The sequence below is a fragment of the Pinus tabuliformis genome, chromosome 5_2 (genome assembly GCF_031772625.1).
Source record: "Pinus tabuliformis cultivar Carrire ecotype Pingquan chromosome 5_2, CPIR1, whole genome shotgun sequence".
Lineage (NCBI taxonomy): Eukaryota > Viridiplantae > Streptophyta > Pinopsida > Pinales > Pinaceae > Pinus > Pinus tabuliformis.
Window position 1 is genome coordinate 24,317,799 of NC_142306.1, and position 53,717 is coordinate 24,371,515.

General features: G+C 44.3%; 2 non-coding genes and 1 pseudogene across 2 annotated transcripts; all 3 read left to right on the forward strand.

The window, feature by feature from the left end:
* Nucleotides 1-24,157: 24,157 nt before the first annotated feature.
* On the forward strand, nucleotides 24,158-24,872 carry LOC149157439 (18S ribosomal RNA; annotated as a pseudogene; the record flags this gene model as incomplete).
* Nucleotides 24,873-27,535: 2,663 nt separating this feature from the next.
* Nucleotides 27,536-27,689, forward strand: LOC149157440 (5.8S ribosomal RNA). Its single transcript, XR_016262102.1, has one exon. It is a non-coding gene; the product is annotated as a 5.8S ribosomal RNA (ribosomal RNA).
* A 247-nt stretch (nucleotides 27,690-27,936) lies between these two features.
* Nucleotides 27,937-31,235, forward strand: LOC149157441 (25S ribosomal RNA). The gene has a single exon (XR_016262129.1). It is a non-coding gene; the product is annotated as a 25S ribosomal RNA (ribosomal RNA).
* The last annotated feature ends 22,482 nt before the right edge of the window (nucleotides 31,236-53,717 follow it).

The following is a 53,717-nucleotide window of genomic DNA, read 5'->3' on the forward strand; positions in this document are numbered from 1 at the left end:
GAAGCTGTAGTGAAACTCCCATCCTGGTTGTTCTTGAAAGTTGTTCCTAAAATGAGACTTCTAATTAGCTCAACTTTGAGTCCCCCACATCTATCATATGAGGCTATGGTTAGCGGACAATGGCATAAATTTAGAAGCATAAGTAGAGGTTTTAGACTTCATTATGATGTTGAACCACATCAAGTGGGCCATCAAGTGGTGGGCCCGAGCAATGGAGGAATAGAGGAAGAGACAAGGAAAAAGGACCCTGTAATAGGCAAGCCCAAAAGAGGGGGTCCCATAGGGGGCACATAAGAGAGACCATGGATCGGTGTGGTGGGAGATATGACATCAAAGTAAATTTCTTTATATAACTCGGAGACATGTAAAAGGCTAGGGCCCATTGTCAATGACAAGTGGGCATTTTACCCAAGAACGAGATAGGCTCTACAGCCCTCTCCTTCCAACAGCTGATGCATCTAGTAGTCGGGTGATGTGCATCCTTTTTATATCCTCACAAGGCATGGGCACTTGTAGTGTTGCCCAACAGTAAGTGGTACTCCTACACTAGAGAAAAATGATGAAGTCCTCTCCCGTTGGTCGAGCCTGCTTCCGCATCCTCTCCTTGTCAGTCGAGCCTGCTTCCGCATCCTCTCCCATTGGTCGAGCTTGCTTCAGCATCCTCTCCTTATCATTTGAGCTTGCTTATGCATCCAAAAATTGAATATTTAGGGCCCTACTTCATAAGCTCATTCATTACGCTTAGACAGATGCTCGGATTATTAAGTACGGTAGGCGCATCATAAATAATAGACAGAGCCGATTCCGCTAAGAATTATCTCTTCACACACCAGAAAAAATCGCTTGGCTTGGTATTTCAACAAATTTCAACCGCCATTGATCCATTTTTGCAATTAGAACTACCTACTCTATATTTAGGAGATCCACACAGAGATGAGGAAGGAAGCAATTAACTACTATACTACTTTCTATTCGAGTGAAACCATATATCCATATATAACATTATGGAAGAACAGAATGACACCAAACACTGAGACTAATGAAACAGACAGTCACCACATGTCCCACATGCACGCCCCTCATGAACCCAGCGCACATCTTACTTATCGACCCAGCCCATCTACCCAACTGTCAACATTTTACTAATTCATTTGACCAACATAAGTTGCTACGTGCGCATACTTCCCTAGTCACCTATAGGGCCTACCATAATCCCAAGACCCCAACATATCTCAAAATCCATATATATATATGCTTCATTCAATGCCACACTCATATAAATAGCCATACTTAGAGAGAAGAAAGGGTACTCTGATGCCAGCTCCTGATCTCAACTTCCAATGATCATAAACAGGTAATATGTCTTATCGATACAAAATAATATGCGGCACCACGATCACTAGTTGGAATCGACGATTTGATTTATACCACGGATACAAAGATTGAATCTCAAAGGTCTGCTGATTGACCTGAAGTCTGATACAACGAAATATCAGGGTGTAGCATATGAAGGGTTCGATTCTCCAAAGCGATGAGCGGGGAAACATATAAAGTAAGTGAAGTGAATTTTCTACGCTATCTCTCATTTATAGTTCAGATTGTAGTCTTTCTCATTGGTAAAATTCCACAGCTACCTCTAATTGCCAAATGGGCATTTTTTCTCGCTACGTGCAACAATCAATTCTCTATGTAAACCTAGCTAGAGGTGACAGAGGTAGAGTGAGGTTATCCCTAAGATTTAGCTTGTATTTTGACTCCTTCCTGTCATATTTGGGAGCGGACGACTGCCCAGGTGGTGAGAGGAGCTAAAAGTAGTGTTGGTTCCTAGATCCCTGCCGTACTTTGCACCCCAGATAATGCATTATAAGGTCCACCGCTGTTGTATCCAGCCGAGGGTTATAATCCTTCCATTCCTACCCTACAATGTACTTGAACTACTAGAATTATATAGTTATGGATTGCCTCAGAGAATACTAGCCTATTACAATAACTTCAGTAGGTTCCATTGTCCACTGGATTTGTTTTTATTGATCCCTACCAGTGCTATGTTGTCATTGATACGCCATATATTATATTTTCTATATCTCAATAAAGTCATTGGGACAGCTCAGTTGCATTATACCTTAGCCTGGAAGGAACATTCCAGACAGATTGAACCAAGTCATTTACCTATATGGTCAAGGTATTAGTTGTTCGCTACTTAACCACGTACCAATTAATACCCTGGGAATCAAGGTATAGGAAACAAGACTGTGATACGTTTATAATAGCGTGCATGTGGGGACATAGCAACTATTGATTATGGTAAGCCTGCCCCACCTATCGGGATCAATAGAGGCATACCAGTTATTGTGCATGAATGATGGATACTGAGCATTTGAAACAGACCATCTCAATACCCATACCTAAGGCATCTGTAGATCTGTCTCTGTGATTGGGGTTTGGAGCTCATCCCTCCGATTCAATTTATGGTAGTGAAGTACTAGATCCATGGACTCAGATACCGCCTCTCTAATATTTTGAATGGTAGTCCCCACGATAGAGGCTATGTCATTTGAATGTGTTTAGAGCTCATATTCAAGACGTGATTACCCGGAAGCAATGACTAATAACATGATGGAGGGCTACACGAAGAGTTGTATGTGGACTAAGATTGGGAGGGCAACCCCACGACGCCTCTGCTCACCGGGCTCTCACAAGAAAGAGTTTCTTCTCTTCATAAATAGCATAAATATTCTATATCTATACAAGCTTGAACTACTGGGAGTGGATAGGCCTTCAATTAGCATGTGCTAGCAAGGCGGTCGAAGACCAAAGACCAGAGGAGAAGTCTCAGCTAGCTAAACTAAAATATACTACCAATAGGGAGTTACCGAGTTCAACTAGCGGGTCATCACTGTGTAGATATCCCACCTATCCTTATAAGAATTACTCAGTAGGTAGGGCTTTTCCTGGAGGTTTCAATTCATAAGCTTTAATCAATTCATTCCCATTTTTTTGGGGATCCTAGCAACCATAATATTTGACGAAAAAACATACAGGAAGGCACTTCTTTCATCAACAGATCAATTTCCGATCAAGAGAAAGCTCTGCTACTACTGACATATTATCATCATTCTTAGGCGTAGTTGAAACAAGAGGAGAATCAGAGGAAGGAGGCCCATATCTAAGGGGAATGAAATCTACAAGATCAAAAGAACCACCATATCTGAGGAAGATGGGAGCAGTTACCATGTGTTGTGTTTAGTATCTATTCTGAGAGTTCAAAGAAATGTTGGAATTCATTCGCACGGGATCATCTGATTCATAATTCTGGTTAACCACTAGCATCAACTCTAGTCGCATATACAATAGGAGGCATGAAATGATACAACACAACTACTTTTCGATCAACAATAATACTAGGTTAGCTCTAATACTAAATACCAAAGGAGAATGCTAAGTGAACAAATCTCACCACCCTGGAGTCACCCTCGGTCACATTGGCATCCTACCTATCCTGATAGGAATTGCTCAGTGGGGCTTTGTTCCAGCCAGATCATTCATGTTTATAATCTCAAGTTTTGGATTTTTTTGATGATTTGGGGAAACAAAATTAGTGTTTTCTAGCCTTTGGTTTTCCAGCTAAGTATTCTCATTGGGATCATAGGGGGAATCTACAACTATCAATGCATGGGGCTTCATAGTAGCACCTATAAAAACCTTTATACATTATGATACATCAGAAATTTGTTAGCTGTTGATGAACCAGTTTAAGATAGTTATTATGTGAAAGAGCAGCAGGATTAGGAAATTAAGATTGTTGTTATCTTTCAATAGTCGTTTAGATTCTTAGATGAGAATCATTAGGAGTAGAATTCTCTTTAAGAATAGATGTCAAAGCAAAAATATGAAGTATAGAGGATCGGATATAAGTATAGAGGATATAGATGAAATCTATTACTTACTAATCACTATGATATCTCTAACAACAAGGAGAAATACAACCTCATACTACTACAATCCTAATATAAGCTCTAACAACAGGTTCTATAGGAGATCCATGAGAACCTCAAGACCACGTAGAGATGTTTTAACATATAACCAACCTCAATATCAAGCTCTAATGGAAGGAACCCTCTTACTGAGGTATAACAGCTATATGTATCTGAGATCTCAAAGGTATATGTAGATTGAGATTCTAGGAATATAAAAAGTATTGTTGATGAAAATTTTAGTGTTGTTATCAAACAATAGTTTCAATTCCAGGTCTTGTTCATGAACTATAGCTTATAATGGAAGTCTTGTTTCATTACTACTCTAGCTCTTGAATCAGATACAGGGACCAACAACTCCTACCAAACACCTATCATCGGCCTAAGGGACAAAGTCCTTCAACTAGAGACAAACCCTAGAGTATAAGTAGCTTGGTACAACACCGATGTAGCCCTCCACTTTGATGGCCTTGATCTAGGACTTCATTCCATCTTTTTCTAGCTTTTGAACTAGTAAGTAGTAGGCTTGGTAGAGGAAGTAATAAGAAGTGGGTATCTGCCACTAGACACTGACTCTCCTTCTCCATCGACACGATGAGCTGAACCTTCTACCACCAAAGACCTTGGACCAAGAGAAAAATGAGCAGGGGAAAACTGAGCACTATCCACTGGAGAGCGAGCCCATCGGGAGGAGGGAATTTCCCAACGAATCCTATTTTTATGACCCAGGCCCCTGACCAATTCACTAATAACAAGTAGCATGGGAGGGGTCGAAATTTTAAGGTACCCACCTATTTCAGTTACCCGGGATTTTCAAGTCAAGATACCCTGACCCAGCCATTCCCCTTCCACTGTCATGACCACACATTTGAACATGAGGATCACTAGCAGAATGAAGCATCAAAGGGCGAACAGTGCATCTATGTAAGTTATTTCCTCTCTTATTCATAAGGAAGGGTCTTTAAGAGAGAGACACATTTCCACATAGAGAAGGGAAGGGAGATCACCATGACATTTTTCACATATGGATACTAGAAATTTTGAGACTCGATGCTGCCTTTTGAAAGCTCATGATGTTGGTTGCTCAAGGAGAACTCTTATGTTGTTTAAGTCTAAACAGTCAGCAGCCCAACTAGAGATTAAAACACAGGCTCCTATTTCACATGGGCTCCCTCGTCCCACAATACCTATGTTCATACGAGTGATTATACGAATGACTTTTGGTTGAGTGATTTGATCTCCACCCTCAAAACCATCAATCTGTTCATGGCACCACCCCTACCTTTAATTAGCAACTCTAGAAACTTTGAAGGTTTTATTGACTGGAGTTCAATGATTACATGGCTAGCCCTCTCCAACCCCCCTGGAATGACCGGTAAGATGGTACGGGAGAGAAAAATTCCTTAGTTGCTGGCACAAAATAGCGAGATAGTTGCAGTGTTCTGTGGCTAATGGAGCAATATCAATTTGAAGGGTTCGAATGCCTAAAATTTAGATGAATGCGCTCATCCGAAACTTGATGATCACCTGGGATATGACTATAAGACTGTCTTCTGCTTCGCACGTTTGGCCCAACCAATAATCAATAAGAAGTGGGAGGTCCTTAACCTTTTCTTTTCCTTTTACAAATTCCAATCCTCTGCCTTTTCACCATCATATCAGATGATCATATCTAATACTGGTTCAGGTGGGGCACCCGCATCTACGGCTACTCCATGAATGGTATTATAATAGACTTGAAAACAACAACAGAACCTACCAACCAACCTCTATGTAGATTATAGAATCTATTCTCCTCGTTAGTGGCCGGGGTGGGAAAGGTCAATGAATAGATCGATCTGGGCTTGCCTTACGACCCATAGAACCCGGTGGTTTTGCACCTTCTCTATCTTTTCAAGCTCTTACAAACTATTCTCACGATGAGATGAGGTAGGTGAAGATCTGTCTACCTATCTGCCTTCCTTATTCCTCAATCCCTCCCGCTTTTCCTCCACTGCAACCTACTCACTCAACTCTAGCCCCACTTCCTTGCTCTCCTACCTTGCTTGACCATCATTAGGTCATCGTGCAATGAACAACCAATTTTGGTTGTGTTACACTAAAAAATGTCACCTTGACTACTTACAGTTAGTATGGCTCAAATCAACAGTCATGCTACCCTCTTAGGCAAGTCTCATGCCTCTGTTATCCATCTCAAACTCAAAGAAGAGAGAAAGTCTTGCAAAAACTATGTTTATCTCTGGGGTCGCAGGTTCTCTCTAGCCTTACCTGCGGGGACGCTGACCTTGTTCACAAAATATGCGTCCATGGACGCTCTGTATGTTAAGGGACAGGTGCGTCCCTCTGTAAAAGGCAAAATGCGCGAGTTTTATCTTGAAAAAGTTACTTGTGGTTACTTCTAGAACATTCTAGAGGTCGGTTTGATGAAATGGATGCGCCTCCAGTTGGTTCATGTATCTCTATTAAGGGGGAACTTATCCCATCAATAAGGGAGCTATCCCACCCAAAGAGGGGGATGATCCCATTGATAGTGGACCTGAATAACCTCTTTACAGCACTATAAATAAAGGCATTGAGCCAGAAGGAGAAGAGGTTGGAGCTATACATTTTCTTTGGGTAAATGCTGCAGGATTTAGGTCTTCCATTAGAGCCCTTGTGAGGAGAGATTGTCTTCACTTGATTCTACTTGGGAGAGGGTGAGCTTTGTCAAAGTAGAGGAAAACCCTTGATGGACCCTGGGAGGAACTTGCACAACACCAAGGCCAGGTTGTAAGAGTTTCTTTGTTTCGTTATTAATACAAACTGGTTTATTTTTCTCAATAGCTTGTGTTAATGAGTTATTTCATGTGTTCCTTGGTCTGCATGTTGAATATATGTTTTATTATATGAAATGCAAGTGCTTGGTAATTGTTTGATTGTTTGTGGTTGCAGGAATTGACTTGAAGGAGGAGCTCATCCGGATCGTCAAGAACGGACTTCAACAACAGCGTTTTGGAATAAGGTAAGCCTAAACACTTGTAGTTTTCATGTTGTAAAAGGTGTATTTAGAGAAAGATCACTCCATTTTGTCTTGTTTGTCATTAGAATGTCTTAGACTTCTAGGAAGGTCAGTCGTGTCCGCACCCTTGACAGATTCCGTGTGACAAATTGGCGACTCCACTGGGGAATCCATTAATGAGAGAGTCTTTTCCTTTATATGAACTTTGCTTTGAGAAAATCATTTTTATTTTCTGGTTTTTGACTGTGAGAATTAGTATTTGGGTGGCTTAGCTTTAGATTTAGTTAGATTTGGTTTTTCTTCATTTTTCCAGAAGGACGCACCCACTGAGTGCTGCACAGTGCGTCTTTGGACGCGCTGTTGCCGTCTGCACAGAGCGGGGCCGCACCTGTGACAACGGGCTGCCTGCGTCTTCCTGTAAAACTTAAGAAAATTCCATTTTTGCTTTAAATTGCTTTTAGATTTTGTTTTTCCTTAGTGTTTCCTGCCCAGATCCTTTAGTACCCTGTCAAGAATTTTCACCTGAACTAGTTTTGTGAGCTTTGAGTGTTTTAGTGGTTTTCAACGAAGTTTAGACCTAGGGTTTGATTTTTTGAAAGGCTTTGTAGTGACTTTGATAGTAGAAAGTTGTCCAGCCTTAGATCTCTCTGGTTAGTCAACCTTCTTAGAAGTCGGGCCTGTCGTAAAGTCTCCTTTTGTGAGCAACTTGCCATTTGAGTTGTTTTGGGTCAAATTTCGAATTACTTGTTTATAAAGTATTGATTTCCATTTTACAAAAAGAACAAAAAGATTAGAGTTTTGTTTTGGCTAGTTTTTGATTCTGCAATAAGCTAGTCCTTGATTTGATTGTGATCAAGTAAAACACCTCAGAAATAATCATTGTTAGTTTTGGCCTCGTTAAGATTGCTTAGAGTAAATTTGCCTTTAGTTTGCTTATGAGTGCATTTTCATAGGTTTTAAGAGTTGTTAAGATTGATTTTTGGTTATATTAGATTTATTTGTTTTATTAAAAGAAAAATACAAAAACATCTTCTTAAAAAGTCTTGTTTCAAGTAGCTTTTTGTTTTTGAAAGAAGAAAAGAGTTTTTTCGTGCATGTAAAGAGAGGTTATGTTTTTATGCTTGGAAAAGACAAACGAATTGTTTCTTTGATTGTCTTCAATTAAGAAGTTGCTTTTATAAAGATTGCATTCTCTCAACTTTTTAGTTAAACAATTCATCGAAAAAGTAAAGTAGTGGATAAATCATTCTAGGTGCATTTTGTAGTGGTTTCGAGTCGAGTCAACACACCACTGGTTTCACTTCCATCACCTTTTGACTTAAGAAACAACCTTAAAAGTAACGCTTAAATTAAAATCAATCTAGTAATCTTTATTTTTCTAGGGCTCTGAAGCACCAACATAGCTTAGGCTAGGGTCTTGGAGTAGGTGAGTACTTAACTCTCCAAGACTACAAAACCAAACAGATAGTCTATCTTGAGTAGAACAAATCCAATTGTTTCAGTTACATTCTGGGAAAGCTCCTCTTAAAGGAGAAGCACGAGCTCGTGTCCGAACCAGTGAGGGGATCATTCCTCCCTCGTTGGGAACGACGCCAGGCAGTACGTATTACAAACGGTAAACCTCGGATTAACCATTGTCGAGGAGCCAGGGGTCACTTATCGGTAAACCTTGGATTGTTGTCAAGGAGCCGGTAAGGGGATTGGAGCTTGCTACTCTGCCCTTGCGTGCTGTCGGAGTTTAGACTGTTCCCCCAGGTGTAATTGTTGTGATTGGTAACCTTAGTGGCCATAATATCTAGGATTCTACCCAAGGTGACGGTGGAGGGAAGGTCCCACTGTACCTGGAGCAGACGTCGGTTATACTCACTTGGATTTTCTGGGGGGTTCGCTTCACTTCGAGACGGTTAAAGTGGAGGAACTTGGTCCAGTCTATTCATTAAGCAGGTTGCCGGGGTAACTGTTCCACCCACCATTTCTGTACTGAATCCTGCGAGGTTGGGCCTAATCACCAACTAGCGCTTTTGGTCCGAAAGACTACTGTTTGTGTGTGGTTTGACGCTCTAGATTATTTAGGCGTGTGCTTCAAATTTGTTTGCTTCTTTAGAAGACTTTAGGTGGTTTGATTTGAAATTTTTTACTTTGTTTTCGTGTGTTGTAGTTAAAATCTTTAATTGTGGCGGAATTACCGAGACAGTCCCGTAGACTTCGGGGCAAGTCTCCTGAGATTGTTACCGGAATAGATTTGTTAAGAAAACTCCGTAAATCGCGGGGTGAATCTCTTGAAGACATTCCGGGTCATTTAGAAGGGTTAAAGGTCCTTGTAACTCCTCCTAGTGGCAGTAGAGTAGGATCACCTGAAGAAGGAGAATCTTCCTTGGTAGTCCATCCAGATTACCAAAGTTTAGAAACAGGTTACAATCCCGAAGCTGTTACGGTTTCCGAGCTTGCTGGTAGTTTTTCATCTGCCAGTGAAACAGGCGAAGAACCTGAAATTTCCGAACCTGTTACTCCAACTCCTAGTGTTCCTGATTCACCAAGAATAGAAAGAATTATCATCGAAAATCTTCCTGTTGGATTAATTGCTATAGAAGAACTTGTTCCAGAGGAAGAAATAGGCGTTTCTGATTCTGAAGATCTAATTACCCTTGATCTAAGGGAGCGTGAATCCATCTTTTACAGTCCTCCTAGAAGTGAATCTTGGTACCTTGCATTAACCAATTTTTTAGACAACTCAGTAGGTTTTTCTACACCTCGTACTCCGGTTCCACCTAGAGGAATTCATTCTCCTGTAAATATGTCTGGTCAGTCATCTGTGTTTTCACAAAGTCCTGAATCATTTTTACATGGCGGTCCTTCTGTTCCTACTGGGTATCAATCACTTTCTGGTACCTTTGCGGGAGCATCTCCTCAACCCATTGATCATGGGTTATTAGTTGGAAACAGTGGTAATGTACCATTGAGTATAGGTGACGTTTATATGATGTCAGGTTCAACTCCCATTAACCAACCTCAAGGTGGCCAATTACCGCCTGGGGGGCAACCTTCGTTAATGCCTGGGGGGCAACCTCAAGGTACTTCATTCGTGACTGGGGGGCAACCTCAAGGGTATCAACCCCAAGGGTATCAACCCCAGCCTCAATATGTACCCCAAAGTCAACCTCAGTATCAGTATCAACCTCAAGGATGGCAACCTCAAGGATGGCAACCCCAAGGGTATCAACCCCAAGGGTATCAACCTCAAGGATACCAACCTCAAGGTCAAGGTCAACCCCAGTATTCGTATTTACCTCAAGGTTATCAACCTACGGGTCAATACCCTGGTCAAGGTTATCAACCACCTCAAGGGCAATCATATGGGACTACACCTTACAATTATCAACCCTATCCTCAATACGGCTATGGATCTCAGTATCCTCAACCTGTTACGAGTCAATACCCTGGAATGTTAACATGGGATCCGTCACAGGGTCAACAGATGTCGCAACCAAGTATACAGTCGGTACCTCAAGCAGGACAACCTGCAGTTCCTGGTCCACCCCAGCAACCGCAACCTGTCCAGTCAAGTGTTCAGACCCCTGTAACTTCCGTAGTTACTCAGCCGCCAATTGCACCTGGTACTCCACCTCACACGGCTGCAGCAACTACCGCTTCATCTACCATGCTTACTTCTGGAGTATCGGCAGCTCCGGTTTCTACTGTCCCTGTAACCACTCCTCAGACATCTGTACCGTTGTCTGGACCCACGGTTCAAACCACAGTCCAGATGCCTGTAGGCCAACCTGGTACAAGTACGGTTGTTACTACTCAACCTCAATTTGTTCAACCTCCGTACCAGGGACAGTATCAACCTGGGCAAGCTGCCCAACAACCGGTTTACCAGTATCAACCGTATCCTGGGTACACTTATCAACCACCTCAGCAACCCCAGTACGGTCTGGTTAATCCTGGTTTTCCAGGAGGATATAATATCCCCAACGCGACTCCTGTTCCTAGTTATCCTAGTTATCCTGGATATCCTCCTCCTGGGGCTGGTATTGTGACTCAGAGTTTTAGAGATCCTAACCGGCAATTACCGTTTATTGCGACTTTAGATTTACCCGACTTGACGCGCCTAACGAACGATCCAATTCAATATCTTCAGTTCTGGCCGCCAATGCCAAATAAGTTGCCCAGCGATATACCCAAGTTCGAAGGTAAGTCTGGAGAGGATCCGTCTAATCACGTGATGACTTACCACCTCTGGTGTGCATCAAATTCCATCTCAGATGATTCCATCCGCTTACGTCTTTTCCAGCGTACACTCATTGGTCTCGCAGCCAAGTGGTACATTGAGTTACCACGGGCCTCTTTTTACAACTTTAGCCAGTTAGCTACCTCGTTCTTAACTCATTTTCAGTTACCAGTCAGATACGATAATGGTACAGAGTTATTAACTTCGCTAAAACAATCGACATCCACGTACATTTCTGATCACATCCATGAGTGGAGACGTCGAAGAAGATTAGTGAAAGTTTTTATCCCGGACCAAATCTTAGCTGAATGGTTTGTCAAATCATTATTACCAAGAATTACTGAAGATGTAGCTAAGGCCGGAGTAGTTACTGAGGAGCAAGTCATTGCTCAGGCACAATACCTTGACTTAGTTTACACTCAGTCGGGTACGTTACATGAGAAAATTCCGGATCTTCCAAAGTCAAACCAAATCGCTGCTGCTCCTTCGGGATCTCATGCCGCTGATGGTATGATTGGTATCGTGACTACGAAGAGTAAGAAGAAGTCTTCCAAGGCCTCCAATACTCCAATTATCACTTTGCCTGATTCTCCGACAGGAGAGTCTTCTCCTCCTGAACTTACCGCCGACATTCACGCTGTAGAGTCATCTACGGCCAAATCAAAAAACGGTGGAAAGAAGAAAGGAAAGAAGAAGGCCAAAGCAGACAAGGCTCCAAAGGAGAAAACGGAAAAGTCGGAAACCAATGACGAAAAGCGCAAACCTCGCTATCCTTGTCTTATTTGTGAAGAAGATCATTTTACGAGAGACTGCCCTCATCGGGCCGAGGTAGTGAAAATAGTCAAAGGTTCTCCCACTCCTGCTGTGTTAAAAAATCCATTTCCAGAGCAGGAGAATAAGATGATAGGTTCTTCTTCGAATGCCAGTGAAGAACCCATTTTGATGATGTCTCATGTCAGGATTGCGACTCGATCGCAAGATTATGGTAGTAAGGCTCCTGTTGATGGTAAGGAAGCAGAATCTTCTCACTCTAACCCATCAACCTCAGCTCCTGGTTCCGATCCACTACAGATCGAAAAACCTAACCCAGACTTAGTGATTAAGCCGCCCGCCAAGGGTGTACTTCGAAGGTCTGCTTTCAATCCACATGCGAGAGCAGCCCAGAATTACAACATTGTTGAAGACTTAGCTGTTTCACCTTCAGCAATGTCGGCACTCGAAGTGCTGCAATCATGTCCAGCGCAACGAAAATTGCTTTTGTCGGCTATTGGAGCTGTCGATGTTCAGGACCCGAACCTAATGATCTTTGATCTAGAAAGTAGTACACCGCGTCTCCCCCATCAAATGGCTTTCCAAATTCCAGTGATAGTCAAAAACAGGCCTATTCATCGGACTGTGATTGATGAGGGAGCTTCTACGTGTATTATGTCGATTCAATGTTGGAGATCGCTTGGTTCTCCTTCGTTGAACCAATCCCCCACCATCCTTAAGGCCTTTGATGGCCGTGGGTTCCGTCCGTTTGGTATTCTACAAGAATTGCCTATAGGGGTCGAAGGTAAAACCGTTAGTCTGGATGTGGAAGTGGTTGATGCCCCTCTAGACTACAACCTTCTTTTGGGTCGAAGTTGGTCATATGCTATGACAGCGGTCGTTTCATCGGTCTTCAGAGTCATTAAGTTTCCACATAACGGTAAGATCGTGACTATTGATCAGCTGACATACTTTTCATCCGACCCAACCTCTTTAGAAACTATCCAGCATGTTGGTAAAACGACAATCCCTTATAGGGACATTGGTGTAGGTTTAGTTAAGGATTCCGGTTTACTGGGAACTTTTCCTCTCCCTCCACTCAATGCAGACCCTTCGTTCGCAACGATTCATATGATCACGTCAGAAAACATTATTTATGATGATCCTTGGTATGTTCCCTCTGACTCTGAGCTAGACTCACTCGGTGATGTTATGCCGTTGAGTCCGTATGAGATTGCTTATGAAGCTCTTATGTCTTTTACCGACTTTCATTCAACCGAAACCGACCAAATGAATGTGGTCAGTGAAGAGTCACTTTTCACCTCACCCTTAGAACGGATAACGTTTCCCGAAGAAGTGTCATCTGACGAACAACTTCGCGAAATCCTAAGTGTAGATGATCTACCATGGGAAGATCTCCATCACAGATCTTCGTTTTTACCTAAGGATGATGCATTTGAAAACGATTTTTCATCTATCTTTACCGCTGAATATGTCAAAGACGCTCAGGATCCAACGAAACATTCTGATTCAGAGCTGAATTTAGGGAATATTTCTCGTACTATTCCCATTGATATTTCAGTGAAGCCCGGAATCGAGGAGAACATTCATATAGGTGCCGCATGTACTGAAGAAGAAATCCAAACTTACAAGGCCCTATTCCAAGAATTCCGCGACGTGTTTGCCTGGTCTTACGAGGAAATGCCGGGAATTGATCCTGCCATTGTTGTTCATGAAATCAAAACCTACCCGGATGCTAAACCCATTCGGCAACGGTTGCGTCAGATTCACCCTCGAAAAGCGGCTGCGATTAAAGCAGAAGTCGAAAAGCTGTTGAAAGCAGGTTTCATTTATCCGATCCCGTTAACGGATTGGGTATCGAATATTGTTCCCGTCAATAAAAAACAAGGAACAATAAGAATCTGTATCGACTATAGGGATATCAATCGAGCTTGTCCAAAAGACAACTATCCTACGCCTTATATCGATCAAATAATTGATGATTGTGCCGGAAGTGAGATGTTTTCCTTCATGGATGGTTTCTCAGGCTATAATCAAATCAATATTCTACCTGCCGATCAACCAAAAACGGCATTCATTTGTCCATGGGGGACATTTGCTTATTGCAAATTACCTTTTGGGCTTAAGAACGCCGGCGCTACTTTTCAACGGGCAATGTCTTATGCATTTCATGACATCAAGCACATTGTGCAACCCTATCTCGATGATTTGCCTGCTCATTCTTTACAACGAGCTGATCACCTTGTCCACCTACGAGCAATCTTTATGAGGTGTAGGCATTATCGAATTCGGTTGAATCCCCACAAGTGTGTTTTCTGTATAGAAACAGGTCGATTGCTGGGATTTGTTGTTTCAAAAGCCGGCATTCGCGTCGATCCCTCGAAAGTCGAGGCTATCATCAAATTGCCTCCTCCTTCGAGTTTGCGCCAACTCCAAAGTTTGCAAGGGAAAGCAAACTTTTTACGCCGATTCATCCCAAACTACGCCGAGGTCACTAAAGGTTTTACACGGTTGTTGAAACAGAACGCACAATTCTTTTGGGACGAGATTGCCCAACAATCTTTTGATGCACTGAAACACGCGTTGACCCATGCACCGTTATTGCATCCTCCCAACTACAACCAGGACTACTTCTTATACCTCGCAGCTTCGCATTCCACCATTGGAATGGTGTTAGTTCAAGAAGATGAATTCAAAGCAGAGCATGTGATATATTATCTTAGTAGAACCTTAAATCCCACTGAGTTAAAATATTCGCATGTGGAGAAATTGGCCCTGGCAGCCGTTCAAGCTGTCCAGCGTTTTCGTCACTACATTCTTCTCCGCAAGACTACAGTTATTTCGGATTGCAACCCTATGATTTATATTTTGACAAAACAACTGCTAGGGGGCAAGTACTCTAAATGGATTGTTATCCTGCAAGAGTTCGACTTGGAGTTCGAGAAGTCCAAGTCTAAGAAATCTTTAGTTTTTGCGGAATTGATGTGTGATTTCCCGAGTGCTGACACAGAGACTGTGGCAGAGGAGTCCATTGTGGACGAATCTTTGTTTCTTATTAGCACTTTAGATCCGTGGTATGGGGATATAATCATCTATCTCCAAACCCAAACCTTTCGGCCTGAAGCTTCCAAGGAAGACCGTCGAAAAATTCGGTTTCGATCCCAGCAATACAGAATTATTGGAGATACACTTTATCGCCGGGGGGCAGACTTAGTTTTTCGACGTTGTTTAACTCACGAAGAGGCTGAGAGAGTTTTGAATGATTGTCACTCTGGAGCATGTGGCGGTCATATGTCTGGGTATGCCACAGCTCAGAAGGTGTTGCGCGCTGGCTATTTCTGGCCGTCTATGTTTAAAGATTGTATCCTTGCCGTCAGAACATGCCACAACTGTCAAGTGTTTGATCGAAAGATGCGCGCTCCACCTGCTCCTCTCCACCCTATAATTGCCGCTGGTCCATTCGCCAAATGGGGCATTGACTTTATTACTTGTAACCCTCACTCGGCCGGGGGGCATGCGTATATCATCCTTGCGGTTGATTATTTTACAAAATGGGCCGAGGCGATGCCTACATTCGACGCAAGCGGCAAGACAGCTGCAGTTTTCGTATTCAATCATATCATAACTAGGTTTGGTGTCCCACAAGCAATCATTACTGACCATGGGAGCCATTTTCGAAACGTCATGATGACTGAGCTTACAAGCCAGCTTGGTTTGCGCCACGATAGCTCTACTCCTTATTATCCGCAAGCCAACGGTTTGGTTGAGTCAATCAACAAAGTTCTAGTCATCATGATTCGACGGATCATTGGTATCCATCGAACGAATTGGCATAACATGTTATTTTCGGCGCTATGGGCATATCGAACTTCAGTGAAAAATTCAACAGGTTTCACCCCTTTCCAGCTAGTTTATGGCTTAGAAGCTGTGTTACCTATTGAATGCGAAATCCCATCACTTCAAATGGCTGTCGAATTACTTCCAGCTACTTCCGAAGAGGAGAAACGGTTATTATACTTGGCTAAATTAGATGAGACTCGACGTGACGCTACTTTAGCTATCGAGACTCACGCGAAACGAATGAAAGCTCAGTACGATAAAAATGTAACCCCTCGAAGTTTTTCGGAAGGAGACCTAGTACTATTATATGATCAAGCTAACGATAAGCTAGGTGCCGGAAAATTCGTTCCCATGTGGCATGGGCCCTACATTGTAAAGCGAAAGCTAGCAAAAGGGGCTTATGAGTTAGTTGATTTTGATGGGGACTCTTTGGGTAAACCCAGAAATGGACTTTACCTAAAGAGGTATTATGCTTAAAATGATGGGTATGGAGAAATTTTTAGATAGGTTAGATTTCCTTTCTAGCTAGCAAGTGTGTTAGTTTAGTCAGTGTGCTTAGCTTAGCGAGTGTGGTTTTTCGTCATTATTCTGGCTTATCTTGGTTTTACTCTTGATATTGTAGATGTCGACGCCTCTCCAAACATACATTGGATTTGCTGATGGTGCTTGTCGTAATACACGGAATATCTCTTCCGCAGCTTGGGTTATCTATTCGCCCTCTGACGAGTTAGTTTCTATGCATGGGGTAAGCCTCGGTCAAACAACGAATAACATTGCAGAATACAGCGCAGTGGTTGAATTATTATCCGAATCTATTTCATTTGGAATTCGACGTTTGATAGTGAGGTTAGATTCTGAACTTGTTGTATTACAGCTTAATAGAGTTTATGCCATTAGAAATCCTGTGTTATTAAGGTTGTTTTTGAGAGTGCGTCTCTTGGAACGTGAATTTGATTACATTGAATATCAACATATTCCAAGGTCTTTGAATACATTAGCAGATGCAATTGCTTCTCGAATGTTGGACAGACATTTACGATAATCATGCAAGTAAATTTAAAAACATTTCATCACATATGTTAAACAAGATAAGCCGGTAATAGTGATATATATAGATAGAAGTGTGTCAAAAAAATATATACATCGTCTTCGATCATAGGTTTAAAACACCTTATGATCGGCAAAATGATAGTACAAAAAGTCAAAAATGTCACATGTGACTACAAAAGTGACTAGTCAATCACTGGTGGTGCTCTCTGTACGACACCACTGCGCGGGCTACCTTACGCAAAAATCTCCTAAACGGTCCAGGGACCGCGACTACGAAGCGCTGAAGCCTGATAGGAATGTCGTCCATAGTAGTCTCAGGTATATCTGCCGTGAGACGCTCTAGATCATGCTCCAACTCAGCTAGTACTTCTGCTGTCGCATCCTGTGGGGCCGGTACCGGTGCAGCTGGATGTAGTCTATCATAAGGCCGGAGGTTGGCTGGACGCTGTGGACCAACATCTGCATTTTGAAAGATTTACTATTAGTTTTGAGACGATATATATAAAAAATACAAAAAATACATAACTAGAAAACTTGTGAAAATAAAAAGTACCTCTGTCGTCCCATTGTTCTCCCTGTGGAAGAACCATGTCCGGATCACCTCTGAAATCCATTCCGGCATACGGAAAGTCCTGTATCACAAAAAGTTGGCCCTCTAACCAGTCAAAATAACTATCTGAGAATCGAACTACTGTCGCGCCCTCGTCAGGATGCCGGGCCATCACCGCAACCCATCGTATCAGCTTTGGCTGCTGGGGACCCAAGATATCAACAGTGAGTTGCTGAGGGATCAGCATTGGAATTCTCTCCAAGGCAAAGCTCACGACTATAGGCCCATATCCAAAAGTCTTTAGTCGTCCGTTCTTTGCCTTGGTCAGTTGGCTCTTCATATGAGCCGACACAGCTTCACACCAGTTGAAAATGGTGCCTTGGTAACAGTCAATTGCCATCCGCATTTGGGATCCGGAAGCAATGTGTAAAGCGGCCGCGCCGCAAATTCTGGTAACCGTGAACGCTATGACTTTGAGTTCCGGTAGAGTGATGTGTTTTATCTCTATGCCTTTTGAATGGTGAGCCCCAGGTGTGCACCAATTCTCGCGGAGACTATCAAGGGATTGGCCACCCGGCCTAGTCCCCGCAAGACTGAGTTGCTCACCTCTGTTTGGCAAGCCAGTGAGAAAGTATACATCCGAGGGCTCTATCTCGAGCTGGTGCCCTCCTATGTAAAAGCATTGTTCTTGTACGTTCCATCGCTCAACCAGCCATTCCAAGAATCTTACCTGGCCCCTCATGCCCGGTATGGTCCAATATTTGTATAATCCGCATGCTCTTAGGGCATCCAGGGAAGGTTGATGATTTATTGCAGCTTCATCTTCCTCTACATGCTCTCTTTCTCTCCAGTCTAACATGATTAATGCCCTGCATATCAAAAATAGCAATTAGAAATTGATTTGGGAATTTTTGGTGGTTTTTTGAGAGAGTTGGGGTTTTGAAATGCGCGTTTCTCGGAGGACGCACCCCGGCTTTGTAGCACAGGGCGCTCGGACGCAGCTGGCCTGAAGGCGGGCTGCGTCTTCCGACCGTTTTCCCGTATGAGAAAAAGTCGGGGGACGCAGGTCACCCGAAGGGCACCTGCGTCCGCCGAGAGGCGCATTCCAAAACCAAAACCCCCCAAAAAATGAAACTAAAACCTAAAAATTGATTCTAAACGGATAGAAATGCAGAGTAGGATGTGTAAAATACCTGGATGAGACGGCGTTCGATTCCGACGGTCAGATTTTCCGCAGCAACCACGGGAAGTTTCTTGTCAAAAGCTCCTTTTTCAACCTCAACAGTGAAACGGTAAAAATGACATGGTAAAAGGTCTTTTTATAGGTTTTTTGGATGAATTAGTTCATTTTTTACCATGAAAAGATGTTTTTGAATGTATTTTTGCCTATTTTAAACAGGTATGAGTAATGTGTTACTTTTGTGCAGGACAAAGGGATTTCGAGGGAAATTGTAATTTTTCACAAACAAAAATATCAGAGTCATCTTTTAAGCCCTTTTCTGACTCCTAAAACATGAAAAGATCGCCGAGTGTTTCTTTTTCACTCGTTAAAACGGAATTAAAAGACGGTCCCCTTTTAGCTCTTTTCTGACCGCAAAATCAGGAAAAGATTGCCGGGTTTTTGTCGTTTCGAACTCGATAAGGAAATAAAACGACGTGTCCTTGATCGCTTTTTACTTTTCAGGTTAACGACACTATTATGAAAGTACTCCTTGGTCGCAAGATCAAGCGGTTCCCCCAGGTATTATTTTATACTTTTTCGGGCTTGAGGGACACAAATATACGAAAAAGTTCAACGTGGAGTCTCCTTTAGTTTTTTCAGACTCTCTAAAATTGAAAAACGCCGAGTTTCTCCTATACTGGGCTCGTTAAACTTTTACAGTAGAGGGCCTGTTCAATTACAAACAGGAACGAACCACTCCTTCCTAGGGTTCGAATTTAAACTAGGTTGGACTCGTCCGAAGGATGAGCTTATAATCAAGCATATGTTATCCTCCTCAAGCTTGTTAAAAATAAAGAGGTACTTGCCAGAAATGGTGGGGGAAAAGAGAGAAGAATGAACCTGTTTGTCACCTTTAGTCTCAGAAGAAACTTTATTACCACTCTTGAACACGACACTTTTCATTCACCTGGGTTGGGAAATCTTTTACCTCACAGTTGACCAAATCACTTTGAAAGTCTTTAACCGGGTTCCAGGGGTTAACTTTGAGTTATACGTCACCAAGCCATCTGTTGTGTCGTTATGTGTTCAAGAGGTCTGCAAGCAAAAACTTTCATCTGCAAAATACTTGTCATCCATTTGACCATCCCTGAGTCAGTCCTTACAGCAACATTTCTTCAACTTGAACAATGATTTCGTGTTGCGGGCTTGCCTGCAACGGGTCGCTTTCTATCGACATCGACACATTATCTAGAAAGATGACTTAGGAATCGACAGTACCTTGAAGTCTGCATGCATCAATGGCAGGTTTCTCGCCTTTGACGTCAGTTTACATCATTGACTTTCGATCAGAGGATTCCATGAAGTGTTCGACATCAAAACATCTATTCACATTTCACGGGTTGTGCTTGGTACTTTGAGAACCATTGACATTACTGGTGGTTTCTCTCACGCTTGTTAACAGTTTACATCATTGACTGGTAATCAAGTGGTTTCTACCATGTTCGACATCGAATCATTTAATCACATGGCTAGAATCGTACCAATTTGGGAAGTAGAAGTGAAGACCCTGGATCTAGTTTCTACCATCCAGGCTGCGAGGAGTTTTGTATTCATTATCTATGTAGGCTAATCATAAACAGATGGCTGCGTCCATACTGTGTCTACAAAAGTCTATAAAAATGATGTACTGCAAGATCATTCCTGTATCAGAATAGTTAGTCCATTAGTTAAAGTTTTGAATCTGAGTATGGGAATGCCTACCTCAGTGATGATATAATCTTATCCATGTATTTTGTGTTGAAAATTGCAGGTTCCAACCAGGCCATCCACAAGGCAATCCTTGAAATGATAAAGCGCTTCACCCTTCCTAGAATTATAAAACCCTACTCTATTCCAGGCTTCGCACTTTAGGGGGCAATCTGTTACACTAAAAAATGTCACCTTGACTACTTACAGTTAGTATGGCTCAAATCAACAGTCATGCTACCCTCTTAGGCAAGTCTCATGCCTCTGTTATCCATCTCAAACTCAAAGAAGAGAGAAAGTCTTGCAAAAACTATGTTTATCTCTGGGGTCGCAGGTTCTCTCTAGCCTTACCTGCGGGGACGCTGACCTTGTTCACAAAATATGCGTCCATGGACGCTCTGTATGTTAAGGGACAGGTGCGTCCCTCTGTAAAAGGCAAAATGCGCGAGTTTTATCTTGAAAAAGTTACTTGTGGTTACTTCTAGAACATTCTAGAGGTCGGTTTGATGAAATGGATGTGCCTCCAGTTGGTTCATGTATCTCTATTAAGGGGGAACTTATCCCATCAATAAGGGAGCTATCCCACCCAAAGAGGGGGATGATCCCATTGATAGTGGACCTGAATAACCTCTTTACAGCACTATAAATAAAGGCATTGAGCCAGAAGGAGAAGAGGTTGGAGCTATACATTTTCTTTGGGTAAATGCTGCAGGATTTAGGTCTTCCATTAGAGCCCTTGTGAGGAGAGATTGTCTTCACTTGATTCTACTTGGGAGAGGGTGAGCTTTGTCAAAGTAGAGGAAAACCCTTGATGGACCCTGGGAGGAACTTGCACAACACCAAGGCCAGGTTGTAAGAGTTTCTTTGTTTCGTTATTAATACAAACTGGTTTATTTTTCTCAATAGCTTGTGTTAATGAGTTATTTCATGTGTTCCTTGGTCTGCATGTTGAATATATGTTTTATTATATGAAATGCAAGTGCTTGGTAATTGTTTGATTGTTTGTGGTTGCAGGAATTGACTTGAAGGAGGAGCTCATCCGGATCGTCAAGAACGGACTTCAACAACAGCGTTTTGGAATAAGGTAAGCCTAAACACTTGTAGTTTTCATGTTGTAAAAGGTGTATTTAGAGAAAGATCACTCCATTTTGTCTTGTTTGTCATTAGAATGTCTTAGACTTCTAGGAAGGTCAGTCGTGTCCGCACCCTTGACAGATTCCGTGTGACAGGTTGGCACTTGGAGAGAGGCGTTCCCACCCATCAATCAGCGTAGAAGGAAGCTAAGGGCAGGAACGACGGATGGACTGGGACTATCTATATGGTATGGATCTATTTTCCAGCAACATGCATTTGCCTTAACTAGAAACCCAATACTCACTCACTTAATAATCATTTCGAGCGATATAATGAGAGCTTGCCTTTCTATTGATTTTTCCAAGGATTGAAATGAAAACAGCCCCTCCCGGGTGCTTGTCGGGTGCTTGGAGTGAGTGTTTGAATGGTAGGAAAGGTTCATTTATGACTTAGGAGAAAGGGACAGGGGTTTTGAGTACCCACTCCCATTCCACCAAATAAGTGACTCCGCTTAAAGACTTCTAGTAGGCTTATACTGCTCTTATTATTCTCAACCCTCCCTAACAGGTAGGTGGGCGGGCAGGGGTGACGATCAATAACCAGAGAAAGACGATTGTTTCTTCATTTATGTCAGTTTGTATATAATGGTAATTGAGTGAGTAGTTCGTTGTACACAAAACAATTAGTGAAATCTCTACCCACCCTCTTCAATGCAATTTAAGCTTAGACCCCCGCCCTAGATGAGAATAACTACCATACATCCATAGCTCGAAGTGCTTATAGATGGTATACATGTATGAAGTGAGGTCCATCTGGGTACTAGCTTCAAGGGGGTAACAAGGCAACAATAGCCGATGAAAGAAAGAAAAGTAGGGTGGGCTTGGAGTAGCCTACTGGGTGTACAACAGGGCATGTTGATCCCCGTAATGAGAAATAGGTAGAGCATATAAGTATCCTCTGCCTACTTTTGTTATTTCTGAGGCAGATGGGAAGCGTCTATCTATAAGGATATCTGGTTCTAATGTGATAATGTCCGAAATTTCTCAATAGGCATCTGATACCTATCAATAGCTTTATCAATATGTTATAGGTAAACCGACACATTCACGGGTTTTCCATCACGATCTGCTACTGAGGCTATTGGTTTTTCAACTAGAGGTTATGAAATTGGCTATCGAACTGCCACTCTAGCTCCTCTTACTACTGCCGCCTCTGTTCTAACCTATGCTCCTACCTTTGCTCTTGGTGCATCTTGATCTACATTTTATGCTACCTCTACCATTTTACTACCTACCTTTTTTTGCATTGCATCAATCTTGGGCTAGAAATGGTTTGAATGCTGGCTTTGATTCTGATGCTATTCAAGGTTAGACTTGGTCTGTGATTGGATATGGCTAGGGAGATGAAATTATATAAGGAATAGGAAGGGATGTGGGCTCTGCCTTCGCTAGCTCCGTCCTATCTTTCTTTGCCCCTAATACTATGCTATTTTCTACCTTTGTTTTTTTAGTCTCCACTGGTGGGGAGGCTTGCCCTTACCTTTGCTTGCTTGGCGGGCGTACCACGATGGGGGAATACCTTGGATGGGTTGCTATGCCTTTGTTTGGCACTTTGCTACTGGTTCAGGTGAGGGTAGTGGGTAAGCTACAGGTTCCTCATATATGTCGATAAGTATCTCCTATGCCTATGCATAGCTTCTGCCTTTACACTTAGAATTGATGCTATAGAGTTATTCCATCAGAGTTATTCCATTGATCCGGGTCCAGTTGACTAAGTTTATGACGCAGAAGGCCATAGGACATTACATAAATCATATAGCAAAGGTGGAAGATGATAGCAGGGCTTATTATATATACATGTAGCACCCCCGGTTTACCATCATTAACAAGAATGCCCGGATGCGCCCATCATGTAGAAGTCCAACCTATTCAAGGGGTAACGTAAGGTGAAGGTTAAGGGGAAAGGGAAAAGGAAAGCCCCTTCAACTAAGGTTCATCAAGAGCTCACATGGGATGAGGCTATTCATCGCTAATAAATAGATGACTATGTCTTGACTAGTGTTGATCCGATGGCATTTCCCTGTCTTCATTGGTTAAGTATGGGTAATAGTAGTGCTTCTATGCTTCATTGTAACAAGCCCGTGTTGAGAAATTTTCCTCGACTAGCACTTATATAATTCTCTCCTGCCTTGATCGACCTACGGATAGTCTTGTTTTCCTGTTATTCATCGTACTAAGTTTTATTCATCGTACCTAATCTCTATTCGAGCAGACCCACTTGCATATCCCGTATATTCAGATTATATATAAGACCTAGAGCTAGAAGCTTACCAGGTTTTTCTTTATCTGGTCAAATAAGCATTCCCACCAGCTATAGCACATATATATGTTTGAAGTCCATAGCAGCCAGTTTCATAGCTCGTTCTAGCCAAATTCAGACCCATAGATGTTTGGGCAACGGGTTCCAGTGGCTGCCTGGGCTCTTAGGGTTTATTGACCACCTATAGCTGTTGTTGCTACCTTTGCCCCTGATGGCTCGGATGAACGCTTTGCTTCAGGAAGGGTGTAGAAACTGCTGCTACCCTTATAAATGGAATTGGTAGGAATGCTCGCTCAAATGGAATCGGAACTGTTATTCGCTCTTTATCTGGAAGTGTAACTCAAATGGATGCCATGAACCCTGAAATTTGTCGAGATGCTGCTACCTTTCATCAAATGGAGTCAAAATAATCAATTTGGTGCAGAAGACAGTCTTATAGTCATATCCCCGGTGATCATCAAGATGGGGAGTATGGTCACAAGGCTGAAACTTAAAGGAATTGATGGAAGGGCACCACTAGGAGTGGAACCTGCAGCTTAGTTTGACTCAACACGGGGAAACTCACCAGGTCCAGACATAGTAAGGATTGATAGATTGAGAGCTCTTTCTTGATTCTATGGGTGGTGGTGCATGGCTGTTCTTAGTTGGTGGAGCGATTTCTCTATTTAATTTTGATAATGAATGAGACCTCAGCCTTCTAACTGGCTACGCGGAGGTTCCCCTTTGCGGCCAACATCTTAGAGGGTCTATGGACATTTAAGCCATGGAAGTTTGAGGCAATAATAGGTTTGTGATGCCCTTAGATGTTTTGGGCTGCATGCAAGCTACACTGATGTAGCCAATGAGGTTTTCTTCCTGGTTTGATAGGATCAGGAAATCTTCTCAAATTGAATCATGATGGGGATAGACGATTGCAATTATTGGTATTCAACGAGGAATTCCTAGTAAGCACGACTCGTGTTGACTATGTCCCTGCCCTTTGTACACACCGCCCGTCGGTCCTACCGATGGAATGATCTAGTGAAGTGTTTTCGAATTGCGTCGATGATGGTGGTTCGCCACCATCCACGTCATGAGAAATTCATTGAACCTTATCATTTAGAGGAAGGAGAAGTTGTAACAAGGTTACTGTAGGTGAACCTGTGGTAGGATCATTGATATCAGGGGTTTTCTTTTCTGGTTTGGGTTGGTTGGGTTTCGATTGCAATGTGGGACTGTGAAGTGTGTCTCTAGGGGAGCGGGTTTGGTGTTTGGTGGGAACATTGTTGGTTGCTTGTCTTGAGGTAACGCTTGTTTTTTCATGTGTGTGCTTGCAAGCCATGCTTGTGCTTGTCCCACCCATCCTTTGTTTTTCTTTCCCCCAATGTGTTTCTGTAGGGGGTTCGAAAGCTTGTTTCTTGGGAGCCTTTCTGATGATCTATTCGCTGGGCATGGTTGCTGCAGTTGAGGTGCTTGGGAAATATGATGGATAAATTTAGACTCCTTCGTAGTGACAGTGCTCGATATTTTTTTTGTTGGAAGGCATGGGCCAAGGGTGTGGGGCTGAGCTTTTTTGCTGGTGGTTGGGTCGAGGGAGTGGTTGTGTGCACGCCTGGTAGCTCAAACCTTCTGTGAGGGGAAATTGTTGGGGTGGGGTCAGTATGGGATGGATGAAGAGTGGTTAAAACTATTGGACTAGCCACCCTAGTCCTCCTGATAATTCCTCGATATGCCCTCATGGAAGGATTGGGTGTCTAGGTAATGAAAAACCCCTCCCTCAGTCTGAGCTCCATCGAGATTGCAATTTTGCCCGCCAATGGGCAGAGGGTGGAAATGTTATCTTATGCCTTTGCCATCGAGGGAATTCCTTGTCCTCTCATGAGCCACTCCCCTTCTAAGGAAAAAAGAAGTAGCAGGTTGTGTCCTTTTTCCTCCCTTCGGATTGTGGGTTTTTTGTGGGACTTGGCCATTTCTTTGTTTCGTGGTGTGTGCTTTGTGGATGTCCCTCTATTTATTTGCCTTGCACCATTGATGTATTTGTGGCCCGTGGCTTTCTCCAGCATTGAGTGTCTTCCTGTGACAACTCCTGTTTGGAGTTTGATTCTTGACCCCCGTTGACTTTCTCGCTGGAAAGGCTTTTGGGTGTTTTGTACTCGGAGGGGTGCAATAGCGGGGTGGGTTTGTTATTAGTAGTCTATTTGTCATTTGAAGCCTTGTGCTGGGTTGGGGGGTTGTTTACCTCTCACTAATATGCTCTAGACATTGGTCTCATTGTGGCCCTTGTCTTTTCTAGTGGTCAAGTTTAGGTTGTGATTTATTTTCTTGGTTGTTTGATTGTTGTTTTTTATGCTGTAAGCTAGAGAGGGTGTTGTGTTGTAATGTATGTGGGAGGGTGTGAAGAGGTGGGATGCTTTTTGATTGGGTGCCTTGTTTGATTTCTTTTTGGTTTGTGGACATCTACTTGACGTGTTATTGATATTCTCTCTTTTCTTGGGATCTTTGTTTCTTTGGTGTTTTATTCTTCCCTTCTTCCTTTTGGCACTAGCTTTTGTGGAGAAGAGGTGTGATTATTGTGGATTGGTGTTCAGGAAGGATGAAAATCAATGCAAGTTCCTAGGGTGGCCACCCTAGTCCTTCTTGATCGCTGTCCCCTACAGTTACCCCAATTTTTGCGAAGGCACGGGGTTTGGAAAGCTTGTTCTCTATTTGAGCCTCCCCTTGTGAGCCGATAGCCACGTTTGATATCTCTTGCTTTCATGTTATTCTCTTCCCTTCTTGCTTTTGGCCCCTAGCTTTGCGGAGAAAAGGTGGGATTGTTGTGGATTGACGTTCAAGAAGGATGACAAGCAGTGCGAGTTCTGGGGGTGGCCACCCTGGTCCTTCTCGATAGTCTTCCCCTATAGTTCCTCCCATTTTGTGAAGGCATGGGGTTGGGGAAGCTTGTTCTCTGCATGAGCCTCCTATTGTGAGACAGTAGACAAATTTGATATCTCTCTTTATCAAATGTTGTTTTCTTCCCTTCTTCCTTTTGGCCCCTAGCTTTATGGAGAAAAGGTGGGATTGTTGTGGATTGGTGTTTAGGAAGGACAAAACGTAGTGCGAGCCCCCAGGGTGGCCACCCTAGACCTTCTCAATAATCATCCCCTAGAGTTCCTCCCTTTTTTCCAAGGCACAAGGTTGGGGAATCTTGTTCTCTGTTTGAATCCTCCCCTTGTGAGCCAACAGGCACGTTGATATCCCTTTCTTTCATGTTGTTTTCTTCCCTACTTTCTTCTGGCCCCTAGCTTTATGGACAAAAGCTGGGATTGTTGTGGATTGGTGTTTGAGAAGGACAAAAAGTAGTGTGAGTTCCCGGAGTTGCCACCCTAGTCCTTCTCGATGCCGTCCCCTTCAATTCCCCCCTTTTTGCGAAGGCCTGGGGCTTGGGAGGCTTGTGCTTTTTTCGAGCCTCCCCTTGTGAGCTGGTAGCCACGTTTGATCTCTATTTTTTTCACCTTGTTTTCTTACGTTCTTCTTTTCTGTCCCTAGCTTTATGGAGAAGAGGGGGAATTGTTGTGGACTGGTGTTTGGGAAGGATTAAAAACAGTGTGAGCTCCCGAGGTGGCCACCCTAGTCCTTCTCGATTGCTATTCCATGCATTTCCCCCCGTTTTGCAAGGGCATGGGGCTTGAGGAGATTGTTCTCTATTTGAGCCTCCTCGTATGAGGGGGGTAGACACCTTGGTTTCTCTTTCTTTCATGCATTTTTCTTCCTTTCCTCCTTTTGGCCCTTAGCCTTAAATTTGTTGTGGGGGGTGCCCCTATTTAGTGTTGTGGTGGATTTTTTGGTAATACGTGGAAATGACTCTCAACAATGGATATCTCAGCTCTTGTTACAATGAAGAACATAGAGAAATGTGAGAGTTAGTGTGAATTGCAGAATCCCATGAATCATCGAGTTTTTTACCATAATTTGCGCCCGAGGCCTCGGTCAAGGGCATGTCTGTCTGGGCATCACATCCCATTCAAGCACACTCCCTACAATATGTTACGGTGTAGCAGAGCTGGTTTTCTATGCCCAATGCGGTGCGGTTGGCTGAAATACCTCAAGCAATGTTTCTTGGTGTGCATCAACGAGCAGTGATCTTGTCCCCTTAGATGGGCAGTTGGCGTTAGTTGATATAGGCTTTGTGTGACATTGCTTAAACTTGCTTTGATCTCTCTTGTCCTCCCATCAGGTAGGACAGATTTAGCTCCAAATTTGTGACCTCAACCTAGGTGAGAACACCTGCTTAGTTTAAGCATATAATTAAGTAAAGGAAAAGAAACTTACAAGAATTCCCCTAGTAGTGGCAAGCGAACTGGGAAGAGCCCAGCATGAAAATTTGGCGGCAGCGTCATCTGAATTGTAGTCTGTAGAAGCATCCTAAATGGCGGACCCAGGCCAAGTCCCTTGGCAGGTAGCACCTCAGAGGGTGATAGCCCCATTGGGCCAAGATCTTGCTGCATCATGAGGTGTTGTCAGCAAGTCAGGTTGCTTGGGATTGCGACCCTAATTTGGTGGTAAATTTTTTCCAAGGCTAAATACAGGTGAGATACTGATAGCGAACAAGTACCGTGAGGGAAAAATGAAAATGACTTTGAAAAGAGAGTTAAAGAGTGCTTGAAATTGCTGGGATGGAAGTGGATGGAGGCTGTCGATGCATCTCAGTCGGATGTGGAACGACTCAGGCTAGTCCACCGCTTGACTTGAGGTGAAAACCAACACGGGCTGCCGCATCGTCACAAGCACGGGTGGATTACTGCTTATCGGTTTGCTGTTGCAATGGTCGAGGAATGAAGCATGCACCCATGTGGCGAGCCATGTGCACCTGCACACTCGTGGTTTTGGTTGGCAGGCTTTCCATTCAAGCCGTTTTGAAACACGGACCAAGGAGTCTAACATGTGTGCAAGTTGACGGCTTTGAAAACCTACGAGGTGCAAGGAAGCTGACAAGCGAGATGCCCTCTTTGGGGTGGTTCATCGTCAACTGACCTTGAGCTGATGCAAAGGGTTCGAGTGCGAGAACACCTATTGGGACCCAAAAGATGGTGAACTATGCCTGAGTAGAGTGAAGCCAGACGAAACTCTAGTGGAGGCTTGTAGTAATACTGATGTGTAAATCATTTGTCTGACTTGGGTATAGGGGCGAAAGACTAATCGAACCATCTAGTAGCAGGTTTCCTCTGAAGTTCCCTCAGGATAGCTAGAGCTCATGCGTGAGTTTTATCGGGTAAAGCAAATGATTAGAGGCATCAGGGGCATAATTCCCTCAACCTATTCTCAAAATTTAAATAGGTAAGAGGGTGCAGCTGCTCGATTGAGCCATGCCATGGAATCAAGAGCTCCAAGTGGGCCATTTTTGGTAAGCAGAACTGGCGATGCGGGATGAACGAGAATTCAAGTTACGGTACTAAATTGCACACTAACCTAGATCCCACAAAGGGTGTTGGTTGATTAAGACAGCAAGATGGGGGTCATGGAAGTCGAAATCCGATAAGGAGTTTGTAACAACTCACCTTCCAAATCTACTAGCCCCGAAAATGGATGGCGCTGAAGCGTGCAACCTATACTCGACCGTTAGAGCAACTTCCTGGCTCCAATGAGTAGGAGGATGTGGCCATCGTTGAGAAACCTCTGGCGCGAGCTAGGGTGGATCGGCCCTCGGTGCAGATCTTGGAGGTAGTAGCAAATATTCGAATGAGAACTTTGAAGACTGAAGTTGGGAAAGGTTCCATGTGAACAACACTTGGAAATGGATTAGTCGATCTAAGAGATGGGTAAGCCTTGTATCAAGGGTGCACTCTGCATGAGCATCGAAAGGGAATCAGGTTAATATTCTTGAACCAGGACATGGCAATGAGCAACAACATTAGGAAATCCAGAGACATCATCAGGGGCCCTAGGAAGAGTTATATTTTCTTTTTAACAGCTTACCCACCCTGGAATCGGTTCACCCAGAGATAGGGTCCAGCAGCTAGAAGAGCACTACACGTCTTGTGGTGTCTGGTGCGCCCTTGATGACCCTTGAAAATCTGGAGGACCAAGTATTATTCATGCCCAGTCGCACTCATAACCGCATCAGGTCTCCAAGGTGAACAACCTCTAGTCAATAGAACAATGTAGGTAAGGGAAGTTGGAAAAATGGATCCGTAACTTCGAGAAAAGGATTGGGTCTAAGGGTTGGGCATAAGGGTCTGTACCCTCAACTCGTGGGCTGTCAGCAGTCTACCCCAGCTACTCTCACGGCGAGGGTGGGCATTCGCGTGCCAATTGGGCTATGGGCGTAGAATGCCCCCTACCAGGGGCTTTTCCCTAGGCATCGAACAGTCGACTCAAAATTGGTACAAACAAGGGGAATCTAACTATTTAGTTAAAACAAAGCATTGAAATGGTCCTTGTGGATGCTGACGCAATATGATTTCTGCTTAGTGCTCTGAATGTCAAAGTGAAGAAATTCAACCAAGCGTGGGTAAACAACGGGAGTAACTATGACTCTTTTAAGGTAGCCAAATGCCTCGTCATCTAATTGGTGACGTGCACGAATGGATTAACAAGATTCCCACTATCCCTATCTACTATCTAGAAAAACCACAACCAAGGGAACGAGCTTGGTAGAATCGGCGGGGAAAGAAGACCCTGTTGAGCTTGACTCTAGTCTGACTTTGTGAAATGACTTGAGAGGTGTAGAATAAGTGGGGGCCATTTTTGGTGCAAGTGAAATACCACTACATTTAATGTTGTTTTACTTATTCCATCAGGTAGAGATGGGGCACTGGCCCTTTTTTTGGCCTTAAGGCACATTTCAGCGGGTCAATCCGAGTGAAAGACATTGTCAGGTGGGAAGTTTCGCTGGGGTGGCACATTTGTTAAAATATAATGCAGGTGTTCTAAGATGAGCTCAATGAGAACATAAATTTCATGTGGAACAAAAGGGTAAAAGGTCATTTTATTTTGATTTTCAGTACGAATACAAACCATGAAAGCATGGATTATCAATCCTTTAGATTTTTAGAATTTGAAGCTAGAGGTGTCAGAAAAGTTACCACAGAGATAACTGTCTTGTGGCAGCCAAGCGTTCATAGCGACATTGCTTTCTGATCCTTTGATGGTGGCACTTCCTATCATTGTGAAGTAGAATTCATGAAGTGTTGGATTGTTCACCCACCAATAGGGAACATGAGTTGGGTTTAGACCGTCGTGAGATAGGTTAGTTTTACCATACTGATGAAACGCACCACAATATTAATTCAACTTAGTACGAGAGGAATCGTTGATTCACACAATTGGTCATTGTGCTTGGTTGAAAAGCTAGTGGCACGAAGCTGCTGTGTGCCAGATTATGACTGAATGCCTCTAAGTCAGAATCCATGCTAGAAGCGATGCATGTCACTCTTCCTCCAGATAATAATTTTCTATTACTTGGGGGCAGGAAATCTGGTGTTTCCACGCCACGACGGAAAATGTGCCGAATCACGGGAAAATTGGGGTTTCCATGTCATGCTCTGGCACCCAAAATTTTTGGGTTTCCATGTCGCGCCCCAGTGCCCAAAATTTGAGGTTTCCACGTTGCGAGTAAAAAGGTGCCCAAGCATGGGAAAAATTGGGGTTTCCATGTCGCGCCCTGGCACCCAAAATTTGGGGTTTCCACCTGGCAACCTAAAATTTTGGGCTTCTACCCACCTAACACCTAAAATTTGGGGCTTCTACCCAATGCAAAAAAATTTTGGGTTTCCATGTCACACCAAAAATTTGGGGTTTCCATGTCACGCCCAAAATTTTGGATTTCCACCCAGTGCCTAAGATTTGGGGCTTCTGCCCAGCGCAAAAAATTTGGGCTTTCCATGTCACGCCCAAAATTTTGGGTTTCTAAGTGGTGCCCAACATGCAAACCTAGGGAAACTTGGGGTTTCCATGTCACGACATGACCGAAACCGGTGGCGCCCAAGCCTGTGGAAACTTGGGGTTTCCATGTCATGCCCTAGCACCTAAGCCTGGGAAACATGGGATTTCCATGTCACGCAATGACCGAAACCAGTGACGCCAAAGCCTAGGGAAACTTGGGGTTTCCATGTCAAGCCTTAGTGCTCGAGCCTAGGAAACCTGGGGTTTCCATGTCGTGCCACAGCCGAAACCGATAGCACCCAAGTCTGGGGAAACTTGGGGTTTCCATGTCCCTCCCTTGATGGAACTCTGAGTTTCCACATTTTACGACACGATGGAAATGCTAGGTTTTCAACAATGCCCCATCGCGGGGAACTTGGGGTTTGCATGACGATGCAAACTAGGTCACAAGTCTGGGGAACTTGGGGTGTTTCAAAACCACTACACAAGTCTAGGGAACTCACGGTTTCCATGTCGTGGCATGACCGGAACCACCGACAGAAGCCACCCAACTCTGGGAAACCTATAAGGGTTTCCATGTCGCTGCACACCCTAAATTGCTTGAGAGTCTGTGGAACTTCAGATTTCCACATCGTGGGGTGTTGAAAAGCCTCCAAAGTCTGGGGAACTCGAGGTGTCCATGTCGCGATGTGATGGAAATGGCTACCCAAGTCAGTGGACACATGATTTTTCCATTTCGCATCACCACAAAAATTGCTACCCAATTTTGGGAAACACAAGGTTCCCATGTCACTTGCACCATGGCTAAAACTGTCGCCCAAGTCTAGGGAGCTTCGGGTTTCCATGTCATCGCACGACAGGGAACATCTGCCCAAGTTTGGGGAGCTTTAGGTTTCCATGTCATCGTGTGACAGGGAACGACCGCCCAAGTCTACCAAACACGGGGCTTTCCATTCCGTGGCATGACAGAAACTACCCAATTATGGGAAACTCAAGGTCTTCCATGTCCTGCCACGACAGAAACCTGACCTCGGTGCAGGGAACTCGGGTTTCTATGCTGCGGAATGAAAGAAAACCACCCAATCCCATGGAACCTTTGAGCTTCTGTTTTGTGGCATGAGGGAAATCACCTAATTTGGGGAATCTCTAGGGTCTCCATCTCCCGCTCGGGTATAAAATGTGACCCCACTGCGGGGAACTTGGGTTTCCATGTCGCAACATGATCGAAATCACCCAAGTTTATGCAACTCATGGTTTTGATGTTGCGCAACGATGAAGAACCGCCCAACTCTTGCAAACTCGGGGTTTCCATTTTGCAGCAAGGTGGAAACCACTTGCCGGGTCTATCTCTAGAACTTGGGGTTTCCTTGCCTCATTACGACAGGAGCTATCCGAGTGCGGGGAAAGTGGAGTTTCCCTACCTCGCCATGACGATAGCTGCCCAAGTGCATGAAATCTAGGGTTTCCATGTCACATCACACCGAAAACCTCTATCACGTATGAGGATGGCCTGAGGTCTCAGGTATTCGAGTTGGGAGTGCTTGAGAGAGTCGAAAGACTGAAACCATAGTATGGGTGCCCGCGTTTCGTTATATGTGACTCGGGTGAGTGTTTGGTTATATAAGAAGACTTGGCAAGGAATTCGCTTATGTGGAATGGTGATTGGCGCACTCATAGCAGTTGTGCCATGTTGGATAGGGTGCACACCCCTTGATACATGTACGATGGGTGAGTCACCAGCGGAAGGCATGCAAGCAACCCTTGTTGGGTGCCCAGATGAAAGAGGTGACCATGTGCGGATGAGTTAGGATACGGGCAGGTGTGCGACATGCAGAGACGGGTGTAATTGGCTATGTGCTGGAGCCGACCAATGGGTGTGACGATGCACATGAAGGGACGTAGCGGTTCATTGGAATGGGGTGTGTCAAGGTTATGTGGCAGTTTGACCGAGCATGCATGTTGATGGAGCCGATCCTTGTTATCCCTGAGAGACACAGCCCTTGGGAAAAAGGATGCGTATAAGTAAGGAGGATGGAATTCGATGAAGAGACATCGAACTCAAACTTCCACATCGCAGAACAAGTGCAAAGGAAGGAGTTGGGCAAAAACAGAAGGAAGAGAAGGACGCAGGTAAGAGGGTCGCACTGCCGGGCTAATTATAGCAGGTAGGTAAGGCTTGGTAGTGCAGACAGGCAGAGCGGGGCAGGTTACCGACTGGGCAAGCAGGCTGCACTACGTGCGGGCCATGTGCCCTCACTATGGATTGCAATGATGGGCATAATATGGGCACCGCGGAATGGAAATTCGGGCCGACAGGTTTGAAATTTAGGTGTGGAGTTGTGTTGTGCAGGCCGCGGGAAGTGCAACACGACCACAAGACATGATAGGTTGAAAGAATAATTGAAGAAGATAAATTGATGGTAAGTTATTTTCATTGCATTGTTAAGAACACTTATTGTAAAATTGACTAAGTGTTGAAGTAGGCACAGACCGTGTACTCAAGTATTGGTAAAAGGAAAAAGTACGGTGGTGCCGCACCTGCTTATGTGTAGTTGAAATACTACCACTAGGATAGGAGTGCGACATGGGGTCTCCCAGTCCCTCCTCGGCAAAATTCACCAAATTGTGGGGAACCTAGGGATTCCATGTCCTCCCTTGTCGAAATCCTCCCAAGTGTAGGAAATTTTGGGTTTCCATGTCTAGTCGCGATGGAAATCACCCCAGGTGTAGTAAACTTGGTGTACATCGATTTTGCAACCTCACATCAAGAAAAATACTCAGTTGGTCAAGAGAATGAAGGTTTCTTCATTAGTAAAGTATCTCGCTAAGGATCAAAGGTTGGAGTCTCTTCTAGAGCTAGTCCATCAAGGACTATCAAAAGTTGGAAGAAGGAGACAATGTCGGGGAACGAAGTGCCAAAGAAACGAAGTGCAGAGAGGAGGAAGGACTTGACTTGTGCTTGGAGGATATTCTTGTCAAGGGTCTAGGGCTTCACAATGACCAATAAGAAGCTTCAATAAGATAAATTTACGAAAGGTTTTTCCTCTTTGAGAGAGAGAGGTTTTCCCATGGCAGAGAGCCAACATCTTGTGTTCTTGTTCTTATCTTTTAGGCACCAGTTTGATGAAGAAAACACACATGTGTTAATAAGAAGAGAAGAAGATTAAGATAACAAGATAAATTGTAAAAGAGCTTCACAAATTTTTATCAAGTCTAGAAGAATCCCGCTATACCCCATTGCCCCAGATTCTTCAACGCGATATCGGAGCTACGATGACACATCAAGGAAATCGAATCTCAAGAACATCTGCAAGGTTGAAGCATCACACCAAGAAGTCTCAATCACATCAAGGACAAGAAGGTCTACCATCTATAATTCATCATGGAAGACTACAAAGCAAGGGGAAACACCTTGTATAAAGGCACCAACAAGAAGAACAAATCAAAGTTAGACCCACATAAAGCTACACCGTCTTGAGAAATGAAAGGCACTACGAGTCAAGTCATCAAGAAAGTTCATTCGAAGAAAGCAACTTGAATAACATCAAGATCTAAGGAGGGAAAGCCATCAAGTCTTAAAGAAGAAAGAAAGTCCACTACATCTCAAACTCTATCAAGTAAGTATATGTCCCCTTCTGAGTATACTTCTATGTCTTTTTGCAAGGAAAGTAACAAATTGGTTGGGACCACTACATGTCCAAAGTCCAATGATTTAACAACAACAATAGAAAAAGGGAAGAAGCTCATGTAACTCAAGAAGTGAAAGAAGACAACAAGAAGCAAAATAAGGAAGATCCTCCTATGACTAAGTCAACCTCTTTTCTTAAAGTCTTCTTTCAAAGTTTTGAGTAGTATAGGAGCATGTATAAATAGAACAGATTGCATGGTTAAAGATATCTTCTAGAATACAGGAGCATGGTGTAGATATAGCTCAAGATATTCACATAGAAGGAGCATAACTATTATAGGGTCTCATCAACAATGAAAAAATGATTGATCATAATCAAAATTATTAGAAGGTCTCCATGATCAAAGGAAGAAACATTTGCAAGGTAAGGGTCTTCAAGATCCTTTGATAGAATCTTTAAAATAAGGTTCGTACATAAGGGGGTAGATGTCTCATTTGGAGTCCCATTTATGGGATTCAAGAAAGGATGATATACAAGTGAGAGAAGATGAAGCAAGAAAGGCTACACCAATCGAGGAGGACTATAAAATAAAGCTGAGATGATAAAAGAATAATCAAGATGAGGTATGTATGAATCAAATAATAAGTCATGTCATCATATATATTGGGTCATGGGAAAAGTTCTAAAATCATGATTAAGAATTAAAGGATCTCTTTCGCCAAAGATATGATTGGAGGCATGTACTACAATGGAGTAAAGGTCAAAATGAATAAGTGCCCTCATAAGGAGTATAAGGTGGTTGACTAATCAATCCAAGAAGAAGTAAATGAAGAAAGAGATTGAGCATGTGAAGAACATAGTGGTCACAAAGAATCACTATTTGACAAGATTCCTCAACATCTCTCGAAAGAAGTCATGACAACTCTGACAAAGGAAGAAAAATATCAAAGGACCCTTGACACCTACGAAGGCCTTGGAGATAGTAAGGTGTAGATAACCGACTCAATTCTACAAATATGTCATTATGAAGAAGCCATCCAACAAAAGCACCATTTGATGTTGAAGCAATATCACGATGAAGTCATGAAGGGCCACTAAATCAAAGTATGGGAACAATCAAGCACAACTAATAATCCACGTGATAATTATTATGAAGGATAGACAAGATGACAAAGGAGTAGCTAGATGAAAAAAAGGACCTGATATATATCAAGAAGGCCACTTTCCATGAAGGGAGCAATGACATGACAAACCAGGAGTGAAAGTGATCAATGGCTGGTAACCTGCAAAGAAGAAGTTCAAACAAAGACTTCATGACATCGAAAGAAAGAAGGAGATCAAGTAGCTAAAGGACCCACAAAGAAGACGTTGTTGATGAATGGACAAGTCCCTAGCTAAGAGGGAGGTCTAACAAATTCCCAACTACAGGAGCTTGGGCAAGTTCCTTGTCAGAGGAAACTTGGGCATGTCTTCCTCAATCAAGGGGAAGAGATAGACACAACATTCTTGTCTTCACTTAGCAAGAAAGAATGGGAGGCTTGGGTAATCATTTGGCATTTGATGCTCTTTGAGGATGTGTAGGGAATCCAAGACAAGAGTAGGCAAGAGGAGTGATATTATTTGAGGGCTGGGAACCCAAGACAAGAATTGTCCTAGAAAGTCATACTCAGGGAACACCTGGGTGGGTATGTACCTTGAGAGACAATGAGTAAGGTGTTTATAATCGATTGGCCTTGCCAACATTATGCTATGATATTATGAGAGATAAAACTATTAGTCAAGGCCTTTCTATGAACAATCTTGGCTAATATGATGCTATAACAGATGGGTTGCCAATCCGGTTTCTCTTATGCGAATTATTCAAGAGTGAAAAATAGCCAAACACCTTGTAATGATTTATGAATACCTCCCTAGTTAAGAGGGGGTGTTGAAGAAAGTGTAACTGGGTTCGGTCTTCATAAATGTACTTTTGATATTTGTATTTATTCAAGAATATATATATATATATATATATATATATATATCATTGAGTTTCTTGCTCATTGAAATAGGCTTAGCACATGTTAAAGTGTTATAGGTGAGTCGAAGAGTCAAAATAAAATGTTGAAGACCTTAAGGGCATGTTACACCAGGTATATTTGTGTATTAAAGTCAAAGATATTCCTACCCTCATGCCTTCATTTGGGTCGTGCGCCCATTCAAACCCCAAATTTCGTTCGGGCGGGTCGGGTCGTTCCGTGTCGTGCCATGTGTGGATGCCCGGGCACATGTTGTCATGTCGAAAATGCTAAGTTGTGACCACCCATGTGTCTTCTGGATGTTTGTGTAGCTCGTTTGCTTGACCCTCCCTCATGCCTTTGTTTAGGTCGTGCACCTCCGAACGGTTGTTCTACATTCTACCCAACTCTTTGTTTACCCCTGAATGTGCTCATTCAGCTCATAGCTCTGTTTTCCCAACTTAGGCACCCACCCGTGTCACTGTGCATGCCTACCTGGCACATCCGCACATCAGTCACCTTCATTCACAACCCATTGCACTTCTTCACCTGACTCACTCTTTGTTTGTTTAGAAAACACCCTCACCATGTTATCCTACCCAACATTATCGTTCAGCCCAACCGTTCCTTCAGGCTCACATACACCCGTGTATCCGCTCACTCGCACTCTTGTTCACGGTTTCGACCTCCCTTCGTTCGGTGGGCCGCATGTACTACCACCTACACAAAATCTCATTCAGGACCTCTAATTCAATCACCATTCATTCAGCTGACACCCTCACCATGTCATTCTGCATGAACCACCAACCGGTCGTTCAACCCTGCATGAATGCCCTACCCAGTTCGCCCATCGTTCAGCCCTGCATGGATACCCTACCCGGTTCGCCCGTCGTTCAGCCCAGCACAAATGCCCTTCCCGGTTCACGCGTCATTCAGCTCCACTCGAATGCCTATTTAGTTCGCCTAATTTGCATGATACCTGCGCTTTTTCTGCCCATCATGTGGGCACATCGGCACCGCAGAACTTCGCACCTCCGCTGCAGACTTAGCTCGTCCAAGTGGCTTCTTCATTAGATGAAGTGATGCCTCTCCACCAATTCGCCTTCACTTATTTATACACCCGCCTGCTCATCGTTTGGGCATTCAGCCAACCTTCCTTCCATGTCCGCCCATCAGCCTATCCACGTTTTACTACCGTCGACCCGCGCGTTTACAATGTTCGACCACCCATCGCGTGTTGGTTCGCCTATCAACTCACCCACTCGTCAGGTCGCTTGGGACCACCCACATGATATAAACATACCTCCACCGAAATACATCTCATTTCCTCCATTTTGCTTCGTGTGACCTGCGGCTTGACTCGCTCATCTGCGCCCTCGCCCGGTGCACCCTCGCCCGTCTGCCAACCATAGCCCGTGGGTGTTACATTCTCCCCCACTTGAAATCATTGTTGTCCTCGACAATCTCTCATCCCGGCAACCATCCATCACCAAGATATCCATACGAAGGCATATTCCCCATCTGTATGTCATACATAGGAATGTCTCCTCAATCCATGATCATCAACCACATTTATCGCAATCTCCACATGTTGCTTCCACTGTGGAAGGCTGCCCCCCCCCCCCCCCCCCCCCATCTCAAGCTACATGCATCCTACAACATATCATGTAAACCTCATCATGTATCATCATTGTGTGAATTGCTACCATGATACTCCAACACAATGCTAACATATCTCTGCACGCGCTATAGCCCCCTTGACTTGAACTAGTCGGGTGATCAGTCCAACTGTCATGCTAAAACCATGAGAATGCACATCCTCATGCCATCATCAATAATTTCTCAAAACATCCTGTCACATCATCAACTCAATCAAGAATCCATCTTCATATAAGTGTAATCCATGCTCAGGTCCATGAAGTAGTCCTCATCTCATCTGCAACATGTTGTCCATGTGCTTCCCATGATCATAGATCAATCAACTCCCATGTGTTAAAAGTGATTAAGTCTCAACTCAACCCATACCAAAGTGTTTTTACCAAGGCATCATCATCACTGCAACTCTATCACTCCAAATTATCTTGTATCAATCCTCCACATCAAGTCATTCTTTCAAGCACACCCATACATGTACTCAAAAGAATTCACCCCATCCCGCATCAAAGTACTTGACCTCAGCTCCTTAATGCATCAGATCCTCTAAGTCCATCGTCTATGAAGTCTCCAAAAGTCATAACCTCATGTCATCATGAGCTCCATGAGTCATATCCAACCAACATCCAACAAGCATACATGTCTTGGCACAAAGGTCTCTACAAGATGCCTCAGCTTTCCATGTAGTAGGAATGCTCCATAGTCTACTAACAAATCCAACAAAATCCATGGCCTTGTTGTACAAAAGTGCACAACCTCTCCATCGTCTCATAAGCAAAACATCTCCATGTCACACTGGCAAATCCACCTACAGAACATCCCTGCCTTGGCACTCCTCATTGGATGCCTATAAATGACACCTCTACAGGTGCCCTACATAATGTCCCTGCATAAGGCTGCCATGATCCATGTCTTCAACTTGATGTCCATGACTCAAGTTGCTCATGTTTTCCAACTAAGTAGACCCATCACAATAATCGGTCATCTGCATCCAAGCCTACAAACTTTGGTCTAGTGAATTTGGTCACCCAACCATATCATCATCACATGAGTCTCTTCCACCATAGCTCCCCCACTAAAGGTTCCACCAAGAATTCCTCTTGGTCTCGGCCATGAGAAGTCCACCCAGATATTACCATACTCAAGTGCGTGCCCTCCTCCAATCTATCCTTGAGTCATGTGGGCACTTAGCCAATTCTCCATGTGGCTAAATCATGACCTATGTTTCCATAATGATCATCATGTTCCTCCCTTGTCACGGGCCTTTACACCTTCTACCATAAGGCCACAAACAAACCCAACAAGTCTTGCAACAATCAATGGTCCTTACTTCTCCATACAAGGTCTCATTGTAGACATCCATGGTAAGATCCTCTCTTGCATTGGAAAATTGATTTTGCTCTTCCCTGCATATGGTTCATCTACCAAATGCTCAACTAAAACACAAGTATAAATAGTACTTACATCATCATGAGGCTCCTCCATGTGAGTATCCTAATCCACCAATTTCTGCAAACTACATGATCCTGGTCCAACCTGAACACTTTCAAGTTCATCCTCCATCGTTGTCATATTTGCACATCCTCATATTGGTCCTTGAGTTCTTCAAGTTCTTCTTTGATCTTCGAACAACCTTCCCAAATCATCATGTTCTAGGCCTTCATCGAAGCCCATTCAGAACTCCATCTACTCATCTGTTCCAAAAACTTGTATCGGAAAGCTTCACCTACATTGTGGCTAGATTCACCCGCCATAGGTCCTTCTACCATCTCTACTATCCACTTTCCTTATTTGTGATCTAGTATAGACCATTCATCATTCACCTGAATCACCTTGATATACCACTTGTCACCTGCAAAACTTTAACTTCAAGTCTTCGACCTTTCGTAGAATCAACTCCTTGATTTAGTTCACTAGATTTGATACCACCTGTCATGCCCCTACACTGGCGGTACTCTTCCAATAGCACTATAGAGAGGTACGACACCACTGACCACTTTCTTTTCACCAATATTTATGATGTGGACTATGCCTAACATTCGTATTTAGTTTATTTTTCGTTACCAAGTATTAGTTTATCCTCTATACATGATGAAAACCATGAACATTCATCATAACAACAATAACATGAATAATTGCACAAAAATATAAAGGGAAGGACAACTCCCTGATCTGGGTCTTCCCATATATCAATATACATAAATTTCATGTACAAGTTAAATCTTGGAGGAAACCCCAAATTTACACTTAGCCAATTTTTCAACTTCGAAAAACTCAATTGCCCAGCCTCGTCGGCACCTCTGAACGGTCACTGCACGTTCTGTCCAACTCTTTTTTTACCCTTGAACATGCTCATTTAGCTCATCATGCCTTTTTCCCAACTTGGGCACCCACCCGTGTCACCGTGCATGGCTACCCGACACGTCCGCACATCAGTCACTTTCATTCACAACCAGTTGCACTTCTTCACCCGACTCACTCTCTGTTTGTTCAGAAAATTCCCTCACCATGTTACCCAGCCTAAAATTATCATTCAGCCCAACTGTTCCTTCATTTGGTGGGCACACACGCACCTGTGTCGCCGCTCACCCGAACTCTCAATCATGGTTTCGACCTCCCTTCGTTTGGTGGGCTGCACATAGTACCACCTACACAAACTCTTGCTCACAACCTCTAGTTCAATCACCCTTCGTTCAGCTGATGCCCTCACCATGTCATCCTACATGAACAACCAACTAGGCGTTCAGCCCTACACGAACGACCTACCCAGTTCGCCCGTCGTTCAGCCCTGCACAGACGCCCTACTCGGTTTGCTCGTCGTTCAGCCCTACACGAATGCCCTACCCGGTTCGCCCGTCGTTCAGCTCTGTACGAACACCTATTTAGTTCACCTGGTTTGGATGATACCTACGCCTGTTCTGCCCTTTCATGCGGGCACATCCACACCACAGAACTTCGCACCTGTGCCACAAACTTAGCTTGTCCAAGTGACTTCTTTGTTGATTGAAGTGATGCCTCCACAAACTCTCCTTCACTTATTTATATGCCCACCTGCTCATCGTTTGGGCATTCGGCCGACCTTTGCTCCATGTCTGCCCGTTGGCCTACTCATTTACAATGTTCGGCTGCCCATCGTGTGTTGGTTCACCTGTCAGCTCGCTCGCTCGTTGGGTTGCCCTAGACCACCCACACGATATAAACATACCTCCACAAAAATACTTTGCATTTCCTCCATTTCACTTCATGCGACCTGCGGCTTGACTCACTTGTTTGCGCCTCACCCGGTGCACCCTCGCCCATCCACCAACCATAGCTTGTGGGCATTATAGGGTGGGTTGGGCGAGGGCATCTATGTAAACTCATTTGGGCGTGTGAGGACCACGAGCTATAGGGCACATGGATGTGCGAGTTGCAGCCACGGTGGAAGGTCACGCGAGTGAAAGATGTGAAGTGTTGAGCATGGTATGTATATATCATATGAGCGGTCCCGGGCAACCTAAGGAGCAGGCGAGCCAACGGGCAAGCCAACATTCGATGGGGGTGGCCACACAATATGTGGGTGGGCCAATGTGTTAAAATGGAGAAAAGCCGATGGAAGAGCATTTGATGGGCAGGTTGCCTGGGCATTTGAACGATGGTCATTCAAGCGTATAAATAAGTGGAGGATGAGTTGGAGAGGAGTCATTGAACCAATGAACTTGGACGCAGATCACATGGACAAGCTAAGTGATAAGTGTGAAGAAGTGTGAAAGTTCTATAGTGCAGATGTGCACGCATGACAGGCAGAACAAGCGAAGGCATTCATGCAGAGCTGAAAGATGGTTGAACCAGGTAGGGTGTTCATGTAGGCCTTAACGACAGGCAAAATGGGTAGGGCCTTCGTGTAGGGTTGAACGACGGGTGAACTGGGTAGGGCATTCGTGCAGGGCTGAATGGCTAGTTGGTGGTTCATGCAAGATGACATGGTGAGGGCATCAACTGAACAAAGGGCGGTTGAATCGGAGGACGTGAATGGGAGTTTGTGTAGGTGGTACTATGTGCGGCCCACCAAACAAAGGGAGGTCGAAACCATGAATGAGATTTCGGGCGAGAGGCAACACGCGTGCATGTGTGCTCACCGAACGAAGGAACCGTTGCGCTGAACGATAATGTTGGGTAAGGTAACATGGTGAGGGTGTTTCCTGAATGAATGGAGGGCGAGCCGGGTGAAGAGGTACAACGGGTTGTGAATGAAGGCGACTGATGTGTGGACGTGTAGGGTAGGCATGCACGGTGACACAGGTGGGCGCCCAAGTTGGGAAAACAGCGTGACGAGCTGAATAATCATGTTCAGGGGTGAATGAAGAGTTGGGAAGAATGTTTGGTGACCGTTCGGAGGTGCCGAAGAGGCTAGACAATCGAGTTTTCCGAAGCTGAAAAATTGGCTAAGTGTAAATTTGGGGTCCCCCCAAGATTTAACTTATACATGAAATTTATATATATTGATATATAGCAATACTCATAATAGGGAGTTATCCCTCCCCTTATACTATTGTGCATTTCTATATGTTAATGCTATTATGATGAATGTTCATATTTTTAATCTTATATAAAGGATAAACTAATACTTGGTAACAAAAAATAAACTAATTATGAATGTTAGGCATAGTCCACGATCATAAGTATTGGTGAAAAGAAAGTGGTTAGTGGTGCCGCACCTCACTATAGTGTGGTTGGAATATTACTGCCAGTGTAGGGGCATGACAGGGAGACTTGGGCATGGGTGTCCATGTAAACTCGTTCAGTCAGGTTGTTCAGTGTGAGGGCACGCCTGGGCACATGAGCCCGTATCAAAAATCTAAGTTGTGACCCAGGGTGGGCTTTGTGCACGTTCATGTAGCTCGTTTACATGGCTCTCCCTTGTCCCTTCATTTTGGTAGTGTGGGTGCCCATGTAAACTCATTTAGGTAGGTTGTTTGAGGGTGTCCATGTCAACACGTTCAGGTGGGTCGTTTGAGGGCGTCACTGTAAACTCGTTTGGGCGGGTCGTTTGAGGACATCTCTATAAACCTGTTCGGGCGAGTCATTTGAGGGCGTCCTATAAACTCGTTCGAGCTGGTCATTCAGGCGGGTTGTTTGAGGGCATCCATGTAAACTTGTTAGGGCAGGTCTATCGGGTCATGCGAGGGAACTCGTGTAAACTCGTTCGGGTGGGTTGGGTGAGGACATTCATGTAAACTCATTCGGGCGGGTCAGGCAAGGGTGTCCGTCTAAACACGTTTGGTCAAGTCATTCAGTGTGAAGGCGTGCCTGGGCACATAAGCTCGAATCCGAAATGCTAAGTTGTGACCTGGGGTGGGCTTTGTGCATGTTCGTGTAGCTCATTTTCCCATCTCTCCCTTGTCCCTTTGCTTTGGTCGTGTGGGAGCCCATGTAAACTTGTTCAGGCATGGCATTTGACAGCGTCCGTGTTAACTTGTTTGGGTAGGTCATTTGGGCAGGTCATTTGAGGGCGTCTGTGTAAACTTGTTTGGGTGGGTTGTTTTGGTGGGTCGGGCGAGGGCATCTGTGTAAACTCATTCAGGCAAGTTAGGCGAGGTTGTCTGTGTAAACTCATTCAGTTGGGTTGTTCAGTGTGAGGGCATGCCTAGGCACATGAGCCCGTATAAAAAATGCTAAGTTGTGACCCGGGGTGGGTTTTGTGCACATTCGTGCAGCTTGTTTGCCCATCTCTCCCTTGTCCCTTTATTTCGGTCATGTGGGAACCCATGTAAACTCATTCAGGTGGGTCATTTGAAGGCATCCATGTCAACTCGTTCGGGCAGGTCATCTAAGGGCATCCATGTAAACTTGTTCGGGTGGGTCATTCCAGCAGGTCGACAATGGCATCCATGTAAACTTGTTCAGGCGCGTCAGCCGAGGGCTTCTGTGTAAACTTGTTCGGTGGGTTGGTCGAGGGCATCTGTGTAAACTCGTTTGGCTGGGTCATTCAGTGTGAGGGCATGCCCAGGCACATGAGCTTGTATCAAAAATGCTAAGGAATGACCCGGGGTGGGCTTTGTGCATGTTTGTGTAGCTAGTTTTCTCGGCTCTCCCTTGTCCCTTCATTTCGGTCATGTGGGCACCCATGTAGACGCGTTTCGGGTGGGTCATTTGAGGGCATCTGTGTCAACTCTTTCAGGCAGGTCATTTGAGGGTGTCTGTGTAAACTCATTTTGGCGGGTCGTTCAGGCGGGTGGGGAGAGGGCGTCTATATAAACGCGTTCGGGTGGGTCAGGCGAGGGTGTCCATGTAAACTTGTTTGGTTGGGTCGTTTAGTGTGAGGGTGAGGTCAGGCAAATGAGTGCATATAAAAAATGCTAAGTTATGACCCGGGGTGGGCTTTGTGCACGTTTGTGCAGCTCATTTTCCTAGCTCTCCCTTGTGCCTTCATTTTGGTCGTGTGGGTGCCCATGTAAAGTCATTCGAGTGGGTTGTTTGAGGGCATCTGTATCAACTCGTTTGGGCGGGTCATCGGAGGGTGTCCGTGTAAACTCATTCGAGTGGGTTGCTTGGGAGGGTTGGACGAGGGTGTCAATGTAACCTCGATCGGGCAACTTGGGCGAGGGTGTCTATGTAAACTCATTTGATCAGGTCGTTCAGTGTGAGGGTGTTCCCTGGCACACGAGCCCGTATCAAAAATGCTAAGTTGTGACCCGGGGTGGGCTTTGTGCACATTTGTGTAGCTTGTTTGCCTCGCTCTCCCTTATGCCTTCATTTTCATGGTATGGGAAGCCATGTTAACTCATTCGGGTGGGTCATTTGAGGGCATCAGTGTTAACTCGTTCAGGCGGGTCATTTGAGGGCATCCTTGTAAACTCGTTTGAGCGAGTCATTTGAGGGCGTCCATGTAAACTCGTTCAGGTGGGTCATTTTTGAGGGTCGGGCGAGGGCATTCATGTAAACCCATTTGGGTGGGTCAGGCGAGGGTGTCCATGTAAACTCATTCAATCAGGTCATTCAGTGTGAGGGTACACCTGGACACATGAGCATGTATCAAAAATGCTAAGTTTTGACCCGGGGTGGGCTTTGTGCATGTTCGTGTAGCTCATTTTCCTGGCTCTCCCTTGTCCCTTCTTTTTGGTCGTGTTGGTGCCCATGTAAACTCATTCGGGTGGGTTGTTTGAGGGTGTTCTTGTCAGCTCATTCGGACAGGTCGTTCGGACGAGCCAGGCAAGGGCGTCTATGTAAACTCGATCGGGCGGGTCGAGCGAGGGTGTTCATGTAAACTCATTCGGTCAAGTCGTTCAGTGTGAGAGCACGCCTAGGCACATGAGCCCATATAAAAAATGCTAAGTTGTGATCCGGGGTGGGCTTTGTACACATTCGTGTAGCTTGTTTTCCCTACTCTCCCTTGTTCCTTTGCATCGGTCATGTTGGGACCCATGTAAACTCGTTCGAGCAGGTCGTTTGAGGGCGTCCATGTCAACTCATTCGGGTGGGTCATTTAAGGATATCCATGTAAACTTGTTCGAGTGGGTCATTTGAGGGTGTCCGTGTGAACTCGTTCCGGTGGGTCATTTGAGAGCATCTGTGTAAACTCGTTCTGGTGGGTCGGGTGAGGGATTCCATGTAAATTTGTTCTGGCGGGTCGGGTGAGGGTATCCTTGTAAACTCGTTCAAGCTGGTCAGCTGCGTCAGGCAAGGGCGTATGTGTAAGAATGTTCAGTCGATCTGTTCAGTGTGAGGTCATGCCCAAGCACATGAGCTCGTATAAAAAATGCTAAGTTGTGACCTAGGGTGAGCTTTGTGCACGTTCGTGCATCTTGTTTTCCTAACTCTACCTTGTGCCTTCATTTCAGTCGTGTGTGGGCGTTCATGTAAACTCGTTTGGGCCGGTCATTTGAGGGTGCCCATGTAAAATCGTTCAGGAGGGTTGTTTGAGGGTGTTCATGTAAACTCGTTTGAGCGGGTTGTTTGTGGGTGACCGTGTAAACTCGTTCGAGCAGGTCATTTGAGGGTGCCCGTGTTAACTCGTTCGGGCGGGTCATTTGAGGGCACCCATGTAAACTCATTCAGGTGGGTCATTTGAGGGTGTTTGTGTAAACTCGTTTAGGCGAGTCATTTGAGGGTGCTCATGTAAACCCATTTGGTCAGGTTGATCAGTGTGAGGGCGCGCTAGGCACACGAGCCCGTATCAAAATTGCTAAGTTGTGACAAGGGGTGGGCTTTGTGCACGTTCATGTAGCTCGTTTGCCTGACTCTCCCTTGTGCCTTCATTTCAGTCTTGTGCGGGCACCCATGTAAACTCGGTCAGCTCGGGTCAGGTCGGGTCATCTCGTGTCATGTGAGGGAACCCATGAAAACTCGTTCGGTTGAGTCGGTCAGGCCGTGTGAGGGCACCCATGTAAACTCGTTCGGGCGCGATCTTCCTTTTTGTGTGAAAATTGGGCTGGTAATTGAGATGTTTATTTGCTTTTTCCTGAAGGATGGCCTTGGGTCATTTTTAGGGTGGATGATTCTCATCTACTCTCCATCCTCACTCAGTATCACACGAGCGGTAATTTTGGCCATGCTCGTCTTGGTCCCTGGGTCGACCTTTCGTGTGAAAGGTGGGTTGGTAATTGAGTTGTCTTTTCGAGTTTGCTTGAAGAATGGCCTTGGGTCATTTGTAGGGTCATCAATTTTCATCTTCTCTCCATCCCCACTTGGTAGCACATGAGCTGTAATGTTAGAAATTCTCGTCCCGGGGGGCATACATGAACAATTCCTCTTCTGCTCTCCAGGTGCTTGGACTTGTATGGGCTGTTATGGTGTGGCTCATGGGCTCGCCCTGGTCCCTCGTGCCCATCCAAATGATACAAGTGATAGGCTTTATTTTCATGTGAAAGGTGGGTTGGTAATTGAGTTGTTTTTTCAGGTTTTCCTAAAGAATGGCCTTAGGTCATTTGTAGCGTGGCTGATTTTCATGTTCTCTCCAACCCCACTCAGTAGCACATGAGCGATAATGTTGGCCATGCTTGTCCTAGGAGGTATATGTGAACAATTCCCCTTCTGCTCTCCAGGTTCTTGGAGTGGTATGGGCTATTGTGTTGTGGCTCATAGACTCATCTTGGTCCCTCGTGCCAATCCAAATGATACAAGTGATAGGTTTTATTTTCTTGTGAAAGGTGGGTTGGTAATTGAGTTGTTTTTTTTTATTTTTCCTGAAAAATGGCCTTGGGTCATTTGTAGGGTGGCTGATTTTCATATTCTCTCCATCCCCACTCAGTAGCACATGAGCGGTAATTTTGGCCATGCTCGTCCCAGGAGGCATATGTTAACAATTCCACTTCTGCTCTCTAACTTCTTGTAGTTGTATGGGCTGTTGTGGTTTGGCTCTCGAGCTTGTCTTGGTCCCTCGTGCCCATCCAAATGATACAAGTGACAAGTTTTCTTTCCATGTGAAAGGTGGGTTGGTAATTGAGTTGTTTTTTTGGGCTTGCCTGAACGATGGCCTTGGGTCATTTGTAGGGTGGTCGATTTTCATCTTCTCTCCATCCCCACTCGGTAGCACATGAGTGGTAATGTTGGCCATGCTCGTCCCAGGAGGCATATGTGAACAATTCCCCTTCTGCTCTCTAATTTCTTGGAGTTGTATGGGTTGTTGTGGTGTGGCTCCCTAGCTCGTCCTGGTCCCCTTGTGCCCATCCAAATGATACAAGTGACAGGTTTTATTTTCATGTGAAAAGTGGGTTGGTAATTGAGTTGTTTCTTTGGGTTTGCTTGAAGAATGGCCTTGGGTCATTTCTAGAGTGGCTGATTTTCATCTTCTATCCATCCCCACTCGGTAGCACATGAGCAGTAATGTTGGCCATGCCCATCCTAGGAGGCATATGTGAACAATTCCCCTTTTGCTCTCCAAGTTATTGGAGTTGTATGGGTTTTTGTGGTGTGGCTCCCGGGGTCATCCTCATCCCTCATGCTTACCCAATTGATACAAGTGATAGGTTTTTTTTTCGTGTGAAAAGTGGGTTGGTAATTGAGTTGTTTTTTTGGTTTTTCCTGAAGGATGGCCTTGGGTCATTTTTATGGTGGTTGATTTTCATCTTCTCTCCATCCCCACTCGGTAGCACATGAGTGGTAATTTTGGCCATGCTTATCCCTGGAGGTATATGTGAACAATTCCCCTTCTGCTCTCCAAGTTCTTGGAGTTTTACAAGCTTTTGTGGTGTGGCTCCTTGGCTTGCCATGGTCCCTCATGCCCATCCAAATGACACAAGTGACAAGTTTGCTTTTCGTGTGAAAGGTGGGTTGGTAATTGAGTTGTTTTCTCAAGCTTCCTTGAACGATGGCCTTGGGTCATTTGTAGGGTGGACAATTTTCATCTTCTCTCCATCCCCACTCAGTAGGACATGAGTGGTAATGTTGGCCATGCTCGTCATGGGAGGCATATGTAAATAATTCCCCTTCCGTTCTCTAAGTTCTTGGAGTTGTATGGGTTGTTGTGGCGTGGCTCCTGGCTCATCCTTGTCCCCTCGTGCCCATCCAAATGATACCAGTGACCGATTTTCTTTTCGTGTGAAAGGTGGGTTGGTAATTGAGTTGTTTTTATGGGTTTGCCTGAACGATGGCCTTGGGTTATTTGTACGGTGGTTGATTTTCATCTTCTCTCCATCCCCACTCGGTAGCACATGAGCATTAATGTTAGTCATGCTCATCCTGGGAGGAATATGTGAAAAATTCCCCTTTTTCTCTCTAAGTTCTTGGAGTTGTATGGGTTGTCGTGGTGTGGCTCCCTTGCTCATCCTGGTCCCCTCATGCCCATCCAATCAATACAAGTGACAGGTTTTATTTTCGTGTGAAAGGTGGGTTGGTAATTGATGTTTTTTTGGGTTTGCCTGAATGATGGCCTTGGGTCGTTTTTAGGGTGGCCGATTTTCATCTTCTCTCCATCTCCACTTGGTAGCACATGAACAGTAATGTTGGCCATGCTCCTCCCGGGAGGCATATGTGAACAATTCCCCTTCTTCTCTCTAAGTTCTTGGAGTTGTATGGGTTGTTGCGGTGTGGTTCCTTGGCTCGTCCTGGTCCCTCGTGCTCGTCCAAAGGATACAAATGATAGGTTCTCTTTCCGTGTGAAAGGTGGGTTGGTAATTGAGTTGTTTTGGCGGGTTTTCCTGAACGATGGCCTTGGGTCATTTGTAGGGTGGTCGATTTTCATATTCTCTCCATCCCCACTTAGTAGCACATGAGTGGTAATGTTGGCCAGGCTCATCCCCTTCCCTCTTGCCCATCCGAACGATAAAAATGTTAAAGTTTTCTTAGCATTCCGTTGAGCCTTCATTGTTGTGGTCCAAGATGGAAACCCCAAAACACCATCATGCCTATGTCGCTATAATGCCCCTTGGTTGTTGCGAATAGAAAATTTTGATTGGGCTAGGTAGCCATGTGTGGCTCCATTGAAATTGGCTCCTCGTTATATTGTTCACCTCCTTCATATTTGGTGGGGAGGTTTTTGCTTTTTGTGTGAAAGGTGGGTTGGTAATTGAGTTGGTTTTTCAGGTTTTCCTCAAGAATGGCCTTGGGTCATTTGTAGGGTGGCTGATTTTCATCTTCTCTCCATACCCAATCGGTAGCACATGAGCGTAATGTTGGCCATGCTTGTCCCAGGAGGCGTATGTGAACAATTGCCCTTCTGCTCTAAGTTCTCGGAGTTGTATGGGTTGTTGTGGTGTGGCTCCCTATGATGGTTAGCCTCTTCACTGTTCGACTATTTTTGGTGTCAGTTTCTTATGCTTGTACTCTTTTTGTGTTGGCATTGTCGGTTGAGATGCATACATTTAAAAGGAACGTGGAAGGGTTTTGGTTGTAAACCACCTACCTCCCTCTTGCTTTCTTTTTCCATCGAACGATGTGAGGTGCTATTATCCTTATTGTAAAGTTAAGGATTCGCATTCCTTTCAAAGTGCACATTGTCCATGGTTGCGTTGGCTTTGAGGCTTTGATAGATGTGTTGGCCCATATGTTTGATCGAGTGGTCAGGTTTTTCCTTGCATCTCGCGTGTGTCGCTGGCTTTTCTGATTGGAAATGTTAAGTCACAACGTTTATGGGCATTTGTTGTTTCAATTGTGTATGCGCTCATGGTCCAATGGGGAGGAGGCTTACTACGTCGATGGTGGGGGCTATCTGGAAGAAGGATTTCGAGGTGGAATGCTTCGACCTCCCTCCTCTATGTGGAGGTGGCCATATGTGAAAATTATTCATTGTCTAGTTGGTAAAGCTATGAGCAGTCTCCTAGGTTTCCTATACGTAGGGTGTGTGGGGTGCGGAGCTACCCAATCCCTCCTCCTATTTGGATATGTTCTTCTATTGTGTAGTGAGCCTCTTGGTTTGCATTTATTTCCTTCCTTTGCCTTCACATCTTATCGAGGTGGATATTGGTGACCACCCACCAAGTCCACTTGCACCCCTACCATTGTTTCTTTCATCTTTTCAGTTTCCTTAATTGTAGCACAGTTTACTATTTGTTAGCGGTTTTTTGGGTCCTAAGCTTGTGGAGGCATTTTGAGGCCCTAAACGATGTTTTTTGGGAAAAATAGGAACAAAATGGGTCCATGGCCTAATGTTGTTCTTCCCAAAGTTGTAGTTCTCGGATATATCTTTCTAACGAGATATTGTACGTGTAAAATGAAGATCGTATGCCAAATTTATGACCCGAGGAAGTTGATGTACCAATTTACCCAAATGGGGCCTAGAGTTTGGAATTTCATCTTCTAGGGTTAGGTTTTTGGATGTTTAGGGTTCTCTATTTTTTCTCAACAATAAATAGGCCTTCAAGCCTCATTGTACCACAATTCAGAGGCATGTAGCCACCACATCTCTTCTCAGAGATAAGCTACCATCGCCCTAGATGTTTATTTCCATTTTCTGTTTGTAAGCATATCTCAGTATTTTACATTAATGAAATGAAGTATTATTTCCACTACATCTTTGTGTTTATGGTTATATCTATAATTTTTTGAATTCTTGTTTAAATCCAGATCAGTGGTATCAGAGCGGTCTGCTTTTTCTCTATTTTTCTTTGCATGTCCCCAAAGAGGTTGGGATATAAGGAGTTAGGGCTTGAACTGGTCGAAACTTTGCAAGACTAGCCTCACAAAACCCGACGGCCTCCCATGGTGGATGAAAAGGAAGATGAGGGAGTAGGAGATCCTATCAAAATATTGCTCGAAGAATCCCTCAAGCAAAAAAGGATTGCGATGATGGACGACTTTGCCCAGATCCTTCAGCAGCTACCCAGGGGCGATGCATCGGCTTCCCACAGCTACTCTGGAAACGCTACACAATTTAAGGTACAATTTAATTTTGAAATCCCCATATTCGAGGGTCAGATAGACACAAATGCCATTGATAAATGGTTAAATCTGCTAGAGGGTTATTTTTCTGTTCATGATTTTTCCTGTAGGGAAAAGATTATTTTCGCTCTTCTCAAAGCAACCCCGCACATCAAGGACTAGTGGGGAACCTACTACGAGAAAAAGGATGAAAGTACCGGCTCACTATTTTCAGCCACACCCACCTGGAGTTCATTCCAGGATGCCATCAAGAAGTAGTACTACCTTGTTGGAAGCTATGACGATCAATACATAAAGTGGACCATGCTGCGAGAGGGAAGGGACCAAGACGTGCTGGAGTTTACCAATATTTTCCATACCCTTCATACAAAATTGGGTATCAAGGATTCAGAGTAGCATTTGATACTCAAATACTGTGGCTGCCTGCACAAGTATGTCCAGGAAGAAATACAATTACTGAACATCTCCTCGCTTGACACAACATATCGATATTCCGTCAAGGTTGTGCAAAAGTTTAAATAGAAGAAGCGAGACTTTGGATCTGTGAATTGGAAGCAAGGGAAAGGTGCCTCCAAACCACAGAACAGAGGACAAAGCCAAGGTGGGGTGGCCCAAGAAAACCCGCCAAATCTCCAAGAAAAGAAGAACGTCGTGAAGTCGAAAAACGACATGGGAAAATGGTGTGAGTTCCATAAGAGCTCCACTCACAACACAAGTGAGTGTTGGGCCAAGCAGTCACTGGTGGTTGAGCTAAAGGTTTCAGAATCAGATGCATGTTCTGACTCTAAGTCAGAACCTAACAAGGGGAATGACAAAGGAAATCAGATTATTGATTCCAAGCCCAACACCACTGTTAGCACCACGAAGATCCAGAAGGAGGAAATCGAAGATCCAGAGGAGGAGGAGTGTCTCTTCCACTCCAATATATGGTTAAAGGGATCCCCGCTACAGTTCATTGTTGACAGCGGGAGCCAAAATATCCTGATTTCGGCAGAGGTCATGAAGCGGCTGGGCTTACCAACCACAACACATCCACAATTGTACACCATCGAGTGGCTTCACCAAGGACGGATCTTTGCATGAGCCAGTAGTGTCACCTTCCATACAACATCAAGCCCTTCATGGATGAGGTATTGTGCAACATTGATCCCCTTGAAGTTTGTGATGTATTATTAGGACAACCATACTTGTGTAAGTGACATGTTGTGTATGAATCAAGGCCCCATGCTATTATTATTACTTTGGGAAATAAGTTGTACAGGATATCGGAGGTAGCATCACCTACCACCATCTCTTTGGTTACTGCAAAACAATGCAATAAGCTCATTTCTAAAACTAGGAAATTTGTTTTCCTGATGATACGCCCTTAAGGAAAGAAGAAGACGATGGCCACGACCTCCAGATAGGGCCCCTCTGCATGACAACTAAAGATGGACAAGGTCGTGGAGGAGTACGAGGACATCCTCACTTCCCCCACAGGGGTTCCTCTGCAATGCCAAGTCAAGCACTCCATCGACATGACCCCAGGTGCACCGCTGCTTAATGGACCAATCTATCGATGCTCCATTATGGAGAATGATAAAAT